Below are 72089 nucleotides of genomic sequence, written 5' to 3' on the forward strand. Positions count from 1 at the left end.
TTAAAAATGAGCCCGGCACCTCGGACAAGTGCCGGGCTTGCATCTGTTCCGGGGGGGTGGGGGGAGAAGTCCGGGGAGGGAGCTGCGGGCAGGCGGCCGGCGGGAAAGCGGCCGGCCGCCGCGGGGCCTTTAATGCGCCGGTGCAAACACATGTAGGACTCTGTTGCCAGAGTCTTAGTTGCGGCTGCCACGGGCGAGGCGGCCGCAACTGAATGTCGGCGCTGGGGCCCGTCGGCATGGCAACCGGGACGCTGTGCACACCGATGACGTCATCAGTGCCGGCGCAGCGCTACCGGTGCAACGCCACTTTAGGGCCCCAGGGAATTTTTCAACTGGCCATAACTCTGGCGCTAGTCCCTCTAGCGCCTCAAAAGCGGCGCTAAGGCTAGTGAATTTCTTGGCCTATAACTTCTAGTTTTGTGGTTATTGAAGGCACATCAATTTGAATCACGAACTGTGCCAGTTCTTGCTCTCAAAGGGGATAGCCACTAGCAGAACCAATAGCTACAACCCCCGGGGTAATGGGCAAGTGGAAAGGGAGAATGCTACTGTTTGGAAGGCTGTCACATTAGCCTTAAAGTCAAAAGGCCTTCTGACCTCCCGCTGGCAGGATGTCCTCCCAGACGTGCTCCACTCCATAAGGTCTCTGTTATGTACAGCCACTAACGCTACCCCTCACGAAAAGATGTTCGTTTTCCCCTGGAAATCCACCTCAGGCATATCTCTACCCGCGTGGCTGACGTCTCCGAGGACAGTACTATTGCGGAAGCACGTGAGAGGCCATAAAACGGACCCCCTTGTGGAAAAGGTACAGCTCCTCCATGCAAACCCTCAGTACGCCTATATCGAATACTCTGACGGGCGAGAGGACACTGTTTCCATAAAAGACCTCGCTCCCTCGGGGAGCGGAGAGAACGATGAGAGACTACCCGAGGAAGACCTACACTGCAAAGAGACAGGACGCCCAGAGGTATCAATACCCAACTTTAACCTGGAGGACACTGCAGATAACCTGGAAGACACTGCGGAGGCCCGGACAGCGGAGGAACCAGAATCCACTCCCCTAGAGGCACCCCAACCAGCTTTGCGCCAATCACTGAGAAGCGCAAAACCTCCTGACAGACTCACTTATACCAACTATTAAGAAACATCACCCCGATGGACTGAATCTAAAGAAGGGGTGAATGTAATGAAATCTGTTTGTCTTGCCTGTATTCGTTTTGCACTCATGTATATTACCCTCCCCCACACAGTGTATAGTTTCACTTCCTCTTTCCTTACTAACCTGGAAGGTTCCAGGTCTTGGCTCTTGGCTCCGCCCCTGACTTCTCTTACTTAAAGATCCCAGGATCTGTATGACTCATTCCTGTGAGCCAGTCGGTGTGTTGAGATGTTAGCTCTGATCTTAGTGATTAAAAGCCAACTTGTTAAAGTCTATAACTTCTAGTTTTGTGGTTATTGAAGGCACATCAAGTGGATAACCTCACATTTATGCACGTTATATTGTAACTGCCATGCTTCTGCCCAATCATCCAACCTGTCCAAATTATCCTGGAGTTTCTCGGCATTCTCCTCACAGCACACACGCCCACCCAGCTATGTGCCATCTGCAAATTTAGAGATATTACATCTAATTCCCTTGCCTAGATCAGTAATATATTTATTGTGAATAGCTGGGGTCCAAGGACCGATCCCTGCGGTAAACCACTAGTCACTGCCTGCCACTCGGAAAAAGACCCGTTGATTCCAACTCGTTGCTTTCTGTCTGCCAACCAGTTCTCTATCCAAGTCAATACCTTGCCCCCAATCCCATGTGCCTTAACTTTACATGCTAATCTCTTAAGCGGGACCTTATCGACAGCTTTCTGAAAGTACAAATACACCATATCCACTGGTGCTCCCTTATCTATTTTTCGAGTTACATCCACCAGAAAATTCCAGTAGATTAGTCAAGCACGATTTACCTTTTGTAAGTCCATGCTGACTTTGTCCGATCCTATCACTGTTTTCCAAGTGCTCTGCTATTACATCTTTTATAATGGACTCTAGCATTTTCCCCACTACCGATGTCAGGCTTACCAGTCTGCAATTCCCCGTTTTCTCTCTACCACCTTTTTTGAATGGTGGGGTAATACTAGCTACCGTGCAATCCATGGGGAATGTTCCAGATTCCATCGAATTTTCGACGTTGATCAGCAATGCATCTGCTATTTCTAGGGCCACTTCCTTAAGTACCCTAGGATGTAGATTATCAGGCCCTGGGGATTGATCGGCCTTCAATCCCATCAATTTCCCTAACACCATTGCCCTACAAATACTGATTTCTTTCAGTTCCTCCTTTCTTCAGACCCTATGTTGCCTGACAACTCTGGGAGGTTATTTGTTTCCTCCTTTGTGAAGACAGACCAAAATATGTATTTAATTGGTCTGTCATTGCTTTGTTCCCCATTATAAATTCCCCTGATTCTGACTGCAAGAGACCTACGCTTGACTTCTCCAATCCTTTTCTCTTCACATACCTATAAAAGCTTTTACAGTCAGTTTTTATGTTCCCTGCAAGCTGACTCTCATATTCTATTTTCCCCATCTTAATTAATCCCTTTGTCCTCCTTTGTTGTATCCTAAACTGCTCCCAATTCTCACGTTTACTGCTTTTTCTGGCCAATTTATATGTCCTCTCCTTGGAACTTATGCTATCCCTAATTTCCCTTGTTAGCCACTGTTGAGTCACCTTTTTTGTTTTATTTTTATGCCAAATTTAGATGAACAAATTCTGCAGTTCATCCATGCGGTCTTTGAATGTTTGCCATTGCCTATCCACCATCAAGCCTTTGAGTGACATTCCCCAATCAACCCTACCCAACTCGTGCCTCAGGCTATCGTAGATTCCTTTATTTAAATTCAGGACCCTAGTCTCAGAGTAAACTACTTCAGTCTCCATCATAATGAAGAATTCCACCATATTATGATCGCTCCGACCTAAGGGGCCTCGTACATCAAGATTGCTAATTAATCCTTTCTCGCTACATAATACCCAGTCTCCGATGGCCTGATCTCCGGTTGATTCATCGATATATTGGTCCAGGGAAACAGCCCGTGAGCACTCCAGGAATTCCTCCTCCACATTATTGTTACTAATTCGGTTAGCCTAATCTATATGTAGATTAATGTCCCCCATGATGACTGTTGTGCCCTTATTGCACGCTTCTCTAAATTCCATTTTAATGCCATCCCCAATCTCCGATTTCTGTTTGGAGGTCTATACACCACTCCCACTAACGTTTTCTGCCCCTTGCTATTACTCAGTTCTACCCAAAAGGAGTCCACATCATCAAAGCTAATATCCATCCTTACAATTGTGTTAATCCCTTCTTTAACCAGCAATGCTACCCCACCTCACTTTCCTTTTTGCCCATCTTTCCAGTATATTGAATACCCCTGGATGTTGAGTTCCCAGCCTTGGCCAACCTGGAGCCATATTTCCGTAATCCCAATCAAATCATATTCGAGTAGCAAACTTAGAAATAGTGCACCCATACATCTTCGAACTATCAAAGTTTAGTGCCACGATGACAGCATGGTGCCAGGGATTTAAATCCACTGAATGTAGCGTCATCTCAAGAAGGTCTCCAGACTGACTGGCATTGAAACATTACAGATTTTTCTGTCAGAGAACAGAATTTGCGTGCTGAGACTTTCAATATGATCCAGTTATTCGTGATACCTTAGTCAAATTAGTTTGTGGGGCTCCATATCTCTCTCTGCATTGTACTTCAGCATCACTTCACAAACACGCAACCACCACCACCCAGAAGGACAAGGGCAGCAGGGCATGGGGAAAAGCAACACCTTCAAATTCCCCTCGAAAACAATGAACACCAAATTCATATCCAAAACCATCAACTCCAAGTTCGCCTCCAAAATCATGAACGCTAATACCCTTCCACATAAACCCTGTAGCTACGAGAACAAGTCAGAGACGATTAATTCTGTGGCGACTGACTCACCTGCTGACTCCCCAAATCCTTTCCACCATCTACATGACACAGGCCTGGCGTGTGATAGAATAATCCCCACTTGCCTGGATAAGTGCAGCTCAAACTCAGGAAGGTTGACACCAACGAAGACAAAGCAGCCCGCTTGAATGGCACCTCATGCATCACTTTAAACATTCACTCCATCCACTACCAGCGTACCATGCCTGCAGTGTGTAATGTCTACAAGAGACACTGCAGAAACTCGCCAAGGCTTCTTTGCCAGCACCTCGTAAACACGCGACAGCTACCACCTAGAAGTACAGGGGCAGCCGGCGCATGTGAACCCCATCTCCTCCAAGGTCCCCTCCACATCACACACCATCCTGACTTGGACATATGTTGCTGTGCCTTTCTCCTCGCTGGGTCAAATTCTTAGAACTCATTACATGGTTGTGCACATTGACCGCACCGGAGTGACTTTGGTTCAATTAGAAGGCCACACATGAACTTCTGAGGATTATTCTGGGGATCGACAGTAGTTACCGGCCATGTCAGCGATCACCACAGCAGTAATGATGACAATAATTGTGGTTCACAAAACAGCTCAATTATGTGAAATGTGTGCACTTCAGAGCCCCGCTGAGATTGGTTTCTAACTTCCTTTTCTTGGCGGAGGTTTCATTCTGCCACTGGTAACGGTCGTGGTGTGTGTATAATGTTCATGTTCTGGACCGATGGACATTATGTGACATTCTGAACATTTTTACATGCAATAGCACCCTCTGGTAGCGGTTATTGTGTTAACAGTTTGTATGCTGGAAAGGTCATCTGATCTTTCTTCCTGTGTGAGGTCATTTGACCTTTGTTCCTTTCTTCCTGTGTGAGGTCATTTGACCTTTGTTCCTTTCTTCCTGTGAGAGGTCATTTGGCCTTCTTACCTTTCTTCCTGTTGACCCCAGGAAGCAGTTTTGCCAGGAAGAACCTGACTTGAGTAATGGAGAATTTGCTATGAGAGGTTCCATTACATTCCAGTGTAATCTGACTTCATATGTTAGGCCAAGCGCAATATCTGCGAGTATCTTTAGTTCTTAGCATAATAGCAATGTTGTCAGAGTAGTATTTTGATAATACTATTATAAAAGGTTAATATTTAATAGTTACAGAAGTTAGTTCAAATGTTAGTTAGTTATACAATTAGTCTATTCTACTGTTGTAAATATGTTTATATCTTGTGTAATATCGAATGTGTAGTACTCAGCTTATGTACAAAATATACTTTGCCTTTGTTTACAGTTTCACAAATTCGTTCAATTAAAGCTTCAAAACAGCAAACACTTCAGAAGAATTATTTTGAATGAGTGTTTAACTTGCTGGATAGTTAGATAGAGCACGTCTAGCACGGCCAGTACAGTGAAAAGATATCAGTGAAAAGATATCAGTGAAAAGATAGCAATACGGCTAGCTGTGAAGAGCAGAGCAGGAGGAACCCAGAGTAAGCCTTAACCTCGTAGAGCACATCTACCTCACATCAACATGTCAGAAGATAATAACGAAAATGCTTTGCAGCAAGTAGAAGACCTTAAACAGGCAGATGAAACTGTAGAACGTGACAATCGGTTTATAAGCACCGGTTACTACAGGTTGCAAGTTGGCTCACGGTCATCGGGTGGTTCTAGAGTAAGCATAGCCCTCGCCAAAGCACGGGCTAAACTAATAGCAGCTCAAGCCAGAGCTGTGCATACGGACAGTGAAATAGAAATAAAAGTAAGTCAGGCCCGTCACCAAGCTGAACCCCAAGCAGAACAGGCCCGGCTCCAAGCAGAACAGGCCCGGCTCCAAGCGGAACAGGCCCGGCTCCAAGTTAAATCCCAAGCAGAACAGGCCCGACACCAAGTGGAACGCCAGGCTGAACAGGCCCGACTCCAAGCTGAATTCCAAGCGGAACAGGCCCATCACCAAGTGGAACGCCAGGCTGAACAGGCCCGTCTCCAAGCCACATTAGAGGCTCTGCAGCAACAAAAAGAGATAGATGCTGCATTAGCTGAGACACAAGTATTCGAGGCAATTTTGGAGGGAGCTGATCCCGAGACAGCTTACAAACCTTTAATTCCCGTTCCATGGCAGAGTCCACGACAGCGCACCATAGATTACGTGAGTGACCATGCCGACATACAGTTTACAGGAGAAAGGGATGGAAGCCCGCACATCTCTACGGGCGCAAACACTTCGTATAACATGCCACAAGTTGCCAACCAAGGTCAAAGCAGACGGTGTGCCTCAAGCCGCAGAGTTTCCACCAGCAGAACGGAAGACATGGTGCAAAGGAATAGGACGCCGAATAGAGAAATTCAGAGGCAAATCCCCTCTCAGTTCCTTGAGACACCCAACAGAGCCTCCAGCCAAGGCAACCCTGGCACAGGTCCCAGCACCTACGACCTCGCCAAATCCCTTGCATGCACCCAGCTGGTGACTTCGGGGTTAATCAAGTTTGATGACAGGCCAGAGTATTATCGGGCTTGGAGGTCCTGCTTCCACGATGCCATATCGGGCTTAGACCTGTCGGCAGCAGAAGAGCTCGGCCTCCTTATCAAATGGCTCGGCCCAGAGTCCACCGGACAGGCCTGCAGGATAAAAGCGGCCAATGTGGGGCAGCTGCCAGAGGGGTTGAAGAAGGCTTGGGTGAGGCTGGAAGAAAGCTACGGCTCGCCCAAAGCCATTGAAAGGGCTCTCTTTGACAGGTTGGCGAACTTTCCGAGGTTGACGAGTAAGGAACCCCAGAAGCTCCGCGACCTTGGAGATCTGCTTTCGGAACTCGAAGCCGCAAAGCAGGATGGCTACCTACCTGGTCTATCGTACTTAGACACTTCCAGAGGGGTAAGTCCCATCATTGAGAAGCTTCCATTTAACCTGCAGGAGAAGTGGATAACGTTTGGATCAAAGTTCAAGCTAAAGCACAACGTGGCGTTCCCACCATTCTCTGCGTTCGTTAAATTCATCCGTAAAGAAGCCAAAGCCAGGAACGACCCCAGCTTCAACTTCTTCTCCTCCCAACCAGCACCTGCCAGAAGGGACAATTCGACAGACATGGAAAGACACCAATATCTGTGCACAAAATGCAAGTGTCCTCATCTGAGCACACAAAGATTCAGAAGAAACCTGAGGATATGAGCAAACAATGCCCTATCCACAACAAGCCCCATCCTTTAAAGAAGTGCAGAGGCTTCAGGGAGATGTCCCTGGAAGATCGGAAACAATATCTTAAAGAGAACTCTATATGTTTCAGGTGCTGCTCGTCCACGAGCCATCTCGCCAAGAACTGCAAGATGGATGCAAAATGCACTGAATGTGAAAGTGATCGGCACGTTTCAGCACTACACCCACGCCCAGCTCCTTGGAAGTCAGAGACGCCTCCTCCCGCTTCAGAGCATGGCGGGGAGAGAGAGGGAGCTGCTGGTATGGAGATTACATCCAGGTGCACCGAGGTGTGTGGAGAAGGAGTGAGCGCAAGAGCATGCTCCAAGATATGCCTCGTTAATGTGTACCCTGTAGGACATTGCACACTAGAGGACAAGCCATCTCAGGTGAGCACACTCAAGACTTCCATCTTGGAGAATGGTCGTCCAAGCTACCTTACCCCATGCAGTAGACAGATCCGCATGGTGTTTGACTCCAGTGCACCATATCAGGGCATCTCTCTCAACGACGTACTCCTCACAGGGCCTGATCTTAACAACAGCCTCTTGGGAGTGCTCATGAGATTCAGGAAAGAGCCCGTCGCCATCACTGCTGATATCCAGCACATGTTTCATTGCTTCGTGGTGAGAGAAGACCACAGAGACTTCCTCCGCTTCCTGTGGTATCGGGACAATGACCCCAATAGAGACATTGTGGACTACAGAATGCGTGTCGATGTCTTTGGGAATAGCCCATCCCCTGCTGTCGCCATATACGGACTAAGTAGGGCTGCCAAGGAAGAAGACGACGACTTTGGCAGTGATGAGACGGTTCATCGAACGAGAGTTCTATGTCAACGACGCACTGAAGTGGTTCCCGACCGAAGCAGAGACCATCAGTACCCTCGGGCGAGCCCAGGAACTACTTGCACTATCCAACCTCAGGCTGCATAAGATAGCCTCTAACAGACCAGCAGTGATGGAGGCATTCCCCCATGAAGATCGTGCTAAGGACGTCAAAGACCTGGACATCTTCACTGATGACCTCCCCCTACAGTGTAGCCTAGGGGTGTCGTGGAACATAGCAACAGACACGTTCATGTTCCAAGTCCTAGATACCAAGAAACCAAGAAACCCTACACACGTAGAGGAGTGCTCTCTACAGTCAACAGCCTATACGACCCTCTCAGCTTCTTAGCCCCTGTCACCTTACAAGGCAGGCTGCTCCTCAGGGAACTCGCCACACACACTGAAGAGATGGAAGCAGATTGGGACAGATGGACAGACTCACTCCAAGACTTACAGGAGATCCGAATACCTCGCTGCTATTCGTCTTTCTCTCCCGTAAATGCCCAATTCAAAGAGCTTTGTGTCTTTGGAGATGAATCCGCCAAGGCCATTGCAAGTGTGGCTTATCTGAAGGTCACCAATCAAGAAGGACAAAGCAAAATTGGCTTCGTCTTTGATAGAGGCAAGTTGGCGCCCCAGCCAGAACTCACCATACCCAGGTTGGAACTGTGCGTAGCAGAACGCAACCTACCCCCTCACAGCAGTCTACGGAAGCTGCATCCTATCATCGACAACAACGGACCGTCTCCGAGGTGGTTCTTCTTTTGTCGCCAGAGGACTCCAGTGACAAGTAGTGTTCGGACTATGTGGAGTCGTTAATGACCCCAGACGGGGAGTGTTCTGGACCGATGGACATTATGTGACATTCTGAACATTTTTACATGCAATAGCACCCTCTGGTGGCGGTTATTGTGTTAACAGTTTGTATGCTGGAAAGGTCATCTGATCTTTCTTCCTGTGTGAGGTCATTTGACCTTTGTTCCTTTCTTCCTGTGTGAGGTAATTTGACATTTATTCCTTTCTTCCTGTGAGGGGTCATTTGACCTTCTTACCTTTCTTCCTGTTGACCCCAGGAAGCAGTTTTGCCAGGAAGAACCTGACTTGAATAATGGAGAATTTGCTATGAGAGGTTCCATTACAATCCAGTGTAATCTGATTTCATATGTTAGGCCAAGCGCAATATCTGTGAGTATCTTTATTTGTTAGCATAATAGCAATGTTGTCAGAGTAGTATTTTGATAATACTATGTTTATAAAAGGTTGATATTTAATAGTTACAGAAGTTAGTTCTAATGATAGTTAGTTATACAATTAGTCTATTCTACTGTTGTAAATATGTTTATATCTTGTGTAATATCGAATGTGTAGTATTCAGTTTATGTACAAAATATACTTTGTCTTTGTTTACAGTTTCACAAATTCGTTCAATTAAAGCTTCAAAACAGCAACTGCTTCAGAAAAATTATTTTGAATGAGTGTTTAACTTGCTGGATAGCTAGATAGGAGCACGTCTAGCGTGGCCAGTACAGGTCACTTACACTCATTCGGATCGCATCTTCACCTGGGCTAAATTAGCAGCACTGGGCTTTTCAAAGCAAATATTCCCTTGTTCCGCTCGTATCCCAGAGTAAAATCTCCGGCTTAAAACGGGACTTTGGACAGAGAACTCGAGCTGATTTAGGTTGCTTTACACCGCCATCTGGTTACCTACATTGCAACAGCGACTACACTTCAAAAGTAATAAATTGGCTGTAAAGCACTTTGGCACATTCTATGGCGGTGAGAGCCGCCAGAGAAATGTTAGTCTTTATTTGTAATGGAATCACGATCTCCCCTTTTGTAGAACCTCTGTATCTGATGTGAAACTGCGCTTCAACACCGCACAATCATCATTGAGTTCCCAACTTTGCACTGCACATGAAAATCGCGATACAATTTGTAAACATTCTTTCCATTCATGTTACCACAGATCCGCTAACAACGCCAGTGTTATTGCTTGATCAACTGAGTGGGGTGTACGTAGTAGGAGAGACGGTTGCCATTACCTGCACTGTGACCAGAGATTATAATGATAAAACAGTTTACTTTTTCATTGATAATCAAAGGTCTGACTCCGATCCAATCGTAACAAATGACAACATTTTAACATTCCCGGTTACCAGTAAAGACCAAAGAGGGCGGTATCAGTGCCTATATAGAACCTCCATCAATGGAAGGTCATTAGACTCCCATCGTAGCGAGCCTGTCACTGTCAATATCGCAGGTAAGTGACAGGAAGCAGAGAGCTTTTATAATTTTTTTTCTTCGCTCTTGGTATTTAAAAAAAATCATTCTTTAATCACTGTAACAAAATGAATGGTTTAATATTAGGAGAGAGGAAGGTAGCCGAATGGGTTTTGATGTTATTGCTCAACATTAGAAAGGATCCCTGTAACACTGGGCCCTGCATTCACCCGCTGTGAATCTATTATCGGCAAAGTTCGTTACTGGAGAATAGCGGAGTTAAATCATCACGGGCGATACTGATTCGGCCACCCGTTTTATGCCACGCCAGATTTTGTTTTCAATGTAATTATGTTTGTAAAATTGAATCGTGATCACGTGTTGCAAGGAGAACCTTAGAAATAACGCTCCCCTACATGTTCGAACTATCAATGTTGAGTGCCACAATGATAGCATGGTGCCAGGGATTTAACTGCACTGAGTGCAGCGCCATCTCAAGAAGCTCTCCATACTGATTGGCCTCGAAGCATTACACGTTTTAGAAACATAGAAACATAGAGATAGGAACAGGAGTAGGCCATTCGGCCCTTCGAGCCTGCTCCGCCATTCAATGAGATCATGGCTGATCTTCGTCTGAGATCATAGCTGATCTTACCAGTTCAGTACCCCGTCCCCGCCTTTTCTCCGTAACCCTTAATCCCCTTAGCCTTCAGAAATATATCCAATTCTCTCTTGAAAATATTATTGAATTAGCCTTCACAGCCCTCTGTGGCAGGGAATTCCACAGGCTCACCACTCTTTGAGTGAAGAAATTCTTCCTCATCTCTGTTTTAAATGATTTGCCCGCTATTTTTAGACTGTGGCCCCTGGTTCTGTGCTCCCCGGCCATTGGAAACATTCTCTCTGAATTCAGCCTGTCCAGGCCTGCCATAATTTTATATGTTTCGATGAGATCCCCTCTCAATCTTCTAAACTCCAGTGAGTACAAGCCCAAACTATTTAATCTCTCTTCGTAGGTCATTCCCGCCATTCCAGGTATCAGCCTGGTGAATCGCCGTTGCACTCTTTCCATGGCAAGAACATCCTTCCGCAGATGGGGCGACCAAAACTGTACACAATACTCCAGATGCGGTCTCACCAGCACCTTGTACAGCTGTAGTAAGGTATCCCTATTCCTATACTCGAACCCCCTTGATATGAAGGCCAACATACCATTTGCCTTCTTAATCGCCTGTTGCACCTGCATGCTCTCCTTCAGTGACTGGTGCACAAGAACACCCAGGTCCCTCTGCACTTCCCCATCTCCCAATCTATTGCCATTTAGATAATAATCTACCCTCCTGTTTTTACCCCCAAAGTGGATAACCTCGCATTTATCCACATTGTAGTGCATCTGCCACGTATCCGCCCATTCCCCCAACCTGTCCAAATCACACTGTAGCCTCCTGACATCCTCATCAGAGCCCACCCCTCCTCCTAGTTTAGTGTCGTCAGCGAATTTGGAAATATTGCATCCAATTCCCTGATCCAGATCATTTATATATATTGTGAACAGCTGGGGTCCCAGGACAGATCCTTGCGGCACCCCGCTGGTCACTGCCTGCCACTCCGAAAACGAGCCGTTTATTCCAACTCTCTGTTTTCTATCCGCCAGCCAGTTCTCTATCCACGTTAATACTTTGCCCCCAATCCCATGAGCCTTAATTTTGCATGATAATCTTTTGTGTGGAACCTTATCGAAGGCTTTCTGGAAGTCAAGGTACACCACATCCACTGGCTCTCCCCCATCTATTTTACCAGTTACTTCCTCAAAAAATTCCAGCAGATTAGTCAAACACGATTTACCCTTTGTAAATCCATGTTGACTCTGTCCGATCCTTTCCCCATTTGTCAAGTGCTCCGCTATTTTATCCTTAATAATGGACTCTAGCATTTTGCCCACAACCGATGTAAGGCTTACTGGTCTATAATTCCCTGCTTTCTCTCTACCCCCCTTTTAAATATTGGGGTAACATTAGCTACCCTCCAATCCACGGGTACTGTTCCCGAGTCAATGGAGTTCCGGAAGATGATCCTTAGAGCATCTGCTATCTCCAGGGCCACCTCCTTAAGTACCCTAGGATGTAGTTTATCAGGCCCCGGGGATTTGTCGGCCTTCAGTCCCCTCAACTTACCCAACACCATATCCCTAGAGATACTAATTTCTGTCAGCTCCTCCCTCTCATTAGTCCCTATGTTTGCCGATATTCCTGGGAGGTTATTTGTGTCCTCCTTTGTGAATACAGAACCAAAGTATGAGTTTAATTGGTCTGCCATTTCCTTATTCTCCATTATATATTCTCCCAAATCGGACTGCAAGGGACCGACTTGGGATTTTACCAGTCTTTTCCTCCTGATATACCGATAAAAGCTTTTGCAGTCTTTCTTTATGTTTGCTGCAAGTTTCCTTTCGTATTCTATTTTCCCCTTCCTGATTAATCCCTTTGTCCTCTTTTGCTGTATCCTGTACTGCCCCCAATCTTCCGGTCTGGTGCTTTTTTTTGCCAGTTGATATGCCCTTTTTTTTGATATTATGCTGTCCCTAATTTCCCTCGTTATCCACGGTTGAGTCACCTTTTTAGGTTTATTTTTATGCCAAACCGGTATAAACATGTTCTGGAATTCTTCCATTCTATCTTTGAATGCTTGCCATTGTCTATCCACTGTCAATCCCCCCAGAAACACCACCCAATCAATCTTACCCAATTCACGTCTCATACCCTCGTAATTCCCTTTATTTAAGTTCTGGACCTTAGTCTCTGATTCAATTTCCTCACTCTCCATCTCGACTGAGAGCTCGATCATATTATGATCGCTCTGACCCAAGGGTCCTCGTACAAGAAGATTGCTGATAAGTCCCTTCTCATTGCACAATACCCAGTCTAAAATGGCCTGATCTCGAGTCGGCTCCTCGACATATTGGTCCAGATAACCGTCCCGAAAACATTCCAGGAATTCCTCCTCCTCAGAATTTTTACTAATTTGGGTAGTCCAATCAAAATGTAAATTAAAGTCACCCATGATGACAGCTGTGCTCTTATCGCACGCTTCTCTAATTTCCCTTTTTATGCCTTCCCTCACCTCCATATTACTATTTGGAGGCCTATATATCACACCCACTAACGTTTTCCTCCCCTTGCTATTTCTCATTTCTACCCATACAGATTCTGTTTCATCCGAGTTAATATCCTTCCTTTCCATTGCATTAATCCCCTCCTTTACCAGCAATGCTACCCCACCTCCCCTACCTTTTTGCCGATCCTTCCTAAATATTGTATATCCCTGGATGTTAAGTTCCCAGCCTTGCCCACCCTGCAGCCACGTTTCTGTAATCCCAATCAAATCATACTTGTTTACCTCTATTTCCACAACTAATTCATCCACCTTGTTCCTAATGCTTCTAGCATTAAGATACAAAGCCTTCAGGCTTGCTTTTTTCACACTCTCATTATGAATTAGTTTGGCCCTTTGTGTTTCTCTCCTTTGCTTATTGCTTCTCACCTTTCTACCATCTATTTCTGACTTCATATGACTTCCCTCTTTTCCACTACCTAGGTTCCCATCCCCCTGCCAAATTAGTTTAAATCCTCCCGAACCGCCCTAGAAAATATTACCCCGAGGACATCGGCTCCCTCACAGTTCAGGTGTAGACCGTCCCCTTGGTACAGGTCACTCCTCCCCAAGAACTGGTTCCAATGCCTCAAGAATTTAAATCCCTCTCCCTTGCACCACTGCTCAAGCCACGTATTTAGCTTATCTATCTTACTCTCTCTAAACTTATTAGCTCGTGGCACTGGTAGCAATCCAGAGATTACTACCTTTGAGGTCCTACTTTTCAATTTAGCTCCTAACTCCCTAAATTCAGCTTGTAGGACCTCCTCCCTCTTTTTACCTACATCGTTGGTACCTACATGTACCACGACAACTGGCTGATCCCCCTCCCCCTTCAGAATGCTCTGCACCCACTCCGAGACATCCTTCTCTGTGAGAGAACAGAATCTGCATGCCGAGACTTTCAATATGATCCAGTTATGCGTGATATCTTAATCAAATTATATTGTGGGGCTCCATACCTCTCTCTGCATTGTATTTCAGCATCAGTTCACCAACACACAACCTCCACCACCAAGGTAGACAAGGGCAGCAGGGCATGGGAAAAAGCAACACCGTCAAATTCCCCTCGAAAACAATTAATTCCAAATTCAAATCCAGAAACATCAACTCAAGTCCGCCTCTAAAAACATGAAATTCAATTCCCTTCCACATAAACACTGTAGATTCATAGAGTCATAGAGTTAAACAGCAAAGAAGGAGGCCCTTCAGCCCATCGCAACCGTGCCGGCCATCAAGCCATGTCTAATCTAATCCCATTTTCCAGCATTTGGTCCGTAGCCTTGTATGCTATGGCACTTCAAGTGCTCATCCAAATGCTTCTTGAATGTTGTGAGGGTTCCTGCCTCTACCACCCTTTCAGGCAGTGAGTTCCAGATTCCAATCACCCACTGGGTCAAAAAGATTTTCCTCAAATCCCCACTAAAGCTTCTGCCCCTTACCTTGAAGCTATGCCCCCTTGTTATTGAACCCTCTACTAAGGGGAAATGTTCCTTTCTATCTACCCGATCTATGCCCTTCATAATTTTGTACACCTCAATCAGGACACCTCAGGCTTCTCTGCTCCAAGGAAAGCAACCCCAGCCTGTCCAGTCTTTCTTCATAGCTGAAGCGCTCCAGCCCAGGTAACATCCTGGTAAATCTCCTCTGCACCCTCTCCAAAGCAATCACATCCTTCCTATAGTGTGGCGACCAGAACTGCACATAGTACTCCAGCTGTGTCCTCACCAGCGTTTTGTACAGCTCCATCATAACCTCCCTGCTCTTATATTGTATGCCTTGGCTAATGAAGGCAAGTATCCCATATGCCTTTTTAACCACCTTATCCACCTGTCCTGCTGCCTTCAGGGATCTATGTACATGCACACCAACGTCCCTCTGATTCTCTCTCTTTCCTAGGGTCTTACCATTTATTGCGTATTCCCTTGCCTTGTTAGTCTGTCCAAAATGCATCACCTCACACTTTTCAGGGTTTAATTGCATTTGCCACAGTTCCGCCCATCTGACCAAACCATCTATATTGTCCTGTAACCTGAGGCTTCCCTCCTCGCTATTTACCACCCCACAAATTTTCGTGTCATCTGCGAACTTACTGATCATACCATTTACATTCACATCCAAATCATTAATGTAGACCACAAACAGCAAGGGACCCAGCACCGATCCCTGCGGTACCCCACTGGACAAAGGCTTCCAGTCACAAAAACAAACTTCCACCATCACACTCTGCCTTCTGCCACTAAGCCAGTTTTGGATCCAATGTGCCAAGCCACCCTGGATCCCATGGGCTCTTACCTTCCTGACAAGCCTCCTGTGTGGGACTTTATCAAAAGCCATACTGAAATCCATGTAAACCAAATCCACTGCACTACCCTCATGCACGCACCTAGTCACCACCTCGAAAAATTCAATCAAATTGGTCAGACATGATCTTCCCTTTAGAAAGCCACGCTGGTTATCCCTAAATAATCCTTACCTCTCCAAGTGGAGACTAATTCTGTCCCTCAGAATTTTTTCCAATAATTTCCCTATCACTGATGTTAGGCTCACTGGCCTGTAATTCCCTGGTTTATCCCTACTAACCTTCTTGAATAATGGTACTGCGTTAGCTGTTTCCCAGTCATCTGGCACATCCCCTGTGTCCAGAGAGGTTCTGAATATTTGTGTCAGAGCCCCTGCAATCTCCTCTTTTGCCTCACATAGTAGCCTGAGATAAATCTCATCCGGGCCTGGGGATTAATCCACTTTAAATCTGGTAGGTTCGAGAACAAGTCAGAGACAATGAATACTGTAGTGAACGACTCACCTCCTGACTCCCCAAATCCTTTCCACCATCTCTTTGACTCAAGTCTGGCGTGTGATGGAATATTCCCCACTTGCCTGTCTGAGTGCAGCTCCAATTCAGGAATTTTGACACCATCCAGGACACAGCAGCCCTTTGAATGGCACCTTATGTACCACAATAAATATTCACCCCTTCCTCAACCGGCGCACCGAGGCTGCAGTGTGTACTGTCTATAAGATGCACTGCAGCAACTCACCAAGGCTTCTTTGGCAGCAGCTCCTAAATACGTGCCAGCTACCACCTTGAAGGACAAAAGGCAGCAGGAGCATGTGAACCCCATCTCCCCCAAGTTCCCCTCCACATCACACACCATCCTGACTTGGACATATATTGCTGTGCCTTTCTCCTCGCTGGGTCAAATTCTTAGAACTCATTACGTAGTTTTGCACTTTGACCCCACCGGACTGACTGTGGTTCAATTAGAAGGCCACACATGACCTTCTGAGGAGTAAACTGGGGATGGGCATTAGTTGCGGGTCATGTCAGTGACTACCACAACGGTAATGATAACAATAATTGTGGCTCACAAAACAGCTCAATTATGTAAAATGTACGCACTTCAGAGCCCTGCTGAGATTGGTTCATAACTGCCTTCTCTTGGTGCAGGTTTCATACTTACACTGGTACTGGTCACAGTGTGGGTAAAATGGTGACTTTCACTCTTTCTGATCACATCTTCACTGGGCTAAATTAGCAGCCCTGGGCTTTTCAAAGCAGTTATTTCCTTGTTCTGCTCGTATCCCAGAGTAAAGTCTCCGGCTTACAACCAGACTTTGGAAACAGAACCCGAGCTGATTTAGGTACATTTACACCGCCATCTGATTTCCTACATTACAACAGCGACTACACTTCATAAGTAATAAATTGGCTGGAAAGCGCTTTGGCACATTCTATGGCGGGGGAAGCCACCAGAGAAATGTTAGTCTTTCTTTGTAATCTAATCGCGATCTCCCATTTTGTGGAATCTCTGTATCTGATGTGAAACTGCCTTCAACACCACACAATCATCATTGAGTTCCCAATCTTGCTCTGCACATGAAAATGAAGATATATTTTGTAAATATTCTTTCAATTTATGTTACCTCAGATCTGCTTACAACGCCAGTGATATCGCTGGATCAACCAATTGGGGTGTACGTAGTAGGAGAGACGGTCAGCATTAACTGCACCATGACCAGGGATTATCGTGATACAACATTCTACTTTTACATTGATAATCAAAGGCTCGACTCTGATCAAATAAGAACAAAGAACAACATTGGGACATTCCCGGTTACCAGTAAAGACCAAAGAGGGCGGTACAAGTGCTGATATAGAACCTCAATCAATGGAAGGTCTTTAGATTCCCATCGCAGCGCGTCTGTCACTGTCGATATAGCAGGTCAGTGACAGGAAGCAGAGAGATTTTATAAAGATTTTCCTTCGCTCTTGGTATTTTTATAAAATCATGCTTTAATCACTGTAACAAAATGAATGGTTTAATATTAGGAGAGAGGAAGGTAGCCGAATGGGTTTTGATGTTATTGCTCAACTCCGCACAGGATCCCTGTAACACTGGACCCTGCATTCACCCGCTGTGAATCTCTAACCAGCAAAGATCGTTACTGGAGATGAGGGGAGTTAAGTCGTCAAGGGTGATCGGGATTCGGCCACCCATTTTACGCCCCGCCAGATTTTGTTTTCAATGTAATTATGTTTGTAAAAGCGAATCAGGATCATGTGTATCATAGAGACATAGAAATATAAAAGATACGAGCAGGAGTAGGACATTCGGCCCATCGAGCAAGCTCCGCCATTCAATGTGATCATGTCTGATCACCCAACTCAGCTCCCGGTCCCTGCTTTCTCCCCAGACCCCTTGATCCCTTTAGCCTTAAGAAATATATCCAACTCCTTCTTGAATATATTTAATGAATTGGCCTCTACTGCCTTCTGTGGTAGAGAATTACACAGGTTCACCACTCTCTGGGTGAAGAAATTCCTCCTCATTTCTGTACTAAACGACCTACCCCTTATCCTTAGACTATGAACCCTGGTTCTGAACTCCCCGACCATCAGGAGCATGTTTCCTGCATCTAGTCTGTCCAGTCCTGTCAGAATTTTATAAGTTTCAATAAGATCCCTGCTCATTCTTCTAAACTCCAGCGAGTGCAAGGCCAATCGGCCCAACCTCTACTCATACGTCATTCATGCCATCCCAGGTATCAGCCTGGCGAATCTTCGCTGAACTCCTTCCATGACAAGAACATCCGTGCTCAGATAAGGCAACCAAAATTGCACATAATACTCAAGATGTGGCTCACCAAGGCCCTGTACAACTGCAGCAAAACATCCTTGTTCCGGTGCTCAAACCCTCTCACTACGAAGGCCAACATACCATTAGCCTTCTTATCCGCCTGCTGCAACTGCATGCACACCTTCAGGGACTGGTGCACAAGAGCACCCAGGTCTCGTTGCACTTCCCCTTCTTCCAATCAATTGCCATTCAGGTAATAAACTGTTTTCCTGTTTTTGCCACCAAAGTGGATAACCTCACATTTATCCACACTATATTGCATCTGCCATGCTTCTGCCCAATCACCCAACCTGTCCAAATCATCCTGGAGTTTCTCGGCTTTCTCCTCACAGCACACACGCCCACCCAGCTATGTGCCATCTGCAAATTTAGAGACATTACATCTAGTTCCCTTGCCTAGATAATTTATATATTTATTGTGAATAGCTGGGGTCCAAGGACCGATCCCTGCGGTAAACCACTAGTCACTGCCGGCCACTCGGCAAAAGACCCGTTGATTCCAACCCTTTGCTTTCTGTCTGCCAACCAGTTCGCTATCCAAGTCAATACCTTGCCCCCAATCCCATGTGCCTTAACTTTACACGCTAATCTCTTAAGCGGGACCTTATCGGCAGCCTTCTGAAAGTCCAAATACACCACATCCACTGTTTCTCCCTTATCTATTTTACCAGATACATCCTGAATAAATTCCAGTCGATTAGTCAAGCACGATTTACCTTTTGGAAGTCCATGTTGACTTTGTCCGATCCTATCACTGTTTTCCAAGTGCTCTGCTATTACATCTTTTATAATGGACTCTAGCATTTTCCCCATTACCGATGTCAGGCTTACCAATCTGCAATTCGCCGTTTTCTCTCTGCCACCTTTTTTGAATAGTTAGCTACCCTCCAATCCATGGGTAATGTTCGAGATTCCACCGAATGTTGGACGATGATCAGCAATGCATCTACTATTTCTGTGGCCACTTCCTGAAGTACACTAGGATGTAGATTATCAGGCCCTGGGGATTGATCGGCCTTCAATTCAATCAATTTCCCTAACACCATTTCCCTACAAATACTGATTTCTTTCAGTTCCTCCCTTTCATCAGACCCTATGTTTTCCGACATCTCTGGGAGGTTATTTGTGTCCTCCTTTGTGAAGGCAGACCAAAATTGGTCAGCCATTTCTTTGTTCCCCATTATAAATTCCCCTGATTCTGACTGCAAGAGACCAACGCTTGATTTCACCAATCTTTTTCTTTTCACATATCTATGATAGCTTTTACAGTCAGTTTTTATGTCCCCTGAAAACTTACTCTCATATTCTAATTTCCCCATCTTAATTACTCCCTTTGTCCTCCTTTGTTGCATCCTAAACTGCTCCCAATCCTCAGGTTTGCTGCTTTTTCTGGCCAATTTATATGTCCTCTCCTTGGAACTTATGTTATCCATAATTCCCCTTGTTAGCCACGGTTGAGTCACCTTTTTTGTTTTATTTTTATGCCAAACTGGGATGAACAAATTCTGTAGTTCATCCATGCGGTCTTTGAATGTTTGCAATTGCCTAACCACCATCAACCCTTTGAGTGACATTCCCAATCAATCCTACCCAACTTGTGCCTCAGGCTATCGTAGTTTCCTTTATTTAAATTGAGGACCCTAGTCTCAGTGTCAAATACTTTAGTCTCCATCGTAATGAAGAATTCCATCATATTATGATCGTTCCGACCTAATGGGCCTCGTACAACAAGATTGCTAATTAATCCTTTCTCGTTACATTATACCCACTCTACGAAGTCCTGATCTCTGGTTGGTTCGTCGATATATTGGTCCAGGGAACCAGCTCATAAACACTCCAGGAATTCCTCCACCACAGTATTATTACTAATTTGTTTAGGCCAAACTATATGTAGATTAAAGTCACCCATGATGACTGCTGTGCCCTTAATGCACGCTTCTCTAATTTCCCTTTTAATGCCATCCGCAACCTCCGCATTGCTGTTTGGAGGTCTATATACCACTCCCACTAACGTTTTCTGCCCCTTGGCATTACTCAGTTCTACGCATACAGATTCCACATCAACAAAGCTAATAGCCAACCTTACAATTGTGTTAATCCCTTCTTTAACCAGCAATGCTACCCCAACTCCCTTTCCTTTTTGCCCATCTTTCCTGAATATTGAATACCCCTGGATGTTGAGTTCCCAGCCTTGGCCCCCCTGGAGTCATGTTTAAATAAACCCAATCAAATCATATTCGAGGAGCAACCTTAGAAATAGTGCTTCCCTACAACTTTGAAATATCAAAGTTTAGTGCCACGATGACAGCACAGCGCCAGGGGATTTAAATCCACTGAATGTAGCGTCATTTCAAGAAGCTCTCCAGGCTGACTGGCATTGAAACATTACAGATTTTTCTGTCAGAGAACAGAACCTGCGTGCCGAGACTTTCAATATGATCCAGTAATGCGTGATATCTTAGTCAAATTAGTTTGTGGGGCTCCATATCTCTCTCTGCATTGTACTTCAGCATCGCTTCACATACACGCAACCTCCACCACCCAGAAGGACAAGGGCAGCAGGGCATGGGGAAAATCCAAAACCATCAACTCCAAGTTCGCCTTCAAAAACATGAAAGCTAATACCCTTCCACATAAACACTGTAGCTACGAGAACAAGTCAGAGACAATGAAATCTGTAGCTAACCACTCACCTCCTGACTCCCCAAATCCTTTCCACCATCAAGTCTGGCGTGTGATGGAATACTCCCCACTTGCCTGGGTAAGTGCAGCTCAAACTCAGGAAGGTTGACACCAACGAGGACAAAGCAGCCCGCTTGAATGGCACCTCATGCATCACATGAAACAATGATTCCCGCCACTACTTGTGCACCATGTCTGCAGTGTGTACTGTCTACAAGATGCACTGCAGCAACTCACCAAGCCTTCATTGGCAGCACCTCCTAAACACGTGACATCTACCACCTTGAAGGAGAAGGGCAGCAGGAGCATGTGAACCCCATCTCCTCCAAGTTCCCCTCCACGTCACACACCATCCTTACTTGGACATATATCGCGGTTCCTTCCTCATCACTGAGTCAAATTCTTAGAACTCATTTCATAGTTTTGCACTTTGACCGCACCGAACTGACTGTGGTTCAATGAGAAGGCCACACGTGACCTTCTGAGGAGGAAACTGTGGATGGACAGTAGTTGCCGGCCATGTCAGTGGTTACCGCTACGGTAATGATAACAATTATTGTGGCTCAAAAAACAGCTCGATTATGTGAAATGTGCGCCCATCAGAGCCTCGCTGAGATTGGCTTCTAACTGCCTTCTCTTGGTGGAGTTTTCATACTTGCACTGGTACCGGACAGGTTGCGGGTATAATGGAGATTTTCCCTCTTTCTGATCGCAACTTCACCTGGGCTAAATTACCTGCATTGGGCTATTCAATGCAACTATTTCCTTGTTCTGCTCGTATACCAGAGTAAAATCTCCGGCTTAAAACCGGACTTTGGACAGACAACTCGAGCTGATTTGGGATCTTTAACACTGCCATCTGATTTCCTACATTACTACAGCAACTACACTTCAAAATTAATAAATTGGCTGTAAAGCTCTTTGGCGCGTTCTCTGTAGTAAAAGCCGCCAGAGAAATGTTAGTCTTTCTTTGTAATCGAATCGCGAGCTCCCCTTTTGTTGAGTCTCTGTGTCCGATGTGAAACTGCCTTCAACACCACACAATCATCATTGAGTTCCCAACATTGCTCTGTACATGAAAATGAAGATGCAATTTGTAAATATTCTTTCCATTTATGTTACCACAGATCCGCTAACAACACCAGTGATATCGCTTGATCAACCGATTGGGGTGCATGTAGTAGGAGAGACAGTCACCATTACCTGCACCGTGACCAGGGATTATCACAATAAAACCTTCAACTTTTACATTGATAATCAAAAGCTCGACTCCAATCAAATCGTATCAATGGGCAACATTGGAACATTCCCGGTTAACAGTAAAGACCGAGGAGGGCGGTATCAGTGCCTATATAGAACCTCCATCAATGGAAGGTCGTTAGACTCCCATCGCAGTGAGTCTGTGACTGTCAGTGTAGCAGGTGAGTGACAGGGAGCAGAGAGTTTTTATATGTTTTGTTCTTCTCTCTTGGTGTTTTTGTAAAATCATGCTTTAATCACTGTAACAAAATGAATGGTTTAATGTTAGGATAGAGGAAGTTAAGAAAATGGGTTCTGATCATATCGCTCAACTCTAGACAGGATCCCTGTAACACTTGCCCCTGCATTCACCTGCTGTAAACCTATTACCAGCAAAGGAATTACTCGAGATACGCGGATTAAAATCATCACGGGCGATAGTGATTGGGCCGCCCATTTTATGCCCCACCTGATTTTGTTTTAAATGTAATTATGCGTGTAAAATCAAATCGTGACCACATGTTTCAAGGTGCCACCTAAGAAAAAATGCTCCCCTATATGTTTGAACTGCCAAAGTTTAGTACCTCAATGATAGTACGGTGCCAGGACTTTAACTCCACTGAGTGTAGCGTCACCTCAAGAAGCTCTCCAAACTGACTGTCGTTGACACATTACAGGTTTCTATGTCAGAGAACAGAATCTGTGCGCCGAGAGTTTGAAAATTATCCTGTCATGCACGATATTTTAATCTAATTACATTGTGGATTTCCGCATCTCTCTCGGCATTGCATTTTGGCTGAATAGAGTCATAGAGTCATAGAGTTATAAAGCACAGAAAGGGGCCCTTCGGCCCATCGTGTCCACGCCAGCCATCAAGCCCTGTCTATTCTAATCCCATTTTCCAGTACTTGGTTCGTAGCATTGTATGCCATGGCGATTCAATTACTCATCTAAATGCTGCTTGAATGTTTTCAGGGTTCCTGCCTCTACCAGCCTTTCAGTCAGTGAATTCCAGATTCCAACCACCCTCTGTGTGAACAATTTATTCCGCAAATCCCCTCTAAAACTTCTGGCACTTAATTGAACCTATGCCCCTTGGTTATTTACCCCTCTTCTAAGGGGAAATGATCCTTTCTATCTACCCTATCTATGCCCATCATAATTTTGTACACCTCAGTCAGGTCCCACCTCAGCCTTCTCTGCTCTAATGAAAATAACCCCAGCCTGTACAGTCTATTTTCCTAGCTGAAGTGCTGCAGCCCAGGTAACATCCTGGTGAGTCACCTCTGCACCCTCTCCAATGCAATCACATCCTTCCTATAGTGTGGCGAGCAGAACTGCACACAATATTCCAGCTGTGGCCTAACTAACGTTTTGTACAGCTCCATCATAACCTCCCTGCTTTATATTCTATGCCTCGGCTAATGAAGGCAAGTATATAGGATGCCTTTTTACCCACCTTATCTACCTGGCTTGCTCCCTGCACGGATCTACGTACATGCACACCAAAGTCCCTCTGCTATTCTGTTCTTCCTAGTGTCCTACCATTCATTGTGTATTCACTTGCCTTGTTATTCATCCCAAAATGCATCACCTCACACCTTTCAGGGTTAAATTCCATTTGTCACTGTTCTGCCTATCTGACCAACCCATCTATATTGTCCTGTAGACTGAGGCTTCCGTCTTCGCTATTTACCACCCCACCAATTTACGTGTCATCTGCGAACTTATTGATCATACCTCCTACATTCATATCTAAATCATTAATGCACACTTCAAGCAGCAAAGGGCCGAGCACTGATCCCTGTGGTACACCACTGGACACAGGCTTCGAGTCACAAAAACAACCTTCGACCATCACACTCTGCCTCCTGCCACTTAGCCAATTTTGGATGCAACGTGCCAAGTTGCCCTGGATCCCATGGGCTCTTACCTTCTTGACCAGTCTCCCAAGCGGGACTTTGTCAAAAGCCTTACTGAAGTCCATGTAGACCACATTAACTGCAGTACCCTGTTCCACACACCTGGTAACCCTCTCGAAATATTCAATCAAACTGTTCAGACATAATCTCCGCCTGACAAAGCCATACTGACTTCGCTTGATTAATCCTTGCCTCTCAAAGTGGAGCCTAATTCTGCCCCTCAGTATATTTTCCAATAATTTCCCTACCACTAATGTTAGGCTCTCTGGCATGTAATTCCCCGGCTTATCCCTACTACACTTCTTGAATAATGGACTACGATAGCTGTTCTCCAGTCCGCTGGCACCTCACCTGTGGCCAGAGAGGTACCGAAAATGTGTGCCAGAGCCCCTGCAATCTCCTCGCTTGCCTCACACATCAGCCTGGGTTACATCTCCTCTGGGCCTGGGGATTTATCCACCTTTAAGCCCGCTGAAACCGCTAGTACCTCCTCCCTCTCAAAACTTATTTGTTGAAGTATATCACAATCCCCCTGCCTAATTTCTATGCCTACATCGTCCTTCTCCACAGTGAACACAGATGCAAAATATTCATTTAAAAAGTCACCTACACCTTCTGGCTCGACACACATGGTGCCACTTTCGTCCCTAATGAGGCATTCTCTTTCCCTGGTTATCCTCTTGCCCTTAATATACTTATAAAACTCCTTGGCATGTTCCTTTATTTTGCCCGCTGTTGTTTTTTTATGCCCCCTCTTCACTCTCCATATTTCATTTTTAAGTTCCCCCCTGCACTATCTATACTCCTCTGGGGCTTCAACTGTTTTTAGCCCTTTCTATCTGCCAAAAGACTGCCTTTTTTTCCTAATCCATGCTTGTATATCCCTTGACATCCAGGGTTCCCTGGGCTTGTTGGTCCCACCTTTGACCTTTACGGGAACATGTTGCTGTTGTACACTCTCTTTCTCTTTCTGAAAGACTCCCATTGCTCTGATGTGGATTTTCCTACAAGTAGCTGATCCCAGTCTACTTTGGCCATATCCTGCCTTATTATATTAAAATCGGCCTTCCCCAATTAAGAACCTTTATTTCTGGTCCTTTTTTACTTTTCCATGACTACATTAAATCTCATCGAATTATGGTCACTGTTACCAAAATGCTGTCCTACCATCACTTCTACCACTTGCCCGGCTACATTCCCTAGAATTAGGTCCAGTTCCGCCCCCTCTCTTGTACGACTTTCTACTGGCTGGCTCACAGAACTCTCCTGGATGCACATTAAGAGTTCCACACCATCTAAGTCTTTCACACTCTGAATATCCCAGTTAATATTGGTGAAGTTGAAATCCCGCACTATTTTATCCTATTATTTCTGCACTGCTCTGAGATTTGCATACATTACTTTTTCTCTATTGTTTGGGGGTCTGTAGTACACTCCCATCAAAGTGCTTGCCCCCTTTTTGTTTTTAAGTTCTACCCATATGGCCTCATTAGAGGAACCTGCTAAGGTATCTTTCCACCTTGCAGCAGTTACTGAGTCCTTGATTAATATTGCGACAGCCCTTCCTCTTTTACACCCCACTCTGTCTGGCCAGAATATTCTATACCCCGGAATATTGAGCTGCCAGTCCTGCAATTCCCTCAAACATGTATCTGTGATAGCAAAAATATCATATTCCTATGCGTTCATCAGCAACTTCAATTCATCTGCCTTACTCACAAGATTACTTGCATTAAAATAAATGACATCCAGCCTTGCCATACTCAATTGTACCGTTACATATTTGCTCTGCCTTCCATGCTGACTTGCTTTTTCGTCTATATTTGGCCGTGCATCACCCCCTACTATAGCTCCACTCCATACCCATCCCCCTGCAAAGTTAGTTTAAACCTCCCCCAACAGTACTAGCAAAACTCCCCGCAAGGATGTTGCTCCCATTCCAGATCAGGTGCAGCCAGTCCGAATTGTTCAGGTCCTACCTTCCCCAGAGCAGACCCAGTAATCCAGGAAAGTAAAGCCCTCCCTCCTACAACAACTCTTTAGCTACGCATTCATCTACTCTATGCTGCTATTCCTATACGCACTAGCCTGTGCCACCGGGAGTAATCCAGAGATTACAACCTTTGAGGTCTTGCTTCTTAATCAGCTACCTAGCTCCCTAAATTATTGTTGCAGGACCTCATCCCTCTTTCTATCTATGTCGGTGGTACCAATGTGAACCACGGCCTCTGACTGTTCTCCCTCCCCCTTCAGAATGCCCTGCAGCCATTCAGTGACATCCTGGACTCTAGCATCAGGGAGGCAATATACCATCCTGGAGTCACATCTGCAGCCACAGAGACGTCTATCTGTTCCCCGTAAGATAGAATCCCCTATCACTATTGCTCTCCCAATCTTTTTCCTCCCCTCCTGTGCAGCTGAGCCGCTCATAGTGCTATGGACGAACACACGACCTCCAACACACTGAAGGACAAGAGGAGCAGGCGCATGGGCACCACATCATCTCAAAATTCCCCTCCAAAACCAGCACCTCCCAAACATGAAAATCATCACGGGCGGTAGTGCAAAACAGGCGAAAGTGCATCAGCTCCCATTTCACACCCACCCGAATATCTGATTCCATTGTAGGCATTGGGAATGGAAATCCGGCGGTGTCCAAAAGCGGCTGACGATGACCCATCGCTTGTTTTAGACTAATTCACAAGATGAATTTATACTCCATTATGTCTGAATTTTGTGAATTCAACCCTGCCGAAAAAGCATGAGCTCGCAGCCCACAGCAAAACTTGGAGAGTAACTTTAACCAAACCCTCCAGGCGGGAAAGAGGCAGATATGGATAGGCCTCCCGTTTTACTCTCCGCCCAATTAACCCTCCATTGACCTGAATGGAGTGCAATATCGTGCTAGATTACAGTTGCCCCTGTAACACAGTACTGAGGGAATGTTGTGTTATGGAGCCGAGAGACCCAATAATTTGTGATGTGAAGACCAGAGCTTCTGACAGGGGAATGGCAGGCTCTCTGTTATCATCACACAAGCTATGTCCCTGATTTCCAATTTTAATCCATAACTGTCTGGATCTATCACAGCGAAACGTTTATCATAACAGAGTCTTAACTCCACTGAGTGTATATTCACCTCAGGAGGCACCGCCAGACTGGCTGGTCTTGTCAGATTACTCACTCTCAGTCAGATAACCGAAACTGTGGAAAGAGATTTTCAAAATCATCCTGATATGAAAGTTATTTTAACTTATGTACATTGTAGGTTTCCATATCCCTCAATGGATTGCATTTTGACTGCACCTCGCAAACCTGCGCCATCTATCATCAAAAAGGACTATGGCAGTAGTTGCACTGGGACAGCATCATCTCCCAGTTCCACCTCCAAGTCACACACCATCCTGACTTGGAAATATATCTGACATTCCTTCACCGTCGCTGGCTCAATGTCCTTGAATTCCATACCAAACGGCATTGTGGGCTCATAATTGGATTCATGATGAATGCCAACCGCCATCTTCTCAATGGCAACTGGGGTTGGCCATTAAATACCGGCCTTGCCAGCGACGCCCACATCCTAGAGCCCAACAACACTGAACTCCTTTGTATGAAATGCAAATCCCCAGAGTTAATGGGAGTTGTTCTCTTATTTTAATCACGTTATGGCTAAATTAGCAGGAATGTGAATTTCAAACCAACCCTCCTTCTCCTGGTATCACAGTGGGACATTTCAGCCAAAAGCCGAGTTTTTGGAACTAGATCCCCAGCTGGATTTTTTGATGTCCAACAACGGTTTGAACATCAATTCCCCTTTTGTAGCTTCTTAATCGCCGATGCAAATAATTCAATTTAACACGTCACAAATGTTATTGAGTTACCAACACTTCATGGCACAAGGAAATGCAGGGATTAATTTCTGTTGTTCTTTCAATTTATTTTACCAGACATGCACTAAACACACCATATATATTAACGCAGAGGAGTGAGAAGTAATGCATTTTGGTAGGAAGAAATAGGAGAGGTAAGATAAACTAAAGGGTAAAATCCTAAAGCGGATGAATGAACAGAGACCTGGGAGTATGTGTGCACCAATCGATGAACGTGTCAGCGCAGGCTGAGAAACCGGTTAATAAAAGCATACGGGACCCTGGACTTCATAAATAGAGGCAAGGACTACAAAAGCAGGGAATTTATGATGAACCTTTAAAATACTGTTTCGGCCTCAACTGGAGTATTCTGTCTCATTCTGGGGACCGCAATTTAGGAAGGATGTGAAGGCCCGAGAGAGGGTGCAGAAAAGATTTTCGAGATTTATTCCATGGATGAGCGTCTTCAGTTACGTGGATCGATTGGTGAAGCTGGGGTTGTTCTCCTTAGAGCAGAGAAGATGCAGAGATCTGATTTGCAAATCAGACCTGTGTCCCCTTATTACCTACATTTCTGACACTGTAACACGTTTCTCCTTATTTAATCTGTGAAAAGTCTTCATGGTTTTGATCACCTCTATTATATCTCTCCTCAACCTTCTACACTCTGAGGAGAAATTTAGCAGCTTCTGCAGTCTCTCCATGTAACTGAAATCCCTCATCCCTGGAACCACTCGGGTAAATCTCTTCTGCACCCTCTATCCTTCCTAAAGTGTGATGTTCTGATTTGGACACAATATTACAACATCAGTTCTAACCAGTGATTTATACAGGATTATCATATCTTCTTTGACTTTGTAGTCTAAGTATCTGTTTGATAAATGTTTTCTTTAAAAATCTCCTCAGCCATCTTCAAAGACTTGTGCATGTGCACCCCAATGACCCTCTATTTCAGCACCTCGTTTAAAATTGTACTTTTCTGTTTAAACTGTTCCTCCTCATTCTTCTCACGAAAATGCTTCACTTCACTGTTTTCTCTGTTAAATATCATCTACCATGTTTCTCTCAATTTCGTGAGGCTGCCTATGTCCTCCTGTAATTAAAGCAGAAAATGCTGCAAATACTCAACAGATCAGGCAACATCTGTGGAGAGACAAACAGCGTTACCATTTCAGGTCGATGACATTTCGTCAGAACAGGGGCAGGGAAAGGGGGAGGTGAGAAAGAACAAAAGGGAAGGTGATAGGGTGGAAGCCAGGAGAGATTAAATGACAAAAGGCCTGATTGTACAAGGCAAAAGGAGATGGTAATGGGACAAGTAAAGAAACAAACGATGGGCCTAGCAGAGGTGTAAATGCGAATAGCAGAATCATGTCCTCCTGATGTGTGTTGATATCCTCCTCACTGCTCAATATATTTTCGAGTTTCGTGTTATCTACAAACTTTTTAAATACGCCCTGTGTACACAAGTCTAGGTCATTCTTATTTTGGTTCAAAAGAATAAGTTTGTATTAAATTTTGAATAAATTGTCGTTACTTGTTCCTTTCGAATTACAGGTCAACCCAAACCAAATATATCAGTGGATTCCAGTGTTACTGTGACGGGTGGAGAAGTCACCTTTAACTGTAAAAGCCCCCGGTACCTTCCTGGCCTCGCATTTTACTTATACAGACATGGAGAAGTGAATTACTCAGATGTCCAGCCTGCAGCTGCAGGGAGTAATCCTGTCACTTTCCCCATCAGGAATATGGATCACGCCGAAGGAGGAAATTATTCCTGTCTGTCTGAAGCGGATGTGAGGGGAGGGCGGCTAACATCAGCTCTAAGTAACCCGATACATATAACTATAAGAGGTGGGTGAGATTCATACAGTCACTGTGTTCATCCGACCCCAGTAAAAGGTGTTTTTGCTTCATTGTTAGTCTGCATCAGTTGTTCTCTTTAACGATTAAAACTACAGTTGAAGTGACATCCAGGGGTTACAATTCTTCTTGGACGGTGTCATATAGGCCGCCTGTTTACATCCCGTCATATAGAACTGAACAGGCGGGCGATGCGACAACGCTCGCTTCTGCGCCAATGCTAGAAATAACTTTGACGCTAATTCCATTAAGTGTTCGCTACTTACCGCGCGACTGATGGCAGAACTAAAGCACTAAACATTGAATGGTTTTACTTCACTAACTCAGATTAAAAGTTTGATTCACTAGTGATCTTTTGTAGTTCCTCAACGATTCTCCAATATTCCACGTTTGCCCTCGAGAGAAGCTGAGATCAGAATATATCCATATTATGGACTTCAACAAAAGTACATTTTAACCAGGATCGGAATTTCACGCAGGCCCACAGCACAATGGCAGGCGCGCTATGTAAGTGCAATTCGGGAGCTTAGGACCGCGGGAAGCCTTCGACCCGAGTTTCTGGGCCATTACCTCATCCGGTTCTCTTTGCATGCGCAGTTTTGAGCCGGTGATCAGAATGAAACGTACAGAATGAAACTAACTATTTTTCCACAGTCTTTTATATTTTTGCCGCCAGTTAAACAGTGACTTGGTCCCAGACACAAGGTTAATATCCAATGAAGGAAACAAAGAATTAATCAGGCAAATAATCAATCGACCAATGAGAATGACCTTGGTGCTGCATCATGTTCACCCAGTGTATTGTGACGTCACCTGCATGCCAACCCCCCACCGACTTTATTACTGATTCGCTGATTGTGCAGCACTGATATAATGCGGGTCATTTATTATAAAAACAGAGAGAAGGAGAGACAGACTTTGAACATCGGAGGCACGTTATCAAAACAGTGCAAATCCAAGGAACCGCTAACATTAAGTATCGCCAGTGTTGGAAATGCTATGCCATTATATGTGAAGAGAACGGAATCTGGGGCCGTTCTCCTTAGAGCAGAGAATGTTAAGGGGAGATTGAATAGAACGGTTCAAAATTATGAGGGTTTACGCTGGAGTAGATAAGGAGAAACTGATTCTATTGGCAGGAGGATCGGTAACCAGAGAGCACAGATTTAAGATAACTGGAAAACACAGAGGTGAGATAACAATACTAAAATAAAAAAGCGAGTAGGTGTGGTCTGGAATGCACTGCCTGAAAGTGAGGTGGCAGCAGATCCAATAGTAACATTCGAAAGGGAATCGGATACATACTTGAAAATTTAGTACAAAATACAGGGCTGTGGGGAATCAGCAGAGGTGCGATAGTATTTGTCGAACTCTTTCAAAGAGCCGCCACAGGCATGATGGGCCAAATGGCCTCATTCCGTTCTGTGCAATTCTATGATTTTATATCAACCGTTTAATTTCTTATGTCTTTTTTCAGTTTTGGAATTCACTCCAGATCCATTGCCTATTGCTGGCTTCTGTTAAGCTGCAGAGTATCTGTTTTGTGTAGAAACTGTTGTTTATCTTGGTTCCGCTGTGTCCCTTTATCTCACTTAGATAAATCCTTTGAGATGGAGGCTGGTATTCGCTCTGCTGTGGGTCTGATTCTCATCCTTGCTCTGTTGGGCGTGTTCCTCTGGAAGAAAGGTGGGTTAATTAAAATGGATTGTCCATTCATTACTGACACACAGACTAAGCTTACTGCCGCAGCTCTACTTACCCTGTGCTGACAAGCTCCTCCAAACATCTTCCACTCCACCCATAAACTCAGACTGTAAATATTTGGAAATCGTAGACTGACAGGTGAAATAGTGAGGGTCGAAACTGAAAGTGATCTGGGTAGAAATGTGTCTTTGGCGGAAGCACATAACGGGAACACTTTAATCGGCCGCCTGTTACATGCACCATCCGGTATTTAGTACCATTGATTTCAATAGAATATAGATTTTAACGTAGAATGGGCGGCTCAACCCTACCGCTACTTTTGCGCCACTGCATTACTGAGGTACAGATGTGTCTTGCTTGATAGTGCAAGATGGATGATATCACATTGGACACCTATGATATTCCCCATGTATAGAACTGAATGTCCTGTGGGGGGTACAACAGGCAGAGCCTGCGATACCACCCATTTTGCTTTACCAGTCAAGAGGAATTCCAACCTGTACAATGGACGTCCTGCCTGAATTTGCACGTTTCCCACCGGCGGGTTCAGTTAAAATTGCACCCTTCGTATTTCTTCATAAAACATTTGGTGCTTGTATCGGGACAGTTATGGTGCTGGGGCATAAATTTTTGTGTCCGAAATACAATTTCTGCTCTTTAATGTGCTCATGTTACTATGTTGTAATCCAGTATTTGGCTCAGATTTCTAACACTTAAATTTACTTCTCAGGGAAGTGGAGAAGCAGCAGTGAAATGAGGTGAGAACATTAACTGTTGAATTGTCAATTTCAACCAAACCTGATCAAGATAAAACTCAGATGCAAACGTTCAGGAAAAATTGTACCCTGTATACATCACCTCCTTTACCTATTTGAAAGAAGCTCCCCCACTCACACTCACACACACACTCCAACATACAATTAGACGTATATACATGCACACACTCACAAATACATATACACATACACACAGACCTTATACATAATCACAAACATTCACACACATGAAAACATATATTTGCTCATACGTTCAGTCAAAGTTAAAGACACGTACTAAAGCATACACTCACACTCAAACACACACTCATATTAAAACACACATAGAAACATAGACGTTGAAGGTGTAGTCCATTCGGCCCCTCGAGCCTGTTCTGCCATTTAATGCGATCATGGCTGATCATCCACTTTCAGCACCCTGTCCCTGCTTTCTCCCTATATTCCTTGATCTCTTTAGTCTAAAGAAATATATCTAACTCCTTCTTGAATAAATTTAATGAATTGGCCTCAATTGCCTTCTGTGGTAGAGAATTCCACGGATTCTCCACTCTCTGGGTGAATAAATTCCTCCTCATCTCTGTCCTAAATGGCTTACCCCTTATCATTAGACTGTGACACTGGTTATGGTCTAACCGGCATCGGGAACATCCTTCCCGCATCTAGTCCATCTAGTCCTTCTAGTATTTTATAAGTTTCAATGAGATCCCCTTTCATTCTTCTAAACTCCAGCCAATATAAGGCCAATCGACACAATCTCTCCTCATACGTCATTCCTGCCATCCCAGGTATTAGTCTGGTGATGCTCCGCTGCACTCCCTCCATGGCAAGACCAACCTTTTTTCGATAAGGCGACCAAAACTGCACATAATGCTGAAGGTATGGTCTCACCAAGGCCCTGTACAACAGCAGCAAGACATCCTTGTTCCTGTACTCGAATCCTCTCGCTATGAATGCCAAAATACTGTTTGCCTTCTTAACCACCCGCTGCTCCTGCATGCTTACCTTCAGTGACTGGTGCACAAGGACATCCAGGTCTCGTTGCACTTCCCCTTCTCCCAATCTATTGCCATTCAGATAATAATCTGCCTTCCTGTTTTTGCAAAAAAAGTGGATAAACTCGCATTTATCCACATTATACTGCATCTGCCATGCATCTGCCCAATCACCCAACCTGTCCAAATCATACTGGAGTTTCTCAATTAAATTCAATTTTTTTATTTGTCATATATGCAGCAGACGTGTGTACTGCACAATGAAATGTTGATTTTTACGAGTCCTCCCAATATTGGAATAAATATGGCATAACAATAATAAAAATACCAATCGAAATACAGTAATAATAAATAAAACAACAGTAAGAAATAATAATAAATTATACGTTCATGAGTCTTATGGCCTGGGGTAGAAGCTGTTTTGAAACCTGCTGGTACGAGACCGTATGCTCCAGTATCTCTTACCGGACGGGAGCAGGGCAAAGAGGTTGTGGCTGGGGTGGCTCTCGTCTTTAATGATTCTCAGGGCCTTCCCCCGGCACCTGTCGGGGTAGATATCCTGGACAGCAGGTAGTTTAATTTCTATAGTTTGTTGTGCAGCTTTCCCTACCATCCATGGTCTGTGGCAGTGCAGTTGCCATACCAGGTAGTGATGCAGCCGGACAGGATACTCTAGATGGTGCACCAGTAGAAGTTGGTGAGAATCTGGGGGGCCAATCCAAATGTCTTCAGTCGCCTGTGGAAGAACAGGCGTTGGCATGCCTTCTTCGTTACGACATCGATGTGAGGTGACCACATTACGTCCTCTGTAATGAATACACCCAGGAATTTGAAGCTGCTGACCCTCTCCACCTCAGCCCCTTCGATGAAGTTTGGCGTGTGTCCCTCCCCCTGCCGCTTCCTGTAGTCCAGGATCATCTACTTTGTTTTGCTGATGTTGAGGGAGAGATTGTTGTACTTGCACCATTCTGCTAGAGCTCTTACCTTCTCCCTGTAGCCTGTCTCATCGCCATCTGTGATCAGGCCTACAATGGTAGTGTCACCAGCAAACTTGAGGATAGATTTGGAGGTGTGCGTGGCCACACGATCGTGAGTAAACAGGGAGTACAGAAGGGGGCTAAGCACACAACCCTGGGGTGCTCCCGTGTTCAGGATCAGTGTTGAGGAAGTGTTACTGCTTATTTTCACCACCTGGGGTCTGCCCATCAGGAAGTCCAGGATCCAGTTGCATAGGGAGGTGTTAAGTCCTAGCTCACTGAGCTTGTTGACAAGCTTGGAGGGGATAATGGTATTGAATGCTGAACTATAATCAATGAACAACATTCTCACATAGGTGTTCCTCTTATCCAAGTGTGATAAGGCAGTGTGCAGCACATTGGCGATGGCATCATCCCTAGATCTTTTTGGGTGGTAAGTGTTAGGGTCTAATTGTAGCCTGAGTGGGCCAAGTGATATACGAGGTCGATGCGTTACCCCACTTAGACTTATGTGAATAAACTCACACAACCAAATAGTGTGAGAGAAGTAAAAATGCACAGTTTAATGTACAGAGCGCTCTGGGAGAAGAAGAACAGTAGAGCCCGCGATCTCAGCTGCCAGCTTCTCGGTTTTACAATAGTAGCTTAGCTTCTTTTATACAGTTTAAAAACAGGAAAGGTATCTTATCAGCAGTTATTACATTAATTCCTTGGCCAATCTGGTACTTTAGCATCCTTCAACTTTGGCCAATCCGATACCTTAGCAACCCTTACTCACATTCTGACAAAAACAAGTTAATTATGTTATTATACCGTTAGCTAGCTTCTTTCACAAACAACTTAATTATTTTACTGTTAGTTAGCTTCTTTCATGTGACATGTTGGTATTTCGCAACCCTATACTCACAGTGATACCTATGTCCTGCCAGTTGTGTAACCCCGCCCTTAAACACCCATTACCTCCCTTGTTCTTCCTAAACATAATTTTTCGCTCTTACAGTTTTACCCCAACAGTTGACTAGCCGTTCCTGTCTTACGTCTGTACAAGTAATATCACAAGTTGGTTCAAGCGGATCAAGTCAGCTGTCTGTTGTGCCAGTGTCTGCAAAATGTCAATGAATGTCAAGTATTTCAGCAGGCACTACGGTGCGATTTTAAATTTTCCACCAACAGCCCCTCCTTTTGGTCCTGGAGCACGATCCTCTTGCTCCCAGATGACCATCGTTCTTCGTTTCTTCACAGGGCTGGTTTACAACCACTGACTCATCTCGTGAGAACCGGCCATTCCGGCCACGCCATCATACGTTTCTTCTTCTTCACCCGTATTTCTGGGCCGGAGGTCGGTGTATTCTATGACAGAAGCTGCTGGCAGCACAGCTTTCACAGCAGTTTGACAGCACATTTTAATGATACTCAAAGCACAGCACAGCAGTATACATATCACAACTATGATCAATATCATTTGCATTAGCCAAGCACCCCAGCCTGATCCTCCCAGTAACCAATCAAACCATCCGCCTCCAATATTGGATTGATGGAGCAAAGCTACTTGTTTTTAAATATGGTCCGCTAGGTTGGTAATATTTTCAGAACTGCCTGGGATGTATGTATAGCATTCTGCTCCGATCATGGCACGTGTACCTCCCCGTGCAGCTAGTAGGTAATCTAGTGCTGTTCTATTTTGTAGGGCAACAGTTCTTAGGGCTACCATTTCGGCACTCATCTCTCTCAGGGATTCAGCCGTGTCATTGGCTACTCCCTCAATTATGGTTGCCAATAATCATATTTCTTGAGAAGTAAACACTATCCCAGCCGTGGGGAATATAGCTCCTAGTACCACCTGCCAGGTGGGAAGTTCTCTTTTAGTACGACTATGCTTGTGGTGGTCTTTCAATTCCTTTATGTGGCGTATGTATGGTACTACATACCCCAAATAGCATGATCCTGCCCAATCCTCTGGTAGCCAGGGTTATGCTCTATGACCGCATATGAAGTATGTCCCATTATAGGCTGTCATTATCTGTCCCGGTTGTTCGGGGTTTATGTTGGCGTGGAAGACGGTAAAACCCATCTGGTTGTCAGTATCTGTTCGCCTGGTCCCATTCCATGGTTTATTATTGATCAAATTCATCAAATTGGTAGTATTGAACCACCAGCTTTCCATGGAATTTCCTGCATTATATGTGGTAAAATTTTGTATACAATGACTTTTCCCCACATCAATTCTGATCCCTTCCCTTCAGTCTGTTCTGTACCGCGCTCCCAACATATCTCCCTGATCGGCTGGCCCTTTCCTGGTGTATTGGTAAGGACTAAAAAGGGGGGTTCTTTTGTATAATCATATGTTGGCTTATACCATTCTTTAAAATTTTCTAACGAATATCCTCCCCCCAGGAACTCATTCCTTAGGCTAGTCCATTTCTGTTCCCATGTATTTCCGAAGGTGGATAAGGTGGTATTTTTCTGTTTCGTATGATTTTTATTAATTATCCATTCTGCCATATCTGTGAGGTTCAAGGGTATTGGTCGCAAGGGTATCCCTCCTTTCGCATCAGTGTATGGCTACATACCCAACAGGCATCTATCCCACTCAGTTTGGCATACTTATATGACATATATAAAAACGTATTTACATGCAGCTCCCTTTTCTTGCGGGAGTTAAGTATACCTTCCGTGACAATACCAATTAACGCAACTATACATAAAACACTTAACAGCCTCATGTTGTTTTGGGGCTGTCACCTTTTGCTTGCAGTATTCAATCTGTAGGATTAAACTGCATTTTTTTTCTCTCGGGAACAATTTATGGGTTATAGACTTTTAATTGGGTCCAATGTTTCCACTTTCCTACACCCCTTATGTCCAGACAGGCACAGGTGTCTCCACTGATTATAACCTCATAGGGTCCAGACCATTTTGGGGCAAATCCCGGTTTTCCAGGTAAGTTTTTTAACATTACCTTAGATCCAGCGGGTGGAACCTCGGGGAGCATTTGTAATTTCAGCTCCTCGTCCCTTCCCTGTTGATGGTTCCTAACCCCCGCCCTCATTTCTTTTAGTTGGTTACTTAGTTCCAACACATATCGTTTTAGCCTGTCTTTTAAGGGCCCCACATCTGCTCCACCTGTTATAATGCCTTCTGGTAATTGCATTGCTCGTCCTGTTATTAGTTCATAAGGGGTTAGTCCAGTGGTACGATTGGAAGTTGCTCTCAACTTCATTAATATTATGGGTACCAACTCCACCCATGTTTTTCCAGTTTCGGCTATAGCTTTGGCCAGAGCTAATTTCAAAGATCTGTTCATTCTCTTTACCATCCCGGAGCTTTCGGGGTGGTAGGGTATGTGGAATTTCTGTTTGATTCCCATCAATTTGCAAATGGTTTTTAACACTGTTCCAGTAAAGTGCGTTCCTTGATCAGAATCTATTTGCAATGGTACTCCCCACCTTGGGATAACTTCTTCTGCCAAAAGACGCGCAACTGTTAATGCGGTACAATTTCGGGTAGGAAAACCCTCTACCGACCTTGTAAACTGATCAATTATTACTAAACAATATATTCTTCCGTGTGATGATGGCAGGGGGCCAGTAAAGTCAATTTGTAAGTGTTCCATGGTCCCCTAGGTCGAGGCTGATGTGCCATTCTAATTTTTACAGGCCTGCCTGGATTATATTGTGCACATGTCACACACCAGTGACAGTGTTTTGCTATATCTTTTCCCATTCCAGGCCACCACCAATCTCTTGAGAGAGCTTCCTGCATGGCATCTCGTCCTGAATGCGTCAGGCCATGATGCAGATCCAGTAACGTTAACCTTACAAACTCTGGTGCTAATACTTTAGTATCCTTCCTCCAGATTCCATCTGATCCTTGTACTGCCCCTTTCTGTTTCCATTCATCCTTTTCTACTGGCGGGGTATCTTTCTGCCATTTCTGTATTTCAATTTCTTCCATTTGTACGCTTCCTACGGGATAACTGTCTTCCTCTTCCTCTAATTCTAGAGCTGGCTTGGCCGCCAAATCGGCCGCCTGATTACCCTGTTGATTTAGCCAGTCAGGGTTACCCTGTTCTGGGGCCTTCTGGTGTGCCTTTATTTTTATAACGGCTACATTTTCTTGCTTGATACGGACCACGTTGGATTGTTGGGCCTCCAGGGCATCTACAGAGCATACCCATTGGACAACTGCATCATAGGTATTAGCAGCCACAAATTCCATTTTTAGGATCCTTTGGTTATCGGTTGTCAAGCCATCTTTACATAATTGTACAAAGGCAGGGTCTTCCATTTCTGGGTTAATTTGGCCCGAACTCTCTTCGTATATCGTAAACAATCGTTCACCAAATTCAGAAGACCCTTCTCCTTTTTGTTGTCTACAAGCTGTGATTTTATTCCAGTTTGTCTGTGCTGCCCCCAACACCCTTTGTACTTCTGCCTTAAATGGTATAAAATTTGCCTGCAATGCAGTTACTTCAGTAGTGTGAGGCAATTGAAGTGCCCACTGGCCTTCCCTAGATTTGGTAGTATGTAATTGGTGACTTTGCCATGTTCGTTCTAAGTTTTTCCAGAACTCTGTATTATTGCTACGGGGTTTTAATGATCGCAAAAATTGCATTATCTGTTGTCTATCACCTGGCTTGAATGGTGTACATTTTGCAGAGAGGGTGGCTATCGTGCCTCCCCGTGCCACAGGGGCCATGGGGAATGTTTCAATTCCTGCATCTTCCCCCGTACTTGGGGCCGTGGCGGCTGCTTTTTCTTCATAGGGTGGGACGGGTTCTCCCATATCTCCCAAAACTGGCATCATTCCATACGTATTTTTACTTGATTCTAAATACTCCAGTTTCTTCTCTAGTTCCCTAATTTTGACGTCTTTCGCTTCTAACTTACTATCTCTTTCTTTTATTCCAATCTTACATTTTTCAACGGCTTCTTGTAAGCCACCAATTGGTGGACCAAGAGTATTCCTGCCTTTTTATTCTTGTCCTTTTTCTCCTTTTCCCACCATTCTCTTTGTGCTCGTATGCCATCCATCTCTCCGCATTTTTTTTATTAGGGTTCTCCTATCAGCCATATACTGATTACTAAGGGAGCCCGAAGGCCCCCATGTTTGACCCTTACCTGTCATCTTGTAAATCCTCTCCTTACCCTATGTTGTCAGAGGTACGTCCTCCTCAAGAAGGGAAGTGAGTGTACGTGCAACCTATGTATCGGTGGTTCCCCGGGACCTTCTACCGGTCCAACCCCGAAGGTAGTAAGCGACGTCTACGAGTTTTACCTTATGATCCTTATAAATGCCCTACGAGATACAAACAAACAAAGAATACGACAAACTTTCAGTTAACTGTGAATTCTCACCTCTCATCAAATCCCTTTCTTGTTCTTTTGATCAGTCGGTGCGCCGGTGTCACCCGTCTAGCGTCGCTAATTGGTGGACGGTCAAAAATTTGACTACTCACCCGAGATCACCTCTGGGTGCCCCGGCACCCTCCGAGCTGATCCTGCCTGACTACGCCAAATTGTTAGGGTCTAATTGGAGCCTGAGTGGGCCAATTGATATACGAGGTCGATGCGTTACCCAACTTAGACTTATGTGAATAAACTCACACAACCAAATAGTTTGAGAGAAGTAAAAACTGCACAGTATAATGTACAGAGCGCGCTGGGAGAAGAAGAACAGTAGACCCCGCGGTCTCAGCTGCCAGCTTCTCGGTTTTACAATTACAGCCAAGCTTCTTTTATGCAGTTTAAAACCAGGAAAGATACCATATCAGCAGTTATTACATTAATTCCTTGGCCAATCTGGTACTTTAGCATCCTTCAACTTTGGCCAATCCGATACCTTAGCAACCCTTAATCACATTCTGTCAAAAACAAGTTAATTATATTATTATACCGTTAGCTAGCTTCTTTCACAAACAACTTAATTATATTACTGTTAGCTCGCTTCTTTCATGTGACATGTTGGTATTTCGCAACCCTATTCTCCCAGTGATACCTATGTCCTGCCAGTTGCGTAACCTCGCCCTTAAACACCCTTTACCGCCCTTGTTCTTCCTAAACATAATTTCTCGCTCTTACAGTTTTGCCCCAACAGTTGACTAGCCGTTCCTGTCTTACGCCTGTACAAGTGATATCACAAGTTGGCGCAAGCAGATCAAGTCAGCTGTCTGTTATGCCAGGGTCTGCAAACTGTCAATAAATGTCAAGTATTTCAGCAGGCACTACGGTGCCATTTTTAATTTTCCTCCAACATTAAGCAAATTGGAGTGGGTCCAGTGTGTCACTTAGTAAGGAGTTGACGTGGGTTTTGACCAGCCTCTCAAAGCACTTCATGATCCCAGAAGTGAGTGCTATGGGGCGGTAGTCGTTTAAAGAGGTTACTTTTGTTTTTTGGGGGACTGGAATAACCGATGTCATCTTGAAGCAGGTGGGGACTGCAGACTGGTACACTGAACGGTTGAATATATCCATAAACACGGCTGCCAGCTAGTCAGTGCAAGCTCTAAGGACACGCCCAGGGATTCCATCTGGACCGGGTGCCTTGTGGGTGTTCACTCTCTTAAATGTCTTGCTCACGTCAGCCACAGAGATTGAGAAGACCCGGTCGTCCTGAGCCGCAGGCGCCCTTGTAACAGGTCTGTTATTGTTGGCCTCAAACCGGGCGTAAAAAGTGTTAAGCTCGTCCGGGAGAGAGGCATTGCTGGGCATGACACAGCTGGGTTTCCTTTTGTAGTCCATAATAGATTGTAGTCCACTCCACATCCTTCGCAACCTCCTCACAGCACACACGCCCACCCAGCTTTGTGTCATCTGCAAATTTGGCCATATTACATCTACTTCCCTCGTCTAGACCATTGATATATATTGTGAATAGCTGGGGTCCTAGCACTGATCCCTGCAGTACACCACTAGTCACTGCCTGCCACTCGGAGAAAGACCTGTTTATTCCAACTGTTTGTTTCCTGTCTGCCAACCTGTTCTCTATCCATGTCAACAACTTACTCCCAATCCCATGTGCTTTAACTTTACATGCTAATCTCTTATGTGGGACCTTATCAAATGCCTTCGGAAAGTCCAAAGGCACCATATCAAACTGGTTCGCCCTTATCTATTCTACGATTTACATCCTCAAAGAGTTCCAGTAGATTAGTCAAGCACGATTTACCTTTTGTAAATCCATGTTGACTTAGTCCAATCCTGTCACTGTTTTCGAAGTGCTCTGCTATTATATCTGTTATAATGGACTCTAGCATTTTCCCCACTGCGGATGTCAGGCTTACCGGTCTATAATTCCCCATTTTCTTTCTACCACCTTTTTTAATAGTGCGGTTACATTAGCTACCCTGAAATCCATGGGAACTGTGCCCGTGTCTAAAGAATTTTGGAAGATGACCAGCAATGCATCTACTATTTCAAGGGCCACTTCCTTAAGTATCCTAGGTAATTAAGGAAGTGGCTATAGTACATACACACACTCAAACACACACACAATCACACACACTCAGACACACTTAGACACTTATCCAGACAGTTTTCACTTACTTCAATAATTTTGCTTGCATCTGCTCCATATCCCTTTAAATGTGTTTTTATTCAATATCACATTAAGCAATAGCCTTTCTCATCTGGGGATCCCATATTAATGATAGGTCAATGGGAGAAGAAATCCCTCTGTGTGCTCAGTGAAGTGATATCTCGAATCCCTTTCTGACGATTACATTTAATTCTTATACTTATCCAAATTGAAACTGTGCTTGACAAAAAGATTGTCCAACGGGAAGAAATATTCGCAAACTATTTAACGGTGCCGCTCCACATGGTGAGAGCAGGAGATAGGTCCTCATTAATCGCCCTAGACGTCAAACAAATCGTTAGTTCCAGGGTAACAAGGAATAACCTGGCCTGGAACAGTTGGATAAGCGCATGTTCCAGGACGTGGGCAGAGAGCCACTTCTGCATATAACACGGGATCCATGTCTGAAAGCCAATCAATACCTGTATCAAGAAATTAATGAAACGTGCCATCGAAAATGAAATGATTAATTGACGATTTATGTTGATTTAAGGAACACAGCACCTCCTGGTGACCAAAGCAGTGAGACCCTACCATGTAAGTTCAGTTTTGTATTCGTGCATCCAAAATTCTCCTTTGCATTTAGCTTTTTTTGCAGCTAACGAAAAGGAATGAACACAATGTTATTGCTACATTTCTAGTAACCGTATGTAGACATGTTATTGTCTTTAGCAACACCACTGTGAATCACATACAGTGTCAATCATTCTGAAACATTTAGTGAACCTGGCCAAGAATCAAAATAAGCTCTGAGTTCATATTTTCATCATTCAATTAAAGTGATGTTTCAGACAGGGAGTGATGTGCGAGTGTAGTCAACAGATGCAGAGAAGAGAGTCGGAAAGAGATCGTACATAGATATAAATCAAGCCCCTTTTTAATTCTGAGCCACTGTGCTTATTTGTTTATAATAGGAAGTCTGATCATGTGTTGTTCAAAATATTTATATATTTACATTAAAGTCGTAAAATAGTTGGCAATTGCTGAAGCAAGTATAGTCAGTGATAGCATCACAGGTTTTACAAACATGCTGAGAAGCTGCACAGCGCCACCACTGGCGGATAGCTGTAATTACAGCATGGCAAACTTCTGTCGGCAGATTTTGATTCTACAACTGAATAGAGCAGAGATGTTTATGATGGACAGTGTAAAGCAATCAATTACAATCGGAAGTGCGTTTTTATAAAGAGCACAAATAAGATTTTTATTGTATTGCTCATCGAATTCGCAGCGCTTTAGGCATGTGGAGTCCAGAAAATGAATTCTTCAAGTGCAGTATTGCAGGATCTTATCCTTAGGCAGTCACTCTGAACTGAGGATAACTTGATTCCACACTAAAAATGAGTTCTCAGGTAACTACAGTCTCTGTCACAGGTGGGGCAGACGTTGGGTGAAGGGACGGGTTGCTGGGGTGCTTGGGTTGATGTGTGCTCCTTCCACTTTTTGCTATTGTAGGTTAGTGGATTACTGGACCAGGGTACACAGGTTTAATTAAATTCCAATATTGGCAGTCTTTCCCTTTTGTACAATACTTCACATTTTATTGTTGTTTACAGTTAAATGGCAAAACCATTGACAAGTTGTGAAGCTAACACATCGGGTTGGGTGGAACATCGATCTTCCTCTAAAGTACAGGTTAATGTGCTATAGTGCCACCAGTGGTGAGACGGTGTAACTACAGTGTGAGACATTTACATAGAAAGTTTCCAGAATAAAGGTTCACATAGGTTATTATAATGAGGAAATATTGAAAAAAAGGAGGACAGAATCTTTTCAACAGGAAGTAAGATTTTGTAGACAGGTAGCAACATGCCTGTATGATGTTAATAAGTTAAAGCCATGTAAATATTTCGGAATCAAGTGTTTCCTTATTGAAATTGCTAAAATTATTATCATGGATAAAAATGCATTAATATTCAACAATCGATAAAGTTCAGCACTCATTGAGATCACAGGAAAAGTCAAGACGAGCCAAGCTATCGCTGCATCAGTGATAGTCCGAGAAACATCAAGTCATACAGTGCAAATCTACTGCCCATGTCGAGAGAAATCTGGGCCAAACCATCCACTTCCTGGAGACGGAGAGGAACTGAGAAGGGAAGCTCAGCATAGGAGGTCCAATCACTGCCTAGAGAATAGTGAAATACCCATTGGTAATTGTCAGTGACCAGCTAGTGTTTTTTGCATTGAGTGGTGCTGGAGTTTTGATAAGTGGGAGAAAAATCATTTAAGTGTATTTTGTGAATTTTAGTGTGTTAAGAAGTCAATTATTTGAAGTAAGTTTAATTTTTTAAGGGTTTTTTAAACTCTTGGGCAGTTTAAACCGGAAGTAGAATCCGGGTATAAAAGGGGAGGGGCTAGTGCAGTGCACGGAGTGCTTTGTGCATTGAGTGGTGCTGGAGTTTTGCTAAGTGGGAGAGTTCGGATTAGTGGGAGGTGAGGGTATGTTTTTTGCTCTGTTTTTTTCCCCACGCCCAGGCTTAGACAGCACTGCGGAGGCGGAGCATCGAGACGAGTCAACCAAACAGGCCCCACAGACAGTATTCAAGGAGGAGGTTGGTGATCAGCTGGTTGGTTGGTTTTCTTCCTTCTCTTCTCTTTTGTACCTTTAAGTTGGTAAGTCCTTTGAATAGTGGTGTGACATTATCATCTATATCCGGGCAGGGTCTTCATAACTAATAATAAGAAATTTAATTAATTATATAGAATGGAGCAGTTGATGTGTTACTGTTGCGAGATGTGGGAACCGGTGGTCCCCATTGAGGCTCACGGTGATTACATCTGCGACAAGTGTTTGCTGCTAGAGGAACTCAAGTTCCATGTTATGGAGCTTGAGACCGAGCTTCAGACACTGCGACACATCAGGGAGGGGGAGAATTTCCTGGACTCTATGTTTCAGGAGATTGTCACACCTTTGAAGTTAATTACTGCAGATGTAGTCCGTGGTCAGGGACAGGACGGTGTGTCTACGAGTGAGGAAGGTACAGGGATCCAGAATGTAGTGTTGAAGGAGACGCAGCCCTTGTTCTTGTCCAGCAGGATCGAGGTTCTTACTCCCTGTGAGGGCAGGAGCGGGGACTGCAGGGAGGATGAGCAACCTGGCCACAGCACTGTGTTATAGGGGGCCATTCAAGTGGAGGGAGTAAAAAGAAATGTTGTAGTGGTAGGGGACAGTATAATTAGGGGGATAGAGAGTGTTCTCTGCAGTCAAGAGCGGGAGTCCCGAAGGCTGTGTTGCCTGCCCAGTGCCAGGGTTAAGGACATCTCTTCTGGGCTGGAAAGAAACTTGGAGTGGGAGGGGGAGGATCCAGTTGTCGTGATCCATGTTGGTACAAACGACGTAGATAGGACAAGGAAGACAGTTCTGTTAAAGGAGTATGAGCAGCTAGGGGTCAAATTAAAAAACAGAACCTCAAGGGTAATAATCTCTGGGTTATTACCTGAGCCACGAGCGAATATGGCTAGGACAAATAAAATTAAAGAGTTAAATGCGTGGCTCAAAGACTGGTGTGGGAGAAATGGGTTTTGCTTCTTGGGACACTGGCACCAATACTGGGACAGGAGGGAGCTGTTCCGTTGGGACGGACTCCACTTGGCCAGTGCTGGGACTAGAGTCCTGGCGAATCATAAAGCTAGGGCTGTAGAGAGGGCTTTAAACTAATTAGTGGGGGGGGGGGGTTCTATAGAGCAAATAATAGAAATGACAACAGAGAAGGTCATAGACTTAGGTAGCAGTGGGGGAATTAAAAAACAGAATGTGTCAGGAAGGGACAGAAGGTATGGAGTAAAAAGCAAAGTACTAAAAAGGGAAAAAACAGGAACTAAGTGTTACAAAACATATTTGAAATTTCTTTATCTGAATGCACGTAGCATTCGTAACAAAATGAATGAGTTAACAGCACAAATAACGACATATGGGTATGAACTTGTGTCCATTGCAGAAACATGGCTGCAGGGTGACCATGACTGGGAATTAAACATACCAGGTTATTTAACAATCAGGAAGGACAGGCAGGAAGGGAGAGGAGGTGGGGCGGCTATGTTAATAAAGGAAGGAATCACTATAATAGAGGGAAATGATATTGGGTCAAAGGAGCAGGATAGTGAAACAGTTTGGGTGGAGATAAGGAATAATAAGGGGAAAAAAACACTAGTGGGTGTAGTCTATAGGCCTCCGAACAGTTGCAACTCTGTTGGATGGAGTATTAATCAGGAAATAGTTGAGGCTTGTAATAAGGGAACAGCTATAATTATGGTGGATTTTAATTATCATATTAACTGGACAAATCAAATTGGGCAGAGCAGCCTTGAGGATGAGTTCATTGAGTGTAGTAGGGATGGGTTTCTTGAGCAGTATGTAACTGAACCGACCAGGGGGCAAGCAACCTTAGATTTTGTCCTGTGTAATGAGACAGGATTAATTAAATATGTCCTAGTAAAGGATCCCCTTGGAATGAGTGACCATAACATGGTTGAGTTCCATATTCAATTAGAGGGTGAGAAGGTTGGATCTCAAACAAGCGTGCTGAGCTTGAATAAAGGACACTATGAAGGTATGAGTGCGGAATTGATTAGAGTGGACTGGGAAAATAGATTAAAGGGTAAGACGGTACATGATGTCACTGAGCGGCTGCAGGGCATTCTGGAGGGGGAGGGTGAGCAGCCCGTGGTCGTGGTCCACATTGGTACCAACGACATAGGTAAAAAGAGGGATGAGGTCCTGCAGCAAGAATTCAGGGAGCTAGGTGAAGGATTAAGGAGCAGGACCTCAAGGGTTGTAATCTCTGGATTACTCCAGGTGCCACGTGCTAGTGAGTATAGGAGTAGGAAGATAGAACAGATGAATGCGTGGCTAAAGGGATGGTGCAGGAGGGAGGGCTTTAGTTTCCTGGATCACTGGGTCTGCTTCTGGAAAAGGTGGGACTTGTACAAGTTGGACGGTTTACACCTGAACCAGAGGGGAACCAATATCCTTGCGGGGAGGTTTGCTAGAACTGCTGGGGGGGGTTTAAACTAACTTGGCAGGGGGATGGGGTACAGAGTGGAGCTATAGTAGGGGGTGATTTACAGCAAAATACAGAGGGAAGAACAAGTCAGCTGGGAAGGCAGAGCAAATATGTGAAGGCAAAAGAGAATATGGCAGGGCTGGAAGGCATTTACTTTAATGCAAGGAGTCTTGCAAATAAGGTGGATGAACTGAAGTTGTTGTTGAACACATGGGAGTACGATATTGTTGCTATCACGGAGACATGGTTGAGGGAGGGTCAGGACTGGCAGCTCAATATTCCGGGGTATAGAATCTTCAGGCGAGACAGAGGGGGGTGTAAAAGGGGAGGGGGGGTTGCAATATTAATTAAGGAGTCAATTACTGCTGTAAGGAGGGATGATATATTAGCGGGTTCCTCTAATGAGGCCATATGGGTAGAACTTAAAAACAAAAAGGTGGCAAGCACTTTGCTGGGAGTGTACTATAGGCCCCCAAACAGTCAGGGGGAGATAGAGGAACAGATATGTAGGCAAATCTCAGAGAAGTGCGAAAATAATAGGGTAATAATAGTGGGGGATTTCAACTTCCCCAATATAAATTGGAATAGTCAGAGTGTGAAAGGCATAGAGGGTGCAGAATTCTTAAAGTGCATCCAGGAGAGCTTTTTGAGCCAACATGTAGAAAGTCCTACAAGAGAGGGGGCGGTACTGGACCTAATTCTAGGGAATGTAGCCGGGCAAGTGGTGGAAGTGTCAGTAGGAGAGCATTTTGGCGACAGTGACCATAATTCGGTGAGATTTAAGGTGGTCATGGAAAAGGACAAAGACGGCCCGGAAATAAGGGTTCTAAATTGGGGGAAGGCCGATTTTAATATGATAAGGCAGGATCTGGCCAAAGTGGACTGGGAGCAGCTACGTTTAGGAAAATCCACATCAAAACAGTGGGAGACTTTCAGAAGGGAAATAGAGAGAGTACAACGCCAACATGTTCCTGTAAAGGGCAAGGGTGGGACCAACCAGGAAAGGGAACCTTGGATGACAAGGGATATACAAAAATGCATTAGGAATAAAAGGGGGGCTTTTGGCAGTTACAAAAGACTAAAGATGGAAGAAGCCCTAGAGGAGTATAAAAAGTGCAGGGGCGTACTTAAAAAAGAAATTAGGAGGGCGAGGAGGGGCCATGAAATAACACTGGCGAGCAAAATAAAGGAAAATCCTAAGATGTTTTATAAGTATATTAAGGGCAAGAGGATAACCAGGGAAAGGGTAGGGCCCATTAGGGACCAAAGTGGCAATCTGTGTGTAGAGCCAGATGAGGTAGGCGGGGCTTTAAATGAATTTTTTGCATCTGTGTTCACTATGGAGAAAGACGATGCAGACATAGAAATCGGGCAAGGGGACTGTGACATACTTGAACATATTATCATCGAGAGGGAAGAGGTGCTAGCGGTTTTAGCAGGCCAAAAAGTGGATAAATCCCCAGGCCCGGATGAGATTTATCCCAGGCTGCTGTGGGAGGCAAAGGAGGAGATTGCAGGGGCTCTGACACAAATTTTCAGAACCTCTCTGGCCACAGGGGATGTACCAGAGGACTGGAGAACAGCTAACGTAGTACCATTATTCAAGAAGGGTAGCAGGGATAAACCAGGGAATTACAGGCCAGTGAGCCTAACATCTGTGGTAGGGAAATTATTGGAGAAAATTCTAAGGGACAAAATTAGTCTCCACTTGGAGAGGCAAGGATTAATCGGGGTTAGTCAGCATGGCTTTGTCAAGGGTAAATCATGTCTGACAAATCTGATTGAATTTTTCGAGGGGGTGACTAGGGGGGTGGATGAGGGAAATGCTGTGGATGTGGTTTACATGGACTTCAGTAAAGCTTTTGACAAAGTCCCGCATAGGAGACTGGTCAAGAAGGTAAGAGCCCATGGGATCCAGGGCGCCTTGGCATGTTGGATCCTAAACTGGCTGAGTGGCAGGAGGCAGAGGGTGATGGTCGAAGGTTGCTTTTGTGACTGGAAGCCTGTGTCCAGTGGGGTACCTCAGGGATCGGTGCTGGGTCCCTTGTTATTTGTGATCTACATAAATTATTTGGATGAGAATGTAAAAGGTATGATCAGTAAGTTCGCAGATGACACGAAAATTGGTGGGGTGGTAAATTGCGAGGAGGAAAGCCTCAGGCTACAGGACGATATAAACGGGTTGGTCAGATGGGCGGAAAAGTGGCAAATGGAATTTAACCCTGAAAAGTGCGAGGTGATGCATTTTGGACGGACAAATAAGGCAAGGGAATACACAATGAGTGGTAGGACCCTAGGAAGTACAGAGGGTCAGAGGGACCTTGGTGTACATGTACATAGATCCCTGAAGGCAGCGGAACAGGTAGAAAAGGTGGTTAAAAAGGCATATGTGATACTTGCCTTCATTAGCCGAGGCATAGAATATAAGAGCAGGGAGGTTATGATGGAGCTGTACAAAACGCTGGTGAGGCCACAGCTGGAGTACTGTGTGCAGTTCTGGTCGCCTCACTATAGGAAGGATGTGATTGCTTTGGAGAGGGTGCAGAGAAGATTCACCAGGATGTTACCTGGGATGGAGCGCCTCAGCTATGAAGAGAGGCTGGACAGGCTGGGGTTGTTTTCCTTGGAGCAAAGAAGGCTGAGGGGGGACCTGATTGAGGTGTACAAAATGATGAGGGGCATAGATAGGGTAGATAAAGAGGAACTTTTCCCCTTAGTAGGGGGGTCAATAACAAGGGGGCATAGATTCAGGGTAAGGGGCAGGAGATTTAGAGGGGATTTGAGGAGGAACTTCTTCACCCAGAGGGTGGTTGGAATGTGGAACTCAATGCCTGAAAGGATGGTAGAGGCAGGAACCCTCACAACATTCAAGAAGCATTTGGATGAGCACTTGAAATGCCATTGCATACAAGGCTATGGACCAAATGCTGGAAAAAGGGATTAGACTGGACAGGGATGGATGGGCGGCACAGACACGATGGGCCGAAGGGCCTCTTTCTGTGCTGTAAAAATCTATGACTCTATGACTCTATGATCAGTGGTGTACATTTAAGGAGTTATTTTACAACTTCCAAAAAAAATATATTCCACTGAGGAAAAAAGGGTGTAAAAGAAAAGATAGCCATCCGTGGCTAAGTAAAGTAATTAAGGATAGTATCCGACTAAAAACAAGGGCATATAAGGTGGCCAAATCTAGTGGGAGGATGTAAGATTGGGAAGTCTTTAAAAGACAGCAAAGAATAACTAAAAGATTGATTAAGAAAGGGAAGATAGATTATGAAAGTAAATTAGCAAAAAATATAAAAACAGACAGTAAAAGTTATATAAAAAGAAAAAGGGTGGCTAAAGTAAATGTTGGTCCCTTAGAGGATAAGACCGGGAAATTAATGGTGGGAAACATGGAGATGGCAAAAACACTGAACAATTATTTTGTATCAGTCTTTACAGTAGAGGACACTAAGAATATCCAAACACTGGGCAAACAGGGGGCTCGAGGGCGGGAGGAACTAAATACGATTAAAATCACTAAGGAAGTGGTACTTGGTAAAATAATGGGACTCAAGGCGGATAAATCCCCTGGACCTGATGGCTTGCATCCTAGGGTCATGAGGGAAGTAGCGGTAGGGATTGTGAATGCATTGGTAATAATTTTCCAAAACTCACTGGACTCAGCAAAGGTCCTGGCAGATTGGAAAACTGCTAATGTAACACCCTTATTTAAAAATGGTAGTAGGCAGAAGGCTGGAAACTATAGACCTGTTAGCCTAACATCTGTGGTTGGTAAAATGTTAGAGTCCATTATTAACGAGACAGTAACGGGACATTTGGATAAACATAATTTAAAAGACAAAATCAGCATGGTTTCATGAAGGGGAAGTCATGTTTGACAAACTTGCTGGAGTTTTTGAGAAAGTAACATACAGAGTGGATAACGGGGAACCAGTGGACGTCGTGTATTTAGACTTCCAAAAGGCATTTGACAAGGTGCCACACAAAAGATTATTGCTCAAGATAAAAAATCACGGGATTGGGGGTAATATTCTGGCGTGGGTGGAGGATTGGCTCTCTAACAGAAAGCAGAGAGTTGGGATAAATGGTTCGTTCTCAGATTGGCAACCAGTAACTAGTGGTGTTCCGCCGGGGTCAGTGCTGGGTCCCCAACTCTTTACAATCTGTATTAACGATTTGGAGGAGGGGACCGAGTGTAACATATCAAAGTTGCAGATGATACAAAGATGGGACGGAAAGTAGTGAGTGAGGGGGACATAAAAAACCTGCAAAAGGACATAGACAGGCTAAGTAAGTGGCCAGAGATTTGGCAGATGGAATACAATACTGGAAAGTGTGAGGTTATGCACTTTGGCAGGAAAAATCATAGAGCAAGTTATTATCTTAATTGCAAGAAACTGGAAAGTACTGTAGTACAAAGGGATCTGGGGGTCCTGGTGCACGAAACTCAAAAAGTTAGTTTGCAGGTGCAGCAAGTGATCAAGAAGGCCAATGGAATGTTGGCTTTTATTGCTAGGGGGATGGAATATAAAAACAGGGAGGTATTGCTGCAGTTGTACAAGGTATTGGTGAGACCGCACCTGGAATACTGCATACAGTTTTGGTGTCCATACTTGAGAAAAGACATACTTGCTCTCGAGTCAGTACAAAGAAGGTTCACTCGGTTAATCCCGGGGATGAGGTGGTGGTCATATGAGGAGAGGTTGAGTAGATTGGGACTCTACTCATTGGAGTTCAGAAGAATGAGAGGCGATCTTATTGAAACATATATGATTGTGAAGGGGCTTGATCGGGTGGATTTGGTGAGGATGTTCCCAATGATGGGTGAAACTAGAACCAGGGGGCATAATCTTAAAATAATGGGCTGCTCTTTCAAAACTGAGATGAGGAGAAACTTCTTCTCTCAGAGCGTGGTAGGTTTGTGGAATTTGCTGCCCCAGAAAGCTGTGGAAGCTACATCATTAAATAAATTTAAAACAGAAATAGATAGTTTCCTCGAAGTAAAGGGAATTAAGGGTTACGGGGAGCGGGCAGGAAATGGGACATGAGTCTAGGTTCGGAATGGTCATGGCCTTGTGGGTAGTGGAGTGGGCCCAGGGGCCGTGTAGCCTGGTTCTGCTCCTACTGTGTTCTAATTCTGTGTTAGATTTCAGGAGATGGTTTTATTCCTGTTCCTGGCTGGGTGGAGATCGCCTTTACAGAAGGTAAGTACTGTAGAAAATATAGGGACAGAGTGATCTCCTGGAAGAATTTCGATCGCCTAGATGGGTCGGAGAGGAATTTCCCAGATTTTTTTCTCCCAAATTGGCCTTTGGGTCTTTATCTGGTTGTTTGCCTCTCCCGGGAGATCACATGAGTTCGGGTGGATGCAGAGTGATAGAAGATTTGAGGTTAGGATCAGATCAGCCATGTTCATATTGAATGGTGGAGCAGGCTCGAGGGGCCGATTGGCCTACTCCTGCTCCTTTTTCTTATGTTCTTATGTTCTTATGTAGTGTCCACTATTGAGAGTGGAGATGGTGTCCCATCCATATGATGATAAGCAAAACCTCCATAGGCAAAAAAAACCTTTAATAAAATCCATTTTTTGTGTCTTGTTTTATTTAGAAGCTGTTCTTAACCTGCAAACAGTGCCGAGAATAAATGCTGTAAGTTACAGATGCACTGGGATTTTACTTTTTCCCTTGATGTTGTATTTTAAAACGCCCATTCCAGCTTCTGGAAAGATGTGTCCAAATATTTTGTTGCCTTCTCTCACAGAGTCCTTGTTCTTTTGAAATATCACATTTGCCTTGTCCAGTAATTAATATCCATGAGGCCAAAAAAGTTTTTGATCAAACTTCAATATGTCTTATAACGGCGACAGAAATCTGTCCAATACAGAATAGTGAACGGATCTCTATTTGTCTAAGTGGATTGAACAAATTTATTTCCAATAGAACACAAATCTTTGTGGGGCGAGGTGTAGATTTGCTCCCGCTATAGGAACTGAAGAGAAATGACAGAGTTCAATTTCCACAAATGCAGCTGCAAATACAGTCCTGTACACCCGAATCTAGACAGTGTACAGCAGTTACAGTTTAACTGTTGGTTAATGTGTGGAATATGCAGAGCATTGTGATATAAACAAGATGGTTTTCTATTTCTCCCACTGAACCAACGTGCGGTGTCCAGGTCCTACACACAACATCCTAGTATCCCACCTGGAGAGGTAAGCTGTCCCTTCATTTTCTGATGCTGTCCGAAATAGGCGCTGGAACTTTTGGCTTAGAGTGCGCATAAAAGAGTGATCTGGATTCAGCCGCCCATTTTATACCTTACCGAAGTCCCTTTCCATCGTAGTCAATGTGATCGGTGGCCGAACCCTTATCGCCCCTCCAGCGCCTCTGATCAAGTAGAAAGTTCCTCCCGCCCTCTGTTTCCAGCATGTCCTGTTGCCCCGATGCTGCTCAAGAGTCCATTCTTGCTTTTAAACAAACAGCTTTACCTGAGGTGATAACTTCATCTGCAAATGTAACCGTTAGCAGACAGTTAATAATCTTTAGAACAGCGCAATAATCCCCGTTTGCTACTGCTCACTGGAACATCGCCGCTTTTGACAGTTTTTGGCTTCTGCCATGAAGCATCTGCTATTAGAATTTTGCAGAACTGTTACCAGCGTGTAGATGTTCGATTGCATTTCTGACCATTTGCACCATTCATTTCAGTGTCAGCGAGTCACCGTCTAAACCTTCGGTGAGGACTCCATCCTCTACACAGTGGTGAAGCTCCAGAACACCAGGCACGTCCATCTCAAAATTGCCGGACAATGTGATGGTCATCAGCATTTCACCCATTAAAATATTATTCAGAGAGATTTTGTGTTTACAAATAGCCAGCCATAGAAATGTAATCTGCGAGAAATGTCGGACCCCACTCCTGGTATTTAGTTTACTGTGTACGTAATTTAAACGATCATTTTGAACATGGTTACCAGGAGCCGGCCTTTCGGCTCCTCGAGCCTTCTCTATGGAATGAGATCCTGGTTGTCCTGAACCTCAACTCCGTTTACCAGGATTCCACCTAATCATTTGATAACCTGACCTGAAAAGAAATTCAATCCCAATCGCGAAATCTCCTATTGGCCCTTTTGTGGGTAAAGTTCTAAATTTCTACAAAACTTTGTGTGAAAATGTGCTTCCTGAATTTTCATTCTGAGTGGCCTACCTTTAATTTTGAGATTACATTTTTATAGATTTCAATACCAGAATAAATTGTTTATCTATCAGAGATTTTAAACTTTTTCAGAACCTTGATTAATTTGTGCAGTACTCTCCTGTACTCAAGAGAAAACAATCCAAGTCAATGCAAACTATCCTCAGAATTTAACCCTCTGAGCCCTGGTAACATTCAGGTGATTCTGCGCTGCACCCCCTCCAAGGCCAATATCTCCTTCCTGAAGTGCGGTGCACAGAACTGACAGCAGTATTCCAGACCGGGTCTGACCAAGGATTTGTACAACTCAAGTTTAAATTCCATCCTTTTTTCAATGTTCCTTGAGATAATTGTTACTGAACCGCTGCTTCTCCCTAGCCGGGCGCAAAATGCAAACTTGGCCCCAATCCATGAATTTGAATAATTGACAAACCACGAGATTGGGGGCTGTCAATTTTGCGAATACTTTCTTGCCCACCTTGCAACAAAAGGGTAGAAGCAGTTCCTTCAGTAAAACAAACCTTCATACTAAGCTTCCATATTAAAGAACGGATCTCACTTTGGGGAAATTAAAATAGATCAGGAAACTTCATGAGCATCTTTGCCAACAACTTACTGCTGGAGTTTCCTCCAGGAAGTGAATTCTGCTCTAATCTGGTGTAAAATGTGTTTTTGCTTTTACTGCCTGTGTGTTAAGTTTCAGCTGAGCAGAGCACCGAAAGGCAAATCTGTCATGGAGAATCACACGCAATTTGAGAACCGGGATTGACTTTCCTTTCATTCAGAGTAACGGGGTTTATTCTGTTAAAACTGTGCGATTCCCTGCTGCCCCGCCAGAGTTTCCTCTGTGTGCTCCGCCCAGGTGATGCTTTGTTGCAAGAAATAATTATTACTGTTAACGGCATGGAAGATGATTTAATAGCTTTATAAGATCATACATGTTTGATCGTACAGCAATGGCATGTTTTCAATAGCTGAATTAATGCATTACAGTTTCACAGAAGTCTATTGACACAATAGTGCTGTTTGCGTATTTACTACAAGGTCCCATGAGGTTGGAAAGTTCAATAACAACAACTTGCATTTAAATACTTTCCTTAACATAGTAAAACGATCCAAGGCGGTTCACAGGAACGTAATCAGAACAAAATTGAGATCGAGGCATATGAGACGATATATATTCCATAATTCCCCTCGAGTGCAAAAATCAAGCTGTCTCAGCCTTGAATATGCTCAACGATTCAACATCCACAGCCCTCTGGGATAGAGAATTCCAACGATTCTTAACCCTCTGAATGGAAATATTCCTCCTGCTCTCAGTCCTAAATGGACAAGCACTTATTCTGAGACTATGCCGGTAGCTCTAGACACTCCAGCCAGGGGAAACAACCTCTCGGCATCTACCCTGTCAATCACCCTCAGAATCTTATATATTTGAAGGAGATCACCTCTAATTCATCTAAACACCAGAGAGTACAGGCCCAATCAACAGAATCTCTCCTTAGAGGACAACATTCTCGTCCCAGGAATGAATCTATTGAACCTTCGTTGCACCACTCCTAAGGCATGTATATCCTTGCTCAGATAAGGAGACAAAAATTTGCTGAGGCATTAAACCGAGTCCCCGCCTACCCTCTCAAGTAGACATAAAGTATTCCATGGTACTATTCACTAAAACGCAGGGGAGTTCTCCCCAGTGTTCTGGACAATGTTTATCTCTCAACCAACATCACTAAAACTGATCATCTCGACATTGTAAAGTCCGCGCCTCAATAATACACGGAATTTGGGAGAGCAGTTTAACAGGTACTTTACTGAACAAGAGGCAGCTTGAAACTGAAACTACAGAAGCCTGCTGGGGCCTTTTATACAGGGGTGGTCACTGCCGGTACTGAAGTCTAAGACCAGTTATTCCCTTAAAGGTACATACACAACAATTCCTCCCCTTTTAGATAAACAGTACATAACATTCATTTAACAACTAAATAATAACTAATTACAATTACAATTTTCTCAGTAATATATACATCAACTGAAATAGTCATTTATAAGTTCAGTCTTTGAGGAGGCTCCCTGATCCGGACTGGATAACGCCTTTCTCGAGTATCCTGTTCTGGTGGTGGAGTCAATTCTGGCTCATTGTCATTGGTTGGTTCGTCAGCTTCCAATACCCCTGCTTCTGAGGTAGATGCAATCTGTACTTCGGGCACATTACCAGGTGCACATGCTTGTGGTACAGGTTTGGCTTGTTCCTGTGACTCAAGAATCTGGTCAGCATGGCGTCTCACGATGCTCTCAACCGACGTCCACTGTGTACATTAGTGGTCCCTGCTGTGTGCATATCGTGCCTGGCTGCCATTTGTCTGTTCGGTAGTTGAGGGCCAAGACTGGTTGCCCTATCTTGAAGCTCCAGGTTGGCTTCCCATTTATGTGCTGGAACTGCTTATCCTCAACATCTCGTCTTATGTTTGGTTTGAGCAAATCCAAGCGACATCTTAGTCTCCGGTTGAAAAACTGTATGGCTGGAGTTTGGTTGTTTACTGCATGTGTCGCATTCCGGTATGCAAACAGGAAGTTATCCACCTTGTGTTGCAGTGGTTTGTCGTCATTATACATTGCCTTTATGGCCTTTTTAAAGGTCTGAACAAACCTCTCAGCCAATCCATTTGTGGCTGGATGATATGGGGCAGATGTGTAATGTTTCACACCATTATTCTTCAGGAACCTCCGGAAATCCTCAGACACAAACTGTGGGCCATTGTCAGAATAGATCTGTTCTGGCAACCCATTCCTGGCGAAGATGGCCCTTAGGACTGCAATAGTTTTCTCCGTGGTGGTGGAGGACATTTTAATGACCTCTGGCCATTTCGAATGGGCGTCCACAGCGATTAGAAACATTGAGTCCATAAATGGACCAGCGAAATCAATGTGTACCCGTTGCCATGGCGATGAGGGCCACTCCCATGGATGTAGCGGGGCCTGTGGTGGAGCGTTTTGGACCTTCTGGCATCCTGTGCATCTCTTGGTCATATCCTAGATTTCTTTATCGATTCCCGGCCACCACACAAACACCCTGGCTAGGCTTTTCATTTTTACGCCTCCCAGATGACCCTCGTGAAGATCATTGAGTACTCTATCTCTCAACTTGGGTGGAATTACCACTCGGGATCCACACATCAAGGTTCCCCGGCACACTGACAGCTGTTCCCTCCTTGGCGAGAATGCTGGCAACAGTGAGTCGCCATATGCTGGCCATCTCTTCACCGTCAAATCATAGACCCGAGAAAGTGTCGGGTCATTTCGGGTTTCCTTCTCAATACTTGCGTTTGTAACAGGCAAACATTCGACAATGGTTGCATGGAATATCTCCACAGGGTCCACTGCAGGTGCTTCTTCTGCCGTAGGCAACGGTAGGCGCGACAGCCCATCAGCGTTTTCATGTTGTTTCGTACCTTTGTACTCTTTATCATACTGATGTGCCCCTAGAAAAAGTGACCATCTTTGCAGCCGTTGCGCCGTCATCACCGGAACACCCTTCTTTGGGTTAAAAATTGAGACCAGGGTTTGATGATCAGTCAGTAGGGTGAATTTCTGACCGTGCAGATAGTGAATTAACTCCTTCACCCCCCACACCAGGCTGAGGGCCTCCCTGTCAATCTGGGCATAGTTATGCTCGGCTGAGGCTAGCGAGTGCGATGCCAAGGCTATTGGCCTCTCTGAACCATCACAGAATTTGTGTGACAGCGCCGCTCCAATGCCGTAAGGTGACGCATCACATGCCAACCGAATCGGTAGTGTTGGGATGTAGTGGGCCAATACTTCTTTTGAAGTGATTTGGCATTCACATTCCTGAAAGGCACGCTTACACTCATCACTCCATTTCCATGTTACACCAGTTTGAAGGAGGGTGTTCAGTGGGTGCAGAATTGTAGATAAATTCGGCAAGAACTTATGGTAGTAGAGTCATAGAGTCATAGAGTCATAGAGTAATACAGCACGGATAGAGGCCCTTCGGCCCATCGTGTCCACGCCGGCCATCAAGCCCTGTCTAATCTAATCCCATATTCCAGCATTTGGCCCGTAGCCTTGTATGCTATGGCATTTCAAGTGCACATCCAAATGCTTCTTAAATGTTGTGAGGGTTTCTGCCTCCACAACCCTTTCAGGCAGTGAGTTCCAGACTCCAACCACCCTCTGGGTGAAAAAGTTCTTTCTCAAATCCCCTCTAAACCTCCCTCCCTTTACCTTGAATCTATGCCCCCTAGTTATTGACCCCTCTACTAAGGGAAAAAGCTCCTCAGCATCCATCCTATCTATGCCCCTCATAATTTTGTACACCTCAATCATGTCCCCCCTCAGCCTCCTCAGCTCCAAGGAAAACAAACCCAATCTGCCCAGTCTCTCTTCATAGCTGAAGCGCTCCAGCCCTGGTAACATCCTGGTGAACCTCCTCTGCACCCTCTCTAACGCGATCACATCCTTCCTGTAGTGTGGCGACCAGAACTGCACACAGTATTCCAGCTGTGGCCTAACCAGTGCTTTATACAGCTCCATCATAACCTCCTTGCTCTTATGTTCAATGCCTCGGCTAATGAAGGCAAGTATCCCATATGCCTTTTTTACCACCTTATCCACCTGTTCCGCCGCCTTCAGGGATCTGTGTACTTGCACACCCAGATCCCTCTGACCCTCCGTCTTGCCTAGGGCCTTTCCATTCATTGTGTATTCCTTTGCCTTGTTAGTCCCCCCAAAGTGCATCACCTCGCACTTTTCCGGGTTAAATTCCAATTGCCACTGTTCCGCCCATCTGACCAACCCATCTCACACAGAAATCACACAGAAACCCCACAGTGCAGATAGAGGCCATTTCGGCCCATCGAGCCTGCACCGACACATATCCCACCCGATCCCCGTAACCCCAACACATATCCCACCCTATCCCTGTAACCCCACCTATTTAATCCCCCTAACACTAAGGGTCAATTTATCATAGCCAATCAACCTAACCCGCACATCTTTGGACTGTGGGAGGAAACCGGAGCACCCGGAGAAAACCCCCGCAAACACGGGGAGAATGTGCAAACTCCACACAGACAGTCGCCCGAGGCCGGATTCGAACCCGGGTCTCTGGCGCTGTGAGGCAACAGTGCTAACCACTATGCCACCGTGCTGCCCTATATCTATATCGTCCTGCAGACTGAGGCTACCCTCCTCGCTATTTACCACCCTACCAATTTTTGTATCATCCGCGAACTTACTGATCATACCCTTTACATTCATATCCAAGTCATTAATGTAGACCACAAACAGCAAGGGACCCAGCACCGATCCCTGTGGTACCCCACTGGCCACAGGCTTCCAGTCACAAAAACAACCTTCGACCATCACCCTCTGCCTTCTGCCACGAAGCCAGTTTTGTATCCAATGTGCCAAGGCACCCTGGATTCCATGGGCTCTTACCTTCTTGACCAGTCTCCTTTGCGGGACTTTATCGAAGGCCTTACTGAAATCCATGTATACCACATCCACTGCGTTACCCTCATCCACACACCTAGTCACCCCCTCAAAAAATTCAATCAAATTGGTCAGACATGATCTTCCCTTGACAAAGCCATGTTGACTATCCCTGATTAATCCTTGCCTCTCCAAGTGGAGACACATTTTGTCCCTCAGGATTTTTTCCAATAATTTTCCTACCACTGATGTTAGGCTCACTGGCCTGTAGTTCCCCGGTTTTTCCCTACTACCCTTCTTGAATAATGGTTCTACATTAGCGGTTCTCCAGTCCTCTGGCACATCCCCTGTGGCCAGAGAGGTCCTGAATATATTTGTTAGAGCCCCCGCAATCTCCTCCTTTGCCTCACACAGCAGCCTGGGATATATTTCACCCGGGCCTGGGGATTTATCCATTTTTAGGCCAGCTAAAACCGCCAATACCTCCTCCCTCTCGATGTTAATATGTTCGAGCATATCACAGTCCCCCCGCCCTATTTCTATGTCTACATCGTCCTTCTCCATAGTGAAAACAGATGCAAAAAATTCATTTAGAACCCCTCCTACATCTTCCGGCTCCACACACAGATTGCCGCTTTTGTCCCTAATGGGCCCTATTTTTTCCCTAGTTATCCTCTTACCCTTAATATACTTATAAAACATCTTCGGATTTTCCTTTATTTTGCTCGCCAGTGTTATTTCATGGCCCCTCCTTGATCTCCTAATTTCTTTTTTAAGTATCCCCCTGCACTTTTTGTACTCCTCTAGGGCTTCCTCCGTCTTTAGCCTTTTGTATCTACCAAAAGCCCTCCTTTTTTTCCTAATCCATTCTCGTATATCCCCTGACATCCAAGGTTCCCTGTGGTTTTTGGAACCACCCTTGACCTTTACGGGAACATGTTGCCATTGTATGATCTCAATCTCCCTTCTGAAAGCCTCCCATTGCTCCGATGCGGATTTTCCTACAAGTAGCTGATCCCAGTCCATTTTGGCCAGATCCTGCCTTATCCTATTAAAATCGGCCTTCCCCCAATTTAGAACCTTTATTTCCGGCCCATCCCTGTCCTTTTCCATGGCCACCTTAAATCTTACCATATTATGGTCACTATCACCAAAGTGCTCACCTACTAGCACTTTTTCCACTTGGCCGGCCACATTCCCTAGAATTAGGTCCAGTACCGCCCCCTCTCTTGTAGGACTTTCTACATGCTGGCTCAAAAAGCTCTCCTGGATGCACTTTAAGAATTCTACACCCTCTGAGCCTTTCACACTCTGACTATCCCAGTTAATATTGGGGAAGTTGAAATCCCCCATTATTATTGAGGTGTTTCCTAGATGCTTCTTCCACCTCCATTTGTAGATATGCTTGAGCCAGGTCAATCTTTGTAAAACGTTTCCCTCCAGATAGTGAGGCGAAAATATCTTCTCTCCACGGAAGCGGATACTGTACTGTGTGCAGGACTGGGTTCACAGTCACCTTGAAGTCCCCACAGATGCGAACCTTCCTTGGCTCCCCAGGCGTGCTGCTCAGTGCTTTCTTCATTACAGGAACGATGGGTGTGGCCCACTCACTCCAGTCCACCTTAGACAGCACCCCCGAACGCTCCAGACTCTCCAGTTCAGCTTCCAGAGCTGGGCGTATCGCGTATGGCACCGGTCTGGCCTTGAAAAACTTTGGGGTTGCGTTATCCTCAATCTTTATGGTTGCCTTTACTCCTTTTAGAGTCCCAAGTCCTTGTTGGAACATCTCTTCCACGACAGATAGAATTTGTGATAGACGTCCAGGTGCGACGTCATCACCTTTTTTGTCAGTCACAGTTAGTGCCAGAATGGAATGCCAATCCAATTGTAGTTTTCGGATCCATTCACGTCCCAATAATGGTGGTCCTCCATCTCGTAGTATATACATGTATAGTTTCTGTGTTTCCTGTCCGTTATATTCAACTGGCACCCTTATTTTTCCTCTGGGGTAGACTTTTGCCCCGTGTATGTCTTCAATACAATGGACGTGTCCTTTAATGGTATGTGTGAGAATAGCCACTCATAGTCTCGTCGATTCATGACAGTTAGGCTGATCATGTGTCCAATTCCATCTTTACTGGCGACCCTGCTATCATGAGGGTGACACAAATGGTTCGGTGATCTTCTTTTGCGATCATGTTGTGTAACTTTAAAAACTTAGTTGCCTGCTCCCGGAGTCCTTATCACTCTCCTGTTCTTCTGAACTACTACCTGTCAGTTTCTTTACTTTCCTGTACTGTTCCTTAGTAGTTATTGACGTGTTGGTCTTCTTTCCCGACCTGCAGACTCTTGCTTTATGTCCCATTTTCCCGCATTGCCTGCATATTTTGTCTTTAAACCAGCAGTCCTTCTGCTCATGGGTTGTTCTGCCGCAGCGATAGCACTTTTCGGCTCCATACGCCATTTCGTTAGTGCTGTATTCTTGTGGTTTCTGTTGTATTTCCACAGCTCCCCGTGCTGCTGCTTCGTAGGATACTGCCATGCTGAAAGCCTGTTCTAGCGTCAGGTCCTTTTTTGAAAGTAGTCGCTTCTGGGTTCCTTCACTCTGGAGCACGCAGACAAACTTATCCTGTAAGGTGTCTGCCAGTCCTGCTCCGAACTGGCAGTGCTTCGATAACTTGCATAGTTCCGTAAGATAGTCAGCATTGCTCTCATCTTTGTGCTGGTTTCTTTTATGGAACTTGAATCTTTCTGCTATCAGCAGTGGTGTAGGGCTTAGGTGTTCCTGTAAGATAAGAACAATCTCCTCAAAACTTTTCTCCATTGGTTTAGCTGGGGTAATTAAATTCCGCAATAGGCCGTACGTACTCGCACCCATCAGGTTTAATAATACCGACACCTTCTTTCCATCAGCCACCTCATTTGCCTTGCAGTACATTTCAATTCTTTCCACATACGTGGTCCAGTCTTCTACCTTGTTGTCGAAAGCAGTGATACTGCCACTTTTCGGCATCTTGGGCGATTCAAAATGGCGCCTCCCGCGCTTTTGCTTCTTCCCCAATGGAATAAAATGGCGCCTCCCGCGCTTTTGCTTCTTCCCCAACGGGATAAAATGGCGCCTCCCGCGCTTTTGCTTCTTCCCCTTACTCCCACGCTGCTCCTAGCGTTCTACGGGGTAATGGCGGCGACCCGTAGCTTCGGCGCATCTCGCTTTCCTTAACTCCGTTTAGTTTCTCTCCACTGTCCTGTTCTCGAGCACCGACCGCGCCCTGTGTGCTCCACCCTCACTCTCTTGTTTTCTTTTCCCGGCGATGCTGCGCGGCCCGATTTGTAAAGCCGCTTGATCGAGCTTGAGCCCGCCGCAGTCTGGAAGGGTCAGCACGCTACCTGCTACCAGCATGATTCGCTGGAACCACAGTCTCTCCCGCAATTCTCCAAACACCAATGGATTCTTTGGGCGGTTGCCCTCGGGCGACGCCCGTTGCTCAGACTACGACCTTCCAGGACCTTCCTTTCAGGCGAGATCCCCGTGAGATGATGCCACACTGCAGGTGAGTTCGAACTTACTCGTCGCCACTGTAAAGTCCGCACCTCAATAATACATGGACTTCGGGAGAACAGTTTAACAGGTACTTTACTGAACAAGAGGCAGCTTGAAACTGAAACTACAGAAGCCTGCTAGGGCCTTTTGTACAGGGGTGGTCACTGCCGGTACTGCAGCCTAAGACCAGTTATTCCCTTAAAGTTACATACACAACAGACATTGTTGCGTTGCCCTTTGTGGGACATTGCTTTGTACATAATGGATGCCGCGTTTCTGACATTGCAACAGCGATTGCACCTCAAACGTACTTCATTGGCTGTAAAGTGTGTCCTGAGTTCGTGAAATGGAAGGCTTTCTTTTATCTTTCCAATGAAACAGGGCGGCAACACCTTGCCCTTACTAATGACCCCTAAAAAAGCCATACATTCCGCCCTCTTTCCCATACAAAACATCTCCAATTACTGGCGGGTAAACCAATATAGGCCCATGATACACTAGCACCCAAAGTTCAAATTACAAACTTTATGTGGAGCAGCGGTCAGCGGCCTTGTAAAAGCGAGATCTGAAGACTGGGCTGAAATGTGAACTGTGATTCAGAAAGTGAGAGGACCAATCATAGGGAGCCAATGAGGAACAAGAGGGGTTGCTCACTCGCCGTGGACACCATCACATATTCCGGCACTGCCCATATACTCACTGGAGTTTATAAGAATGAGAGGGGATCTCATTGAAACATATAAAATTCTAACAGGACTAGACAGACGAGATGCAGGAAGGATGTTCCCGATGGCGGGGGAGTCCAGAACCAGGGGTCACAATCTAAAGATAAGCGGTAAGCCATTTAGGACTGAGATGAGGAGGAATTTCTTCACCCAGAGAGTGGAGAACCTGTGGAATTCTCTACCACAGAAGGCAGTTGAGGCCAATTCATTAAATATATTGAAGAAGGAGTTAGATATATTTCTTAAGGCTAAAGGGATCAAGGGATATGGGGAGAAGGCAGGGACAGGGTACAGAGTTTGGATGATCAGCCATGATCTCATTGAATGGCGGAGCAGGCTCGAGGGGCCGAATGGCCTATGCCTGCTCCTATCTTCTATGTTTCTATGGCACTACCCGTTGAACTGAGCTGTATCCAGGAACCTGAGATTAACTCCTGCTCCGATATAATTCAATGTTTGGAGGCAATGTGTCTGTGGGAAAGGCGCTCATAGAAACCAACAGCAGCCCTCAGACAGCAGCGCTCCTCTCTCTGTCCAAAGTTTGCATGCTTAGCTGTCAGTGGGGATGTAGCTCAGTGGTAGAGCGCATGCTATCAATGGATCAAGGTCATGTGTTTTAATCTTAAGCCTCTCCAAGCACATTATGCATGTAATTTTGAAAATATCATCTCTATTATCTCTGACAGAGATCCAGCTGCCCAGCAATGCCGATGGCTCACAGCTTTTAAATTAGTTTTCTGTTCACAAGGTTTCTGCTCCTCTTTGAACATTTCAAAAACAGGTCTGCGGCATAAATGCAATGACCAAGGTGCAGTGTGCAGGCTGACATCCGATCTCTGAATCAGAAAGTGAGATGGGAGAACAACAGGGCGTCAAACAGGAACTAGAGCTGTGACTGCTCGCTCAGCATTGTGACGTCACACAATCTGGTCAGTCTGCGACTGGGGGTGAAGAGCAGCTCCGGCCCACTGAATGTTTCTGGAGCCTCAGCTGTTGTAACCTGCTGCACTCATAAAGCAACATTCAGCAACTGTGGTTAAAAAAATGCTTGGAGATGATGGCGATTGATCTTAGGCTCGCATAGCACTGAGCTACATGTCCGGGACACCATGCTAATGACATCATGGATAGAAGGACTGAGTTTCTTACTTTCTTAATGCCAACATTCATTTGCTGGACTTAAACTTATCTCCTTTTGTGCTCCAAGTATTTACTGAAGTAGGTGCACCTGACAAAACTGTGGGTGAAGAGAAGAAAACAGGGCTCAGCACAGAAGTGTGAAAGGGACATTGAGAAGGAAGACATGGAGACTCCTGACGCTCTTCCCTCAGGGAAAAAGGAGACTAAGAGGAGACCTCATGGAGGCCTTTAAAATTACAGAGGGATTAAAAACATATAATCATAGAATCTTAAATCACATCAGGGGCATTTGGGTACGTCATGACTGTTCTGGCTCTTTGAAAGAACAATTCAAATGAATTCTATGACCCACTATTTGTCCCATAACTGTTCTTCTAAGACCATATAAGTAAGAGGAGCAGGAGTAGGTTTTTTGGACCCTCGAGCCTGCTCCTTCATTGAATAATGTCATGGTTGATCTTCTACCTCAACTCCACTTTCCTGCACGATCCCCGTTTTCCTTGATTCCCTTAATATCCAAAATTCTATCGATCTCTGTCTTGAATTTACTCAACGACTGAGCATCCACAGTCCTGTGGGGTGGATAATTCCAAAGATACACCACCCTCTGAATGAAGGCATTTCTCCTCTTCTCAGTCTTAAATGACCGCCCCATTATTCTCAAACTGTGACCGCTGGTTCTATACACTGCAGCCAAATGAAACATCCTCCCTGCATCTAGCCGGTCGAGCCCTGTAGGAATTGTGTATGTTTCTAGCGATTATAGCCCTTATCTACTCAATATATATTCATGGAACAATCCCCCCATTCCAGCAATCAGACTGGTGAACCTTTCTTTGCACTCCCTCTATGGCAAGTTTATATTCCCTTACGTAAGGTGAGCAACAGTCTACACTGAAAGCCTGAATGCTTATCCTCACATGTAGCATGTACATTGTACTTGTTGGCTCGGATCAGTTTCTGAGGATCCTCAATCTCTATCTCACATCGGTTCCCTTTTGTCAGGCCACTATTAATCACGTTAACCCCGTTCTAATCCTGTAGCTCCCTACGAGGTGTTACCGATGTCTGGAGCAAACAGTTCAGATACTGCTCTGCCTCAATTATGTGTCGGATAAATCAAGACAGAGACATCTACTGCAGACATGTCCGCTCGGAACAGTCTCGCTGTCCAGAAATTCCAAAATACTGCATTCCAGACATACAACCTGCTCTGCCATACCTTAGGCTGTGTTTATTTATGGATTAAATTGATCGGTAGGTTATAATTAGATTTAAAACTATTTAACTGTTTACCTAACACCAAAAAACAAATCCTAAACATGAAATTCACAAACCAACAAACTAACTATTTACACTAATTATCAAAAGCACTACCCAATAAACTAACGACTTAGCTGTTACTTAGCCACGTCCGTTTTTGATTGTGCCCCTCTGTTAGTCTGATGTCTGCTCTCTGCTCCCGCTGCTGCTGTCGATTTCCTTTCAGAAGTTTTCTGCTCATCATTCTTGTAAAAAAAAAATTAAAACTGCAGCAACGAAACAATTGTGAAGGTTTAGTGACCAGACTAAAATCCGGTCTCTAAATCAGAAACTGAGATGGAAGAACGACAGGGGATCAAACAGGAACAAGGGCTGTGACTGCTCGCTCTGCATTGTGACGTCACACGATCCCATCAGTCGGAGGCTGCTGTGAGCTGAGATGTTGAGGAGTCCGTGAGAGGAAGACCAGCTCCAGGCCAATTCAATGCTTGTGGAGCCTCAGATGTTGGAACAACTCGCTGCCCTCATAAAGAGTGGATGTTTAACCTAGTGGACAGGGGACCGAGCAAGTGCACTGTAATCAAGGGAAAAATTAACGGGCAATTGGAGAGCTTTAAATTAGTGAAGGAGTGCCAACACGAATTTGTAAAAGGCAGATCATGTTTCACTAATTCAACTGAAATTTTTGAAAAAGTAACAGGGTGGATTGAAGAAGGGAATGCAATGGATGTTGCCTACATGGATTTATGGAAGGCATTTGACAAAGTACCACATAGAAGGCTTGTAAACAAAATTGCAACTCATGGAAAAGGCAGGCTGGGTAAGGTTTTCGCTTAAGGACAGAAAGCAGCGAGTTGTGGTAAATGGCTGCTTTGCCGACTGGAGAATGGTAGACAGTGGTGTTTCCCAAGGGTCTGTTTTGGGGCCACTGCTTGATGAAATGTATAAATGATAAATGACCTGGATTTTGGAATACAGAGTAGAATTTCTAAATTTGGCGATGACACCAAACTTGGAGGCGTGACCAAGAGTGAGGATGATACCAAGAGACTGCAACAGGACATAGAAAGCCGAGCAGAATGGGAAGACAAATGGCAGATGGAATTTAATACAGAGAAGTGTGAGGTGATGCATTTTGGCAGACAGAACAGGGAGAGGCAATATACACTTAATGGCACAGTTTTAAAGAGTGTGCAGGGAGAGAGGGTCCTGGGAATTAACGTGCAAATGTCGCTGAAGGTGGCAGGACATATTGGGACTGTGGTTAGCAAAGCATATGGGATGTTGGGCTTCATAAATAGAGGTATTGAGTACAAAAGTACTGAAGTTATGCTGAACGTTTATAAAGAGCTTGTTAGGCCATAACGGGAATATTGCGTTCAGATGTGGTCACCACATTTTAAAGAGGAGATTAACACAATAATAAGGATGGCTTTTAGCTCTGATGATGTGGAAGCTCTGTGGGTAGAGCTGAGACATACCAAGGGACAGAAAACGTTAGTGGGAGCTGTATACAACCGCCGCACATCAACACCTGTATCATCCGTAACTAAAACAATATATATGTAATTTTCAATCAATGGGATATCCCCAGATTGTCTCTTCTCGGCTAAATTTACCTCAGCGGCTGATGTACTGCCTAAATGGACCTGAAAATCCTTCAGCACCACTCAGCATCACTCCCCCAGTATCCAGCCTGCTTCTCCTCAGATAAGCTTCATTAAAGATTGAGAGAGGACTGTATTCGCACCCCCTCGGCAGTGTGCATCTGTGGGTGACGTCGCTGCTGCTTCAACAGCTGAAAGAGCCAAGATAACCATTATAGTTCTTTAATAACAACACAAATTGCTGGAAAAACTCAGCAGGTTAGGCAACATCCGTGGAGAGAAATTTGAGTTGATGTTTCGGATCGAACCCCTTCTTGAAAACTGGAAAGAAAATAAAATAGATCGAAGGCAGGGCTGCGATCGAACAAAAGAAGTAAAAGAGACAATAAAAGGTATTTGAAACCAGACGAGATGGCAATGGGCCAGTGGAGACAAAAGACAGCTGAGATTAGGTGTGAAGTGTACTGGCAGGATAGGAGACAACTGCCAGGTGGGAGAGAGAAACAAAAGAAAAGGGGGGGAAAGGAAGACCACAAAACAAAGGGGTTGGAAAAAGTTACAAGTAAAAAAGTAATAGGGGCCGAGGTTATGATCTGAAATTGTTGAACTCAATATTTAGTCCAGAAGGCTGCAAAGTGCCTAATCGGAAGATGAGGTGCTGTTCCTCGAGTTTATGTTGAGCTTCCGTGGAACAATACATGAGGCCAAGGACGGTGAGGTCCGAGTGGGAATGGAGCGGTGAATTAAAATGACAGGCGGCCAGAAGCTCGGGGTCACCCTTACGGACTGAATGGAGGAGTTCCGCAAAGCGGTCACCAAATCTCTGTTTGGTCTCCCCAATGTAGAGGAGACCGCATCATGAGCAGTCAATACAGTATACTAGATTGCAAGAAGTACAAGTAAATCTCTGTTTCACCTGGAAGGGGTGGTTGGGGCACTGGACAGTGGGAAGCGGGGAGGTATAGGGGCAGGTGTTACATCTCCTGTGCTTGCACGGGAAGGTGCCAGGCAAAGGGGAAGGGCTGTTTGGGGTGATAGAGGAGTGGACTAGGGTGTCTCGGAGGGCGCGGTTCCTATGGAATGCTGAAAGGGGAGGGGAGGGGAAGATGCGTTTGGTGGTGGGATCACTTTGGAGGTAGTGGAAATGGCGGAGGATGATCCGTTGAATGTGGAGGATGGTGGGGTGAAAGGTGAGGACAAGGGGAACCCTATCGTTGTTCCAGGAGGGAGGGGCAGTGGTGAGGGCAGAAGTGTGGGAGGTAGAACAGACACGGTCGAGGGCCGTGTCAACCATGATAGAGGGGAATCCTCAGTTGTGGAAAAAGGAAGACATGTTGGAAGCACTGGTGTGGAAGGTGGCTTCATCAGAGCAGATACGGCGGAGATGGAGAAACTGGGAGAATGGAATAGAGTCCTTACAGGAGGCGGGGTGGGAGGAAGTGTAGTCCAGGTAGCTGTGGGAGTCAGTAGGCTTGTAGTGAATATTGGTCGATAACCTATCCCCAGAGATGGAGATGGAGAAGTCGATGAAGAGAAGGGAAGAGTCAGAGATGGACCATGTGAAGGTGAGGGAAGGGGGGAAATTGGAGGTTTGGGGTGAGAGCAGGAAACGGCACCGATACAGTCAGCAATGTATCAGAAAAAGAGGTGAGGGAGGGGACCTGAGTAGAACTGTAACAAAGATTGTTCCACATAGCCCACGAAAAGGCAGGCATAGCTAGGACCCATGGAGGTACCCATAGCAACACCTTTGATTTGGAGGAAATGAGTGGAGTTAAAGGAGAAGTTGTTCAATGTGAGAACAAGTTCAGCCAGGCGGAGGAGGGTGGATGTGGATGGGGACTGGACGGCCCTCTGTTCAAGGAAGTAGCAGAACGCCCTTTTCCAACCCTTTGTTTTGGGTCTTCCATTCCCCTCCCCCTTTCCTTTTGTTTCTCTCTCCCACCTGGCAGTTGTCTCCTATCCTGCCAGCACACTTCACACCTAATCTCAGCTGTCTTTTGTCTCCACTGGCCTCATACCATCTCGTCTGGTTTCGAATACCTTTTATTGTCTCTTTTACTTCTTTTATTCGATCGCAGCCCTGCCTTCGATCTATGTTATTTTCTTTCCAGTTTTGAATAAGTGTTTTGACCCGAAACGTCAACTCAAATTTCTCTCCATGGATGTTACCTGACCTGCTGAGTTTTTCCAGCAATTTCTGTTGTTATTTCGGATTTCCAGCATCTGCAGTATTTTGCTATCATTATAGTTCTGTAGTTAGATAGGGCTTCTGCGGGCACCGACCACTAACTTTAAATAATCTTAAATTCACGGGTGGCTCGCAGCAATCTGGAAACGTATCGCCCAGTTTCCATTTTCACTCCAATGTAAGGAGATCCAAAAATGTCATGACCCAGCTCCACAGAGGGTGACCTTGCTAGTGATTGCTATTTCCAGCAAGTTGTTCTTGCGGGAATAATTTTACAGACTTTACCAGGCCAGCCAAAGAAACTGGACACAAGCATGTCCCGTAAGTGTGCCGTGTAAAAACATGATCGACAATTGGAGCCTCTTCCCTCTCACTGCATCAAACAATATCTGAAATTTACTGCCTTACTGCATTCCACAATATCTCAGCCACTTCATTCAGCAGCAATTCTTATTGTCCTAAGATCTGAACACACTAAGACGCAGTTGAAGGCTCTTGTGACAGATATTCCCTTACCAATATATGTTTTCAACCAATCAAATAATGCGGTATGAAACCACAGTTGCACCATGTATGGGTTTGTATCAGTTGCGCTCGAACAACTTTCTTCTAACATGGGAACTAGCCTACAAGCAAAGACAAGGAAAAATTAACCTCAATCCCCATGGGTTGTGCTGTAAATACTCACCACCAATGAAGATGTTCCTGCTCGCTCGGTGAGGCAAGATGCCTGTGCTCAAAGTGCAAACAATAGGAGCTAAGAAGGAGACGTTCATATGCATCTAATACCACGTATCTCAGAATCATTATTTATATTGTACATGTAATAGTGGTTCAAATTACAATAAAAAATGCTTACAACTCAACGTTGCCATTTTAATTCAGGGAGTCAGATGCCTCACAATTCCATTCCAGTCGAACCATATGGATCTGTTCAAACCTACCAAGTTTATAACTTTTTCTCTTACCAATATTAAGGATTAGATAACAGGGCATTTAGAAAATCATAATATGATTACCCGGCATCAACATAGTTTTTTGAAAGGGAAATCGTGTTTAGCAAATTTATTGGAGTATATTGAGGATGCAACTAGAAGGGTAGCTGAAGGGGAAGCAGGATATTTGGATGTACATTTTTTGGCTTTCCAAAAAGCATTCGATAAGGAGCCACTTAAAAATGGTTATGGAAGATAAAGGCTTATTAGGTTGGTGTAAAATACTGGCATGGTTAGAGGATTGCTTAACGGGCTGAAAACAGAGAGCAGGGATAAACTGTTCATTTTCCAGTTGGCAGGCTCTAATTAGTGGGGTGCCGCAAGGATTAGTGTTTGGACCACAAATATTTACAATCTAAATTAATGATTTACATGAAGGAACCGAGTGTAAAGTATTCAATTTTGATGACGATACAAAGCTAGGTGGGAAAGTACATTGAGAGGTGGATACACAGATCCTGCAAAGGGATATAGACAGGTTGCGTGTTTGTACAATAAGTTGTCAGATGCACAATATCATTGACAAATGTGAGATTATTCACTTTGGTATAAAGAATAGAAAAAGAGAATAATTTTTAACTGGTGACAAACTATTAAATGTTTAAGTTCAGAAAGATTTATGTGTTACCGGACAGGAACCATAGAAGGTCAGCATTCAGGTGCAGCAAACAATTAGGAAGGCAAATGGCATGTTGGCCTTTAGTGCAAGTCGGTGGAGTACAAGAGTAAGGAAGTCTTATTACAATTGTGCTACAGGGTTTTTGTGAGACCACACCTGGGGTACTGTGCACAATGTTGGTCTATTTAATTGAGAAAGGGTATACTTGCCTTCGAGGCGGTGCAGCGGTGCTT

At 44.8% G+C, this 72089-nt stretch overlaps 1 pseudogene; it reads left to right on the forward strand.

The window, feature by feature from the left end:
• The first annotated feature begins 9916 nt into the window (after positions 1-9916).
• Positions 9917-32554, forward strand: LOC147084978 (Fc receptor-like protein 5; annotated as a pseudogene).
• Positions 32555-72089: the final 39535 nt, after the last annotated feature.

The sequence above is a fragment of the Somniosus microcephalus genome, unplaced genomic scaffold (genome assembly GCF_052327205.1).
Source record: "Somniosus microcephalus isolate GS21.2 unplaced genomic scaffold, FLI_Smic_1.0 unresolved_chr9, whole genome shotgun sequence".
NCBI classification, from domain to species: Eukaryota; Metazoa; Chordata; class Chondrichthyes; order Squaliformes; family Somniosidae; genus Somniosus; species Somniosus microcephalus.